Source organism: Mesocricetus auratus, unplaced genomic scaffold (genome assembly GCF_017639785.1).
Source record: "Mesocricetus auratus isolate SY011 unplaced genomic scaffold, BCM_Maur_2.0 Super-Scaffold_15014, whole genome shotgun sequence".
Taxonomy (NCBI): Eukaryota; Metazoa; Chordata; class Mammalia; order Rodentia; family Cricetidae; genus Mesocricetus; species Mesocricetus auratus.
Genome location: NW_024429186.1, coordinates 43,903,397 through 43,975,485, shown reverse-complemented (window position 1 = coordinate 43,975,485; position 72,089 = coordinate 43,903,397). Strand labels below are relative to the sequence as shown.

Below are 72,089 nucleotides of genomic sequence, written 5' to 3'. Positions count from 1 at the left end.
TCTCTTCCCTGCCCACCCCCAGGAGTAGATCTGGGTGTACGTGTGCCAAAGCAGATCTTTAAAATGTTTCTACTTCCTGGCACTGGAGAGTTGGCTCAGCTGTTATCAGTATGAGGACCTGGGTTCAATCCCCAGCACCCATATGGTTACTCACCTCTGTCTATAACCCTGGGTGACCCAATTACCTCTGTTGACCTCCCAGGGCATCAGACATTCACATGGTGCACAGACATGCATGCAGACAAAACATTTATATACACAAAATTTTAAAAAACTTAACTGAAATATATATATATATATATACACACACACATATATATACATCTATACATATATATATCTGTTGAATGTATGGGCACATATATGTATATAGGCACAAGTGGACCACTGCACATATGTAGAGTTCAGAGGACAATTTGGGAAGTCAGTCTCTTCTTCCACCTTGTGGGTCCTAAGGGTCAAGCCCATCAGGCTTAGCAGTGTTAGGTTTCAAACCCTGGAACAAATGGCTGAGGTACCTATTTAAGATGTCAAAGCAGAACTGGCCACCAGGTTCTCCCTGCATCCCTCAGTCACCACCTATTACAGGGTCCACCTGACTTGTAACCCCTGCTCCAGGAACTCTAGTCCAAGGGGCTAGGCTGCCCTTCCCTTTATAATCCAGCCATTTTGGTTACCTGCTGTCTTTGTACTTTTGGGTCTCTTGGCTGCTGCACCTGCTTTCCCCTCTCCTTTGTTCCTCCTCTCCCCACATGGCCCTGCTGAGTCTGGTCATGTCCATCTGGGCTCTCCCACATGCCCCTGCCTCTGGCTGTGCTCTCCCATGTATCTACAATAAACTTTCTCCTCCACCATACCTGGACCAGTCGTGTTCCTTTCCTTTTTATTTCTCTTTTTCATTCAAGCAGCAAGTGCCCTTATCTGCTAAGCCATCTCCTCAACCCCAAAGTATACCTTTTAATAGGATGATTTGATCTAATATGAATGCCAACATATGTAGTTATTTGCAGGGAATCATGGGGCTGGCCTGGCCTAGCTGCCTTGAATGGCCTGGGTCAGAGGTTTTTCAGGTTAGAGGCCATGGCTCCTGGAACGCAATGTGTCTTCCGATTCCTGAGAGACTAGTACACTCCCTCAGACAGTGAAGCAGTCAGGACACCCTGTGTTTCTCTGTACGTTCCGTTAGTAGTCAAGGAAGCATGGAAGCTTGACAGGCAATTGGTCTTAGACATTAACCTAGTGTACTCTGTATGGCTTGCAAACTTCACTGTGTCCTGGTGACTGCAACTGTATCGATCCTGACAATTACCTTCATATTTTGTTTCTGATAAAGGTATAAGAAGTCTGATTGCTCTCAATAAAATTGTCACAGCCTCATTTGCACTGTGGCCCCTCCAAGTGACCTGATTTAATTCCTCACAGCCATATCAAGTGACCTTGACCAGATAAGTAAGCCTGGGTGCTTCAAGGTGGCACTGGGAACAGACACCTGAAATATGGGGATTTAAGGAAAAACAGAAAAATAAAGTTAAAGGTGAGAAACTCCAGGGAATAGTGTGCACACATGTGTAATAAGGCAGGAGCATTCACTGGAGGAAAAGAGATGAGACAGACAGGGTTGAAGGAACAACAAAGTTGCTGGAAAGAAGACTTAAAGTGAGGCACCATCCGTTGATAAAACTCCTGGAGTTCACTAGTAGCTTCAGCCTTCCTTCCCTGAAGAGGGATCTCTGGATCCCAGAACTTGGTCCTAGTTAGGAAGAGCAATTCGGGGAGAATTAGATCAAGGGAACCAAAAATATTCCTAGTGATGCCTTTCAACTTTGTAAAGAAATGAAAACAGTCATAGATAAAAATAACACAGTCAAAATTACAAATAGAAATGATCCAGAAAAATCAGAACTAACTCAAGATGAGAAGAAAACTTAGAACCTGAAGATATATGTATATATATACATATATATATATATGATAGATAGATATAGATATATAGATGATAGATAGATAGATAGATAGATAGATAGATAGATAGATAGATAGATAGAATCTAGTGTCTCTGTGTGTCGAGGTTGAGGGTTTTCCTACTCCTTGCGCTGCTTTTACTCTCCTGCCCCACCCAGTTCCTATTTCCCTCTTCTAAAACCTCTGCACCAAGTGAAGTTCCTGACAGCGTGGAAACTTCTTTTCTCTGCTTCATTTCTTTCTGAGGTTGTTGGGGAAGTTTTTCAGCCTTCACAAGACAGTTAATTCCTTCAAACTCACAGGTCTCCCAGCCAAGACACTCTGTATCAAGTCCTGGAGATGAAAGAAGACATGCAAGGATTTTCTCTTTTCCCAGTGAGTAAAACACCTGATCCTTAGAAGTCAGAGCAGCAACAAGTAGAAAAGTAGGAAAAAAATACATTTTGTTTAAGACTCTTAAGGCTCTAAAAGGGCCTGTGCTCAATATGGACCAACTGCTCCTTTCCATGGTCTCTCCTTGATTCTACTTCTGGGGAAAGTTTTTTCCCTCTGACTGGAGGACTTTTGCAAAGGCTTGTCTTACTGGGAGTGAATATTTACCATGGAAGACTGAGCATTCAAAAAGATGCCAAAACCAAGCAATTAGGAATCAACAAAATGATGTGCCCATAAGTTTTGAAATGTTAACAGGAAAAGGCATATACTGATACTCAATCACAGATCACATATCCTTCTGGGGTTCATGGACAAATCAATACTTTCGTTTTACAGGCATGGTGCAAGTTACTAAGTTCTAGAAAAAAGACAGAGGAACTTTATAAAATTAGACAGGGTTCTGATGAGCTATATCAAGATTTTGTTTCTCATGGGCAGTTCATTCAATCAGTTGAAACTTTATAAAAAAAAAAGAAAGAAAAAGAAAAGACCCTTCTTTGGTGACCCTACTGCTAATAATATTGTTCCCCAAGCAAAGACAATCACATGAAAAGACTTACATGTTAAAATATTAGCCATTCAACATCTAAAGACAGATAAATTACCTTCTTCTGTTACTCTTCAAAGCCCAGCAAGGATTTTCGGTTATTATTTCTCTGTCTCTAACTAGACTTCCAAACTGTGTTCCTTAGGAATGAATGTCTATGGGAAGTTTTCTTGCTGGTTTCACTGGGAAATATGAGCCTGTAACAAAACAAACAAACAAACAACAACAAAAGACCTTCTGAGTTTTTTAATTAATTAATTTTATGTTCTGATTTGACTAGGCCATGATATCCAATTTTTGTTCAAATGCCAGTCTAGATATTGCTGTGGGGGTATTATAAAGACATATTTATCATTCAAATCGATGGACTTCTAATAAAGTACATGACCTACCCTTCATAGTGTAGGCAGTTCACTCAGACAGCTGACCCATTATGAAAAAAAAAACAATGGAGGGTTGGGAAGCAAGAGGCGCTCTTGCTTCCAGACTGCCCTTCGACCCCAGTTACCTCAGGTGTCCCCTGAAATTCCAGCTGCTGGTGTGTCAAAGACTTTAGCCTGCTGAACTCCAGCACCATGTGTGCTCATTCTTTAACCCCACCCCGGTCGTTTGGTACCAAATTATTTTTGTTTCTCTGGAAGATCTTGAATAATTAAAAGGCTATTATAAAATCACGTGGTCACTTTTTCATTAGAGAAGAAAAACACAAGCAAATTTCAACTTCAGAAATTATTTTTCACTTCAACAAAGGCATAATTCAATAATTCATGTGGGAATCCAGTTCTGTTCCCCACCTCTCTGTGTCGTGTCTCCCTCCCGTGTGTGTGTGTGTGTGTGTGTGTGTGTGTGTGTGTGTGTGTGTAACCTAAGGCCTCAAAAATTCTAGACAAGTTGTCTACCACTGAGCCCAGTTTTATATTTAGCAAGTCCATTTCAATAGCCATCAGATAACTTATCTATTACTCAGATCTCTGTGGCACAAAGCTATCCTCATTTATTCTGTTCACCAGTGAGAGAGGACAAGCAATAGCAGCCTTGGACTCGTGGTGAAGATGCTCAACACATTCTTTTCACAGCCGTCACCGCTACTGCATCTCCCATTCTCCAGACTTCACTGTAGAACTGAAGATTTAAGCGTTGAAGACAGATGAGGGCGGTGAGCAAATGGGAACTCTGCCGAGACCCGGGTGCAGATAACAGACAGAGCAACACAGGCTGGCTCTCTTGAAGCAGCAGTCCTTAAGCTGCTGCGGTTGCTTTGACAGAAACAAACATTATGGAACTCATTATGTAACCCAGCTTGGCCTCAAGCTAGCGACCCTCTTGCCTCAGCCCCCTGAGTACCTGATTACAGGTATGTGCCACCATGTCCAGCTCAACCTGATAGAATTTTAACCACTGAGATGTAAAATTTCAATAATTAAAAGGACAAAATTCAAGCACTAGCTACGTCAATACGCAGTATTATTTCCCCTCTGAACAGGAAAGTTACATAATGACGAGAGAAAAATCCCTCTTGCTGTAACTTTTCTCCATGCCCATTTGAAAGAGTGGCAGAAGTTTCCTCTTCTCCTGTGCCAGGAGGCTCCTGAAGAGAGAATGTAGCTATCCGTTCCAGACTCCATAATTCAAAGCAAATGGTCTCTCCACTGCGACAGGGCCCTGCCAACCACAGACAGGACTGATGCCATGACACTTTACAACATCAACTGTCTGTTCAACAACCACAAAACCCATCTCAGTGTGCTCACTCGTCTTCTGTCACCCTACAGGGAAGGCCATTCACACTGCGGTCTTGCCTACTCTCGTAGACTATCATAAAATACCATTCTTGATTAGTTCTACTAGACTCTTCACTGCCTCTTGCTAAACACCTTGAGAGTGGCAATATCCTTATTTTCAAGCATTTAAAAGACAGGATTTTCACTCCTCGAGCTTCAATGGGACACATGTGCAAGATAAGCACAGATCACATTCAAATGGGGGAAGTTCTCGGTTTTGATGAGGCAAAACCTTTTAAACTTTTGGTCTCTCTGCTTTCTGGGAGCCTGGCAGTGTAGCTCACTGGTAGAGTGCACAGTGGGCTATGGAGGGGCCCCTAAATCCAGCCCCGGCATCAGGGCAAGGTAATGTGGGGAGATGTAATTCCTGCAATAAATACATGCTCTGACGTCAAAGGCTGTTCCTCGGCAAAAACTATGGCTTTACAACAGTGTGGGAATGGACTGTGGTGGCCCACACTTGCAGTGCAAGGCTAGACAAGAGGACTGTGGGAAGTCCGAGGCCAGCCTGAGCTACAAGGTGATACCCTGTCTCAAAAACAAACAAACAAACTGTCCAGAACTAATGATGGACGTGAGAAGAGTCCAGGGTTTCCCTCCCCAATGCTGAGTGAGGCATCCCAGTGTGCTGGCTGGCTTACCTTTTGAAGGGTTTTTTGAAGAGGATTACTTTTAAACTAAGAGTCCTAAGGGTCCATCCTTCTCACGTTCTGATCCCACTGAAAACCTGCCCACTCGCCTGGCCGGTAACCATCCTGCTGTAGAAAGATCTGTCTGAGCCGGGCGGTGGTGGTGCACGCCTTTAATCCCAGCACTCGGGAGTCACAGGCAGGTGGATCTCTGTGAGTTCGAGACCAGCCTGGTCTACAGAGCGAGTTCCAGGACAGCCTCCAAAGCCACAGAGAAACCCTGTCTCAAAAAACCAAAAAAAAAAAAAAAAAAAGAAAAGAAAGAAAGAAAGGTCTGTCTGAGGGAGGGCCGGTTCAGGCCTTACTCATGTCCCTAATCCCTCCTCTCTTCAAGGTTTCTTCTGATGAGAACCAGCCAGCCGGTGATCTCTTGCTGCTCCACCGCTCATTCTGATCACCAACTTAAGTAAGACACCTTGAGAAGGGCCTTTAGTCTCAGTGTTCAGGAGGCCCAGACAGGTGGATCTCCAAATTTGAGGTCAGCCTGGTCTACAGAGTAAGTTCCAGGAGAATCAGGACAAACTGGGGTGTCTGTCTTGAAAAACAAAACAAAGGTGGTGGTGGTGTGGGGACATGGGACATCCTTGAGAAGCTGTTGCAATACTGCTGTTTCATTAGGAGCACCTACAATGCTTAGAGCTCAGTGTCAACATAGCAAACAAAACAAATAAACAGAGAAGCCACCTCTAACTGATTTCTTCCCTTGCCAGCTAAGCCTCCTTGACCTCAATTCAAATGGATGTCAGAATAAGAGTTGACAGTGCTTACTAAGTGGGTCTTCACTGAATGCTACCACAGTGCTTTAAACAGTTTCAGTCAAGGGGCCATGCCTTTCCAAGGGAACTCAGGTAATTGGGTGGGTGGGGCCCTAGCCATGTTACTAAAAGAATTTAAAAGGGACCCCAGGAAGAAACTTGAGGACAATCATATTATAGTTTAACAGAAAAACAACAGCACAGGTGAGCTGAACACCCCAGCATCCACAAGGAGGAGGGGAGGCTGAGAAAAAGTCACGTCTTTAAAGTTAGCCTCAGGTGTCAGAAGCAGTGAGAAAGATCAGAGAATCTCAGTGACAAGTTCAGAGAATTTTCTCCCAGGCTCCTGCATCCTGCAGCAAAGCACTGCACCAGGGGCATTCGATTATAAACAGAGTTAGCTTGTTAGGAAAGGAAAAGCGCTTTATAAAGAAGACTACTTGTTATAATTTTTAAATGGCGGAAGGAGACACGGCATACAACAGGACTCACATTGGAGGATTTTTTTTTTTATTGGAGGAAGGGAATGGGAAAAGGAGGGGGACAGACAGAAACAGAGAGGTAGACACAGAGAAAGAGGCAGAGAGACAGAGACAGAGAGAGAGAGAGAGAGAGAGGCAGAGAGACAGACATAGAGGCAGACACACACACACACACAGAGACAGAGACAGAGAGGTAGACACAGAGACAGAGGCAGAGAGACAGAGAGGCAGACATAAGGACACACAGAGAGAGACAGAGACAGAGAGAGGCAGACAGAGAGAGAGAGAGCAGAGACAGAGGCAGAGACAGAAGCAGAGACAGAGAGGCAGACATAGAGACAGAGAGAGAGAGAGGTAGACAGAGACAGAGGCAGAGACAGAGAGGCAGACATAGAGACAGACAGACACACACACACAGAGAAAGAGAGAGACAGAGAGGTAGACACAGAGGCAGAGAGACAGAGAGGCAGACATAGAGACACACAGAGAGAGACAGAGACAGAGAGAGACAGAGAAAGAGAGAAAGGGGTACCTAGAGGCAGAGAGACAGAGGGACAGACACCAAGAGGCAGAGAGAGAGACACACACACACAGAGACAGAGAGAAACGGATGGGGCTGGGGAGAGGGGAAGAGAGAGAAGAGGAAGAGGAAAAAGAGAGAGAAAGCAGGTGGGATTCTGCCTTTTAAAGGGAGGGACACAGAGCATGTGCACAGAGACTTCACAGCAGGCTAAGTATGGGCATTCAGGCAAGGGTGATGCACTCTGACAGGTCCCCAAGGGGTGGGCCAGGTATGCTGAATGTCAATCAACACTAGTAAAGTGAGGAAAGAGACTGGAAACATCCAGCCAGGTGAAAGTCAGCCCTTTTCCTGCCTCTCCTGTGTGTATTCCAAGGGCTTCCCAAGTCGCATCGAAAATATGCCCTCTGTCCATTAGAGGAAGCCTGTGGGGACACCAGACCTTGAGCAGAAACCCACTTCCCCTTCGGCCTGGGAGCAGGCATCTATGTAATGTTTACTGAAAACAATTCAGTGCTTTAAAGCTTGATAGGGCTCAGATAAGGGCTGGCTCACTGAAATACCATTCCTTCCACACCTCCTATGGCTAGATGCCTCTTCCTGCCCCCTGTGGTGTCTCCCCGATTCTGGGGCTGGAGATTAAACCACCAGCCAGGAGGGTGAGAAGTGGAAAGAATGGTATGTAAATGGATGGCAAAAGTCCTTAAAAAGGGAAGCCCTTTTTCTTGGGGAGACTTCTCCTGAGATTTCTTCTGAGAGCTCTCTCCTAAGCTGACTTGGGAAGATAAAGTTTTCTTAAAGCAACCGACCGGTCTCTGTGTCATCTATCCCGACCACCTCGCTACATTCTCGGATGCAGGCCTCACAGCAGGTGCGACAATTGGAGGATCCCACCGAGATCGTGAAAGCGAGGTAAGTGAGCGGGTTCGTCTCTTTTTCTGGCCAGTGACAGATTGGGAAAAAAAAAAAAAAAAAAAAGAAACCATGGGGAATAGTTCTGGGAAGCTTGAATTACAGTATCAAGTTAAAAAGTTACTTGAAGGACATGGGACTACAGTAAAGTCTAAAACCTTAGAAGGCTTTCTAAAGTCGATCGAACGAGCCAGTCCATGGTTCATTACCGGGGGGAGCTTAAATATCCCAGATTGGGAGGAGGTTCGCCGTGATCTTCATCAACTTTTACGAAAAGAGGGACCTGAGTCCCTGCCCCCATCTACATTCTCCTTATGGAGATTAGTGAAGGGCGCACTTTTGACAGATAAGGCTAGCCACCGCCAGGTAGTCCAGGCCACAAAAGAGGCTTTTTCAGAGTTACAAGAGATGAGACTCAAGCCTCCCTGAGTTCTGAGGCAGAGAGTGACAGTGAATCATCTAGAGAAACCCTGACTGAAACTAGAGGCTCCATTGTTAGTGAGGATGAGGAGGAGCCTCTTAGCAACAACAAAAGAGTTAATAGAAATCTCGGGGCGCGACCCAAAAGGAGGGACTTCAGTCAGAATCGGGTATATCCTACTCTGTCAGACCTAAAAAATGAAAATAGCTCAGACCCACACTCTGACGAGTCAGAGTCTGAGAAGGAACGGTTACTTGCTGAGGTCTCGGCCCTTAAAAAGGCACTAAAAAGGACTCGAATTAAAAAAAGACAGGACAGGGAGAGAAACCCTTCCCCATACTCTGAAAAAAGGGACTCTTCCTATGAGATAACTCAGTCCTTCTCGGACCTGGAGGGAAGACCCAGAGGAGGGGTCCAATGCTGCCCGGTGGTGGCCCCAGTAATGGAAGTTCCAGACCCGAACAATTCTGGCCAGGTCATTCGGCGTCATAACCCTTTAAATTTTAAGGATATAAGACAACTTAAAGAGGCAACTTTAAATTATGGAGCACAGGCTCCCTTTACACTTTCCTTAATGGAATCTTTTGCATCTCTTAATTTGACACCTGGCGATTGACAGCAGCTTTGCAGAGCAGCTCTGTCGGGGGAGATTATTTGATTTGGAGAGGTGAGTTTCAGGAAAGATGCAGCCAGACAGCCCAAAGAAATGCACAGGCCGGACAGCCCCAGAGAAATGTGGAGATGCTTACCGGGAGTGGTCAATATGCCACCATTCAGCAACAAATGCAATATGACATCGCAGTCTATGCCCAAGTGGCAGCAGGGCCCAAGGGGCTTGGAAAGCATTGCCTTCCAAGGAAGGAGGGGATCATCTGTCCAAAGTCCTTCAAGGACCCTCTGAACCTTTTCAAGACTTCGTAGACCGTCTCAGTCAGGTAGCAGAAAGAATATTTGGGGGCATTGGGCCTGCGATGCCGGTCATCAAGCAGATGGCATTTGAAAATGCAAATAAGTATTGTAAGGAAGCCCTTCGCCCCTATCGTAATAAAAGTCTAAATGACTATATCTGGATCTGTAGGGACATTGATGGGAACTTCATCCAGGGCCAAGTGTTAGCTGCTGCCATTCGGCCCCAAGTGGGGAAAGAAAGACCTACTCTGGGAGGGAGAAAAACATGTTTCAGCTGCGGTAGGGAGGGACACTTCTGTAGAGAGTGCCCTCAAAATAGTACTACGGGTCTCAAGAGACCTGGTTTATGCCCCGTTGTCGAAGGGGATATCATTGGGCCAATAACTGCTACTCTAAAACTGACAGGGAGGGAAATTTCCTTTCTGCTAATAATAATCAGGGAAACGGGAGGAGGGCCCCGCCCCAGGGCCCCAAAACCAATGTGTACGGGGCAATGACCCCTGCTCTGGGCAGTGGCAGGACTTATTTTCTCCCCCAGAGCAACCCCTTCATATCTCAGACCTCCTTAGAGCCACCTCAGGGAGTGCAGGATTGGACCTCGCTCCCTCCGCCCGGGCAATCCTAACACCGGAAATGGGGATCCAGGCCCTCCCTACTGGGGTGCATGGGCCATTGCCCCCAGGCACGGTCGGACTACTCTTGGGACGGTCCAGTACTATTCTTCGAGGCATCCAGGTACACCCTGGTGTTATAGACCAGGATAGTGAGGGGGAGATTAAAATAATGACATCAGTGGGCAGTGGGGTTGTTGCCATCCCTGCAGGAGAACGGATTGCTCAGTTACTCCTTCTCCCTACAGCTCCTTGTGAGGCTAGAAAAATTAAAGAGAAAAGGGGCAACCAAGGTTTTGGAAGTACCGGCCCAGCAGCATTTTGGGTAGCCACTATGGAGAACCGCCCCCAGCTTACATTAAAGATAGAAGGCAAGTTCTTTAGGGGCGTTTTAGATTCTGGGGCAGATTTCTCTGTCCTCTCAGATAAATTCTGGCCCCCCGCTTGGCCGAAAGAGGAAGGGACAGTGATCCTCCAGGGAATAGGACAGGCGGTGCCCCAAAAAGCCTCAGAATCCTAAAGTGGCAAGACTCTGAGGGCCACACAGGGCTTTTCCAGCCATATGTTTTGCCTGGCCTCCCTATTAACCTCTGGGGACGGGACCTCATGCAAGAAATGGGAGTGGTCCTCACCACCCAGGCACCAAAGTCCAAAAGCAGGGGCCCCCAGATGACACAAGGGAGGGGCTGGAGCCCGGGGAGGGAACTAGGTAAACTAGAACAGGGAGAGGTTTGCCCTGTGGCATCCCTCCCTTTGGAGACCAGGGCCCCAGGGGATAGGAAGGGTTTTGGCCATTTTTGATGAGGGTCACTGTTGCGCCGCCAGCCCCCATACCCATCACATGGCTATCAGATGATCCGGTATGGGTGGAACAGTGGCCCTTACCAGCGGAGAAACTAAGGGCGGCTCACCAGCTAGTTCAAGAACAATTGGAGGCAGGTCATTTGGTTCCTTCCACGTCCCCTTGGAATACCCCTATATTTGTAATAAAAAAATCTTCAGGGAAATGGAGGTTACTACAAGACTTGAGGGCTGTGAATGCGACCATGCAGCCTATGGGGGCTCTGCAGCCTGGCTTGCCCGTGCCTGTGGCCATTCCTAGAGACTGGCATTTGATTGTCATTGATTTGAAGGATTGCTTCTTTTGTATTCCCTTGCATCTCAAGATAGTCCTCGGTTTGCATTTAGCCTTCCTTCGATTAACTTTAGGGAGCCTGCCCTTCGCTTCCAATGGGTGGTGCTCCCCAAGGGATGGCTAATAGTCCAACTATATGCCAGATTTATGTAGCTGCCTGTTTAGATCCCCTCAGACGTAAGTTCCCTGACCTTTACATTATCCACTACATGGATGATATTCTTTTGGCCGCGGCCGAAGAAAGACAATGTTACATAGCCTTTGCAGAGCTACAGGAGCTTCTGGAGGCCCGAGGATTTATTTTGGCTCCTGAAAAGATCCAAAAGAGACCCCCTTATACTTATTTGGGTCATCAAATTCAACAAACTGGCCTCCGGCCACAAAGACTCCAGATCGATTGTTCAAATTTAAAAACACTTCATGATTGGCAGAGATTTTTGGGAGAGGTGCAATGGTTTCGCCCTTCTCTTTCTATTAAAACAGGGGCTCTTAAAGCGCTTTATGATATTCTTCCTGGGGATCCTGCTCCAACTTCCCCTAGACAGATTACCCCAGAGGCCAGGGAAGCCCTACAATTGTTGTTAAGAAGTATAGAGCAAGCCCACCTTCGGCGTATAGATTATGGGCAGCCCCTTGTTCTGGTTGTACTTTCATCTAGCTTTTCGCCCACTGCCGTGTTTTGGCAGACTGGTCCTATTTATTGGGTACATTTGTCAGCCTCCCCTAAGAAGGTAGTGACCCCGTACTATGATCTCATTTTACAATTGTTGTGGAAGGCGCACAAGTTTAGCATTCAAACCTTTGGAAAGAGTCCTGATAAAATTATCCTTCCTTATGGTAAGGAGGAGGTGGAACATCTACAGATCTTCCATGATGGGTGGACCCTGTTTATTACATCTACAGGCGCACAGTTTGATAACCAATATCCCAACAGCCCCTTGATGTCTTTTTTCAAACAACACCCTGTGATCTTTCCCAAGATTTTAAAGGAGAACCCTCTAGTTGGAGCTCGCTCAGTCTTTACAGACGGCTCCTCCAAGGGTTTCGCGGTGGTGGTTTCTTCTCAGGTGCAGAAGAGGGTACCCATAGGGCAGATGTCAGCACAAGCCGCCGAGTTGTTTGCATGCTTGATGGCTTTCCAAATGTTTGAGGGAGAGCCCTTTAATTTATATACTGATAGTGTTTATGTTGCCAACATTGTTAGACCTTTAGAAACTTCTCCATATGTTCTTCCAACCTCCCAGGTTCGTTCCTTATTAGTTCAGCTCCAACATCTTATTTGGCAGCGCATCCACCCTGCTTATGTGGGATTTATTCGTGCACATACTAACCTTCCAGGACCCCTTGCCCAGGGCAATGAAATTGCTGACTCCTTGACCCGCCCTAGGGTCTTATTTACTCAGGAGCAGCTGGCCCACCAGCTCCATGAGCGGTATCATCTAAATGCCCACTCCATTAAATTTCACACTGGGTGCCCCTTATCCATAGCTACACAGATTACCTCTCAGTGCCCTGATTGTGCCCCTTATCATAATTCTCCCAATGAGGGGGTAAATCCCCGGGGCCTCAGGGCCAACCATCTCTGGCAAATGGATGTCACTCACCTGCCACAGGCAGGGAAATTAAAATACATGCATGTCTCGGTGGATACGTATTCTAAACTGATTTTTGCCTCTCTCCACTCAGGAGAGAAGATTAAAGATGTTATTTCTCATTGCCTGCAGGCCTTTGCCTACATGGGTGTTCCAGATGCCCTAAAAACGGACAATGGCCTTGCCTATGCCAGCAATCGCTTTGCTGCCTTTTGCAGGGAACATCACATTGTCCATTCTTTTGGTATTCCTCACAACCCCATCGGACAGGCCATTGTGGAGTGCACCCATGCCACTCTCAAACAGTATTTTAAGAAAATAAAAAAGGGGGAGTATGTTACCTCCCCCAATATTCAGTTATCCACCATACTTTATATTTTAAATTTTTTGACCATAGACAGTAATAATTTGTCTGCCATGGAGAGACATTGGAACAAATCCTCCCAGTCTTTGGGATGGGTCAGATGGAAGGATTTGATTACAGGAAAATGGCAGCCACCCACTCCCCTACTAGCTAGGGTCCGAGGGGCTGTTTGTGTTTTCCCTCCAGGAAGTGAGAAGCCTATTTGGGTCCCCGAACGGTGCATCAGGCATGTTGACCCCGACTCTGCTCCCGACACTAGGAATGCTCGCCATGATAAAAATGATCCAAACATTGCCAAACTCAGGTAAGGGAAGTATGGACACTGGTGAGGAAAACCCCTCCCACCGTTTTGATGCCAGTTAGCCAACACGAGAGTCTGAGTTTCCCCCTCCTAAAAGGGGAATCTCTGCTTTATTAAAAATATTTAATATCTCCATGATTAAACCCTCAGTTAAAAGTTGGATTGGATTAAATGTCTAGGCCCTCACCTAACAAAGGTCAAAAAAGAAAGGGAACCTAAGATGAAAAGTTGCCCTCAGTTAGAGGGTGGTTTGGAGGATCATCCTCAATGGGAGGATAGATTAAAGATGGGTAAATTTAAAAAACTGGTAACAGTTAATAAATAAGGTATTAGTATTCAGTAAAGAAAAAGACAAAGGCATATAAAATAAAAATGTTTGGTTACATTTATATAGGGTAGGTTATTGAATTTTGTGAGTCATCTCTAAAAACTTTTGGCAAAAGCCTGGCCTTTCCACTTTGCATCTACAGAATTACAAGGAGTGGGTATGGCTGTAGCCCCTGAGTGTAGCTCAAAACTTCTCTAATGAAGAAATGACGAGGGACATACAGGACTTTTTCAACCTTTTGTTTTAATTCAAAGATTGACTGGAGTTGTTCTGTTAAAGAAGTTTCAGTTCAACAAACTAATCATAACCTAGGCAAGGAGAGATATGTATGCATGGTCTGTGTGTATGGACGTGGCCACGTCAGTATGTATAAGGTGTGAAATGTAAATGCGTGAATGTTGACAAAAGCAACTGTTCTAATTGCCTTGGATATGATTAAAGGGATACTTAAATCCCTTCAAACAGTTAAAAACTACCTAAATCGATTTAGATATAGCCAAAAGAAACATCCAGTCAGTCAGTTAATATTTTAACAAAAAAATTCAAGTTAAGCCCTCAGAGCCAGTCAGAGAGAGAGAGAGAAAGAGAGGTTTTTTCAGGGAACTGTCCTGCTGCTTTGGCAGGCCCCCACCCCCAAAGGTGTCTGTGTAGATGCAAATTAGGCCTTGTCAGCTCAGATGCAAATGAGGCCTTGTCAGCTAGTGAGAGCTACAGGTTAGAAAAAAAAAAAAAAGGACTATTTGGGACATAGTATAGTTTACAATCCTTAAATGATTCTCAAAGGTACTTAATGGTTATGTCCCTTTTAAAGGACATCTACTAATACTTTAAATAGTGATCCCAATTCACCTAGATAGTTGACTAAGGAGGGTAGACAAATCCTTCTACTGTTATGGTCCAACTTCAACAGTTCAAACAAAATTTAAAAATAAAAGGGAGTAATGTCCCCAGTCTCCACATGATTCATTAAATAATCCACTCCTCATTTAAATATTTATAAAATATAAATGCCAGTGAGGAATCTGCTTCAGACAGATTCTGACATAATGAAAGTTAAATAACTATTACTCAGGCCAAATGGAAACATCCATACACTAGACAGTAGAGAAGACCCTAATTTGGGGTCGAGGGCATGTTTGTGTTTTCTTACAGGAAAAGAATAAAGCTTCAGTAGCGGTCACAACATCTGGTGAGATGCATGGAGCAGAAAAAACTGGACCTGAGACCGTGGGAGCCTGCTCAAGCCAGTTCGAGATCTCCTAAATCAGTGTTCCTGACCCTTGATGTCATCAAATCTACAGCCCGAGAAAGAAATAAAACAGTCAGTTCGAGATTTCCAGTTTCTCATCAGGCTTGCTACATCAACCTCCTGGACCCGTGAGTTTTCATCCCAAAGCCAACAAAACTAGAAGATTAGCAGCTAGCCTTTGATACACCTTAAAACAACAGAATTCATTTTGCCAGCTTTTCCCTTTGGGGGAAAAAGGACCCATTTAACATTTAGACATTGGTATGGACTGTGATGAATGGCAAAAGCCTTTTTTCAGTATTTGAACAGGACATGGTCACCTGAAATATCAGACTCGGTAGTTCCTGTTTTTGGAATCACAATGTGTTTTTCTGGAGAAATATGGTTTGTCCTGGTGCGACAAAAAGACTTTGACTCAGGTTGCATGTTCGGCTGATACTACTGACATTAAATCGACAGACTACATCACCACAGGAACAAATTGGTACTCTGTAAATAGTGCAACAAGCCTCTTGTTCATATTTTTTATAATGCTACATGTGTAACATCAATGATTGTACCTAATGTATCTGTGCAAGTGCACTCTCTAATGCTTTCCTAAATAGATCTTAAAATAATTGTAAACTTTATCACTGTTTTGACCGTCAAATTGTAACTATAAATCACCCTTGTAGCAAAGAAAGGCTGGTGGTAGAATGCTAAGGCCCAGATCGGGGGATGGGCAGGTGACAGAGAGGCGCTATGTCAGTGGGGGTCCTAGGAATGGTAACAGTGGCAGTAGGCGCTCTGGCTTCATGCTGAGTTCAAAGTGCCTTAGCCCATGGCAATCCCGATAGCCATAAAGCCTTATTACAAATGATTTTAAGGGTGGGGCTACTTCAATGACGGGCAACTTGTGGGAAAGACCCACTCCCACCTAACAGGGGTTCAAGGTCCCCCAAAGACAGGCCAGGGAGGGTGACCCTACTTGACCTAAGACAGGAGTGCCTCATTTAAAAATAAAAAGGGGTGAATTGTGGGGACACCAGACCTTGAGCAGAAACCCACTTCCCCTTCGGCCTGGGAGCAGGCATCTATGTAATGTTTACTGAAAACAATTCAGTGCTTTAAAGCTTGATAGGGCTCAGATAAGGGCTGGCTCACTGAAATACCATTCCTTCCACACCTCCTATGGCTAGATGCCTCTTCCTGCCCCCTGTGGTGTCTCCCCGATTCTGGGGCCGGAGATTAAACCACCAGCCAGGAGGGTGAGAAGTGGAAAGAATGGTATGTAAATGGATGGCAAAAGTCCTTAAAAAGGGAAGCCCTTTTTCTTGGGGAGACTTCTCCTGAGATTTCTTCTGAGAGCTCTCTCCTAAGCTGACTTGGGAAGATAAAGTTTTCTTAAAGCAACCGACCGGTCTCTGTGTCATCTATCCCGACCACCTCGCTACATTCTCGGATGCAGGCCGCACAGCAGGTGCGACAGAAGCCCGGGTAAGAAAGGGCTACTGTGATATTCAGTCTTACTCAAGCTCAAAGTAACAAAGCCAGAAGCAAGGCTTTGAAACCATAAGCAAGGTAAATCATTCCCCAAGTTGTTCACATGGGTGAATATGATACATTTCATATTTGCATGTATGAAAAGGTCACAGTGAAATCCTTTGACTTTCAAGATCAATGTACACTACTAATATAATTGTCAAACAGCAGCCTCCCACATACAGAAAGTCAGCTGTGGATCTCTGGAATGATCCACACTATAGGGGACCCACAAATCAACAAAAACCTCTCTAGAATACCCAGGGTTCTAAGACCAATTCCCTGTTAACTGATAAATTCGGCTTTCTCTTTCACTTTCTGTCAGGAATTGAACTCTAACCTGGAGGTGTTTTCCTGTTGGAAAATTACTCACATACATCAGAGAGAAGATTCTAATAAGAAAGATGAAATACAATTTACAAGGAGGAGAAAAGAAATGACAGAAAAAAAGTGTAGGCAACTTAGGAAGAATGGCTCCTGTTTGCACAATCTGGAGTCACACAGAGCAAGGCCTACCAACACCGCCAACACAAAATCACAAGCTTGCAAAAGAGGGTTGTTTTTTTTTTTTGTAACTCCATTGTGCAGTTCTTGAGCATGAACTTTGTAGATGACAATGTCGTGTCATAATGTTGAAAAGTTGAACACAGCTATTTTTAAAAGGACATGTGAGCCGGGCATTGGTGGCGCATGCCTTTAATCCCAGCACTCGGGAGGCAGAGGCAGGCGGATCTCTGTGAGTTCGAGGCCAGCCTGGTTGACAAGAACTAGTTCCAGGACAGCCTCCAAAGCCACAGAGAAACCCTGTCTTGAAAATCAAAAAAAAAAAAAAAAGGACATGTGACCAGGTATCCCATATTCCAGCACCCAGGAGAATAGAGGATAAAACCAACTTGGATTACATGTAGAGATTCTATTTCAAAACAAAACAAAAGAGGGCCAGCAAGGTGGCTCAGTGGGTAAAGGCGCTCACTGCATAAACCTGGTGATCTGGCTTGATCTTCAGAACCCGTGTAAGAGTGGATAGAAAGACCCAGCTGCACAGAATTGTCTTCTGACCTCCATGACTGCAGCAAGGGATGTGTGTTCAAACACACATATCATGCATAACGCCCTAGGTTTGAACCCCAACACACACACACACACACACACACACACACACACACACACCACTACCAACCACAACAACAATAAATTAAAGCAAAGCAAATGATAAGTATAGGAAGAACAGATGCGTGGATGCATGGATCTGGCTGGCCATTCAAAGAATCCTTACTCCCCACAAACCTAGTTGAAGTTCAGAGACAGATACCTAATTCTGAACTTGCCGGTGTTGGGGAAAGTTTCTCTTGTCTTTGGGAAGGATAGACTGGAAGTCGTTTGTAGCTGAGAGGTCCCCTAATAAAGGTACATCCCAGTCTGATGTGGTGGCTGTAACCTCAGCACTAGAGAAGGAGGATCAGTTCAAGGTTCGAAGTTGAGATCCTTTTCTTAAGACAAGAAGAAGGCCGGGTAGTGGTGGCACATACTTTTAATCCAGCACTTGGGAGACAGAGGCAGGTGGATCTCTGTGAGTTTGAGGCCAGCCTGGACTACAGAGAGAGTTCCAGTGCAGTCAGGGCTACACAGAGAGACCCTGTCTCGTACCACCCCCACAAAAGAAAGGCAAGACAGAAGAAGGAAAGGAAAGAAAGGAGGGAGGGAGATGGGAGAAAGAAGAAAGTGAGAGAGGAAGGAAAGAAGGCACATTCTAGCTCTAAAAGAGTAAGGGCGCCACGTAAAAAGCAGAAACAGATGATAGTCAAGTGAAGGGAGACACTGGGCTGCAGAGATGTCTCTGGCCCCCCAGACTTTTCTCTCAGTTCTATGGCCCATCTTCTACTCTTACAACTGACTCTTTTTACTGTAACCTGAAGTTCTTAGATTAAAAAATAAATAAATTACACCTAAGTTAAAGATTCCACGGCTCATTGGTTTAGCCTTCCTGTCTGTGGGGAGTAGATGTTGCAACTGTACAGCCAAACCATCCCAGGCTGCTTCGTTAACCCATTAATAATAGGCATTCATTGTCCACCTCTGGATCCTAACCAGCCTAACATCCCAGTGACTACCCACTAAATCCTTTAGGAGTATATGAACAGACCCCAAAGAGAACACTTGAGACCTACAGCAGAACTTTTCCCTGCTTCACTGTAACTCACCCACCTAGTGCTCACACTAGGGTATTTGGAAAAAATGCTCTGATTTACAATTATGTTCACAATAGAAGCTTCACGAAACTGTTCCCACATAAGAACATGTTAGTTGGGACAACCTGAGTCCATGTTCCAGGATCATATTCACTTAGCACCAGAATAAACTATTTCTTACTCCCTTTTGAGGTAAGACCTATGTTTGTGTCTATATAATGAACTCTTTCCTTGGGGGGGATTTCTTCACCTTTGTTCAAGTTCAACTGGTTTGGATGAAATTTCCATCCCTCGCAACCTACATGTTGCAGTGCCTTTGAATTTCGTTGTGTGGAAGTCGTGGTTGCAACTTTATTTTTATTTATTTATGTTTTTTTTGGTTTTTACGAGACAGGGTTTCTCTGTATTGTTTTGGAGGCTATCGGTCCAGCCCGGCCTCGAACTCACAGAGATCCGCCTGCCTCTGCCTCCCGAGTGCTGGGATTAAAGGCGTGCGCCACCACCGCCCGGCGCAACTTTAATTTTAACTTGTTTTAGTTATAACTACAATTTTCCTCAATTTTTTTCTGTCCTCTAGCACAGAGGAGATATTTTCACACAGAAGTGTGTACCATCTACTCCATCTTAAGGAAGAACTGACACTTCTTTCTCCCAAATTCCCTTCTAGCTATGGCTACAGTTTTCATTCTTTGCCTTAAAGCAAAATTCAGAACTTATTTGTGCGCACTGTCTGTCCACTTCATCCCCTTCATTTGCTCTTCAAACTCTGTCAGTCCGTACTGTGGGAAACACTCTCGTCCCGTACCAAAGGTCTGTCCTTGACATAGTCACTAGTCAGGGGTCAGCCCACCTGCCCTCAAGATCAGGGCCTTTGCTCTGACAGGAGCCGGCTCCTCTTCAGCCTTCACTGCTGGCGCCTCCTCCTCTCCTTACCTTTGAATGTGGGCGTGCCTGGGCCTGATGCAACCCTCACCCCTGCCTTTCTATCTGTTTTATGCCCTAGTAACCTCCTCTTTGCTATCTACTCTGAGGAGTCCTGGGGTGAACTGGCAGCACTGTGGTCCACACTCACTCCCCTACTAGCTTCTAATACTCATTTCAAAATGCCCAAGACAGAACCCAAGTGGCCCACTCCTGAGCTTTTCCTGCCTTGGTCTGTACAGGCCACACACCCAGTAGGCTGCTGAGTGGAAAGTTTCTTGTGGCCACAGAATTGGCAAAGAGCACCAAGTTCCTAGGAAAACTGTGTTATACAACCAGTGTTCTAAAAGAGGGCTAGACACCTCCTTAAGCTTATTTATAGCTGAGAACCTGTTTTGTCATTCCCAAAAATGATCCCAACAAATCCCTTTCCACCCTTCCAAACTGTCCCTGATGGATATTGTCAGGCTGTTGGGAAATTGGGGTGAGTAAGCAGCCTCCAGGAGGAGCTAAGATTTCCCTTCCTATTGAAAAAGCAGTGAGAGCTGCCCCTAGACCAGGAAGGGAGGCCCACCTCCTGCTGGCTCCTGCTCAGGCAGCTAACTTAAGCAGCAAAAAGAGAAAATGAAGTAAGACAGCAAGACTTCTGTGGGGCTGCCCTTAGGGCCAGAACAAGGTGCCCCAGTCTCTGAAATTCCTCCAAGCCGGGTGTCTATTGCTGTGAAGAGACATCATACCACAGCAGCTCTTGTAAAGGAAAACATTTAATTGTGGCTGTCTCACAGTTTCAGAGTTTTAGCTCTTTACCATCAGGGCCGGGACCATGGTGGCATGCAGGCAGATGCCCGGGCCAGCAGGGCACAATGGGGATCGAGCCCACAGGAACCTGGAATGGTGGAACAAGAGATACAAAGGACGGACAGCAAGACAGACTTTCTGATCGAGCTGCATTTATTGAGGGTTTTGTACGAGCTGAGAAGTGAGGCAGGGCTGTTAGGAGCAGGGAGCATTTGATATGTGATGAGCAGGAGCTCTCACCAGGGAGTGTGGGTGTTAACTAAGCTTTGTTAAGCGATGGGTCATCTCTATGGCGCCAGGCCATCTGCAGGAAGGTGACTGAGTTTTGGGAAGTGCCTTAGGGCGAGAAAGAGAAATAGTGACCTGGTCCTCAACGTCTCCTCCCTTACTTTTTATTAATGAAGGAGAGGGGTCTGGACTGTAGGTCTGAGAGTTGGTAGAGGAATAGGCAGTAAGTGTTAGTCATTAGGATCTTAGGGAGTATTAAGATGGCTTTTAAAGATGTCGCCCTTATATTAGGGCCCTTACAGGTACGAAATAAAAAGACCATGGGTGGCGATATCCTTTAGGGGGCTGTGCCTGTGTCAGAGGGTCTCATGAAGCCTCTCCCTGTCATAGAAGATGACATCGTATGATGAACATTCCTGTCTTAGGGGGCTATTGAGATGAAACACCCTCTGTCCTCTCCCAGTTGCCCGTCACTGGCTAACCAGCCCAGCTTACCAAGGAGGTGATGAATCAAAGGTGGTTTTATAGCCATTCTGCAGGCTAGATATGACTAAGGTTCATCACAATTGCATCCCATATCAGTCATATCGAGACAGCGATAGTGTACCTGGATACGCTGTGCTATCACAGCATCAATCTGGTTTTTAACGAAAGCCATCAGTTTGTTAAAGAGAAAAGGTCCTAGTGACAGGAGGATGGATTAGTAAGCCAAGCATAGGTCCAAGCAAGGGGAGGAGATAGGGTAGAAATCTGCTCCAGGCACTCCAAGTGGGTCGGTCGGATAATTCTCTGTGACGTTGCTCAAGTTCCTCCTGGTGTTTCTTGATTCAGTCTCGAACAATGCTTGATTTGTTGACGTAAAAGCAGCATTTCTCCTGTAAAGTCAAACAGATGCCTCCCTTGTCTGCTATAAATAAGTCTAGGCCTCTCCTATTTTGTAGGACCACCTCAGCCAGGGACTTGACCTGATCCTGAAGGTCTTGTACTGACTTATAAATTGTGTTTACATCGTCACCAAGCTGTTGGGAGAGCTTTGACTATGTACTGAGGGCAGTTCTGAGTCCAGAGGCACCTGTGGCCAGGGCTCCAGTTACCCCAAGCCCAATAAGATGGGGAATAAATTGAATTTCTCTTTTATGTCTGGGAACAAAATAATCAAAGCTGGGTATGAGAAGAGGCTCATCTCCTGGAACTAAGTCTACATCAGGAAGGACAGTGGCAAGGACTCATAGTCCTGTCCAGTTGGCAGGCAGGATGGAGCAGGCCATTCCATTTCCACAAGCAAAAATTTGCCCAGACCCTGGACAAAGAGCCGTGGTGACTTTAGTCACTGAAGAACAGGACATGAATGATGCTTCCCCTATATCTACATCAAAACTATTATTTTGAAAATGTTTGTAAAAGCAGGAGGAAAAATTAAACCCAGTGGGTTGAATCTTAAAGGGGATACCAAGAGAACAACTAGTCGGAGGTGGTAGCTCTTTGACAGAGAAATTTTGTAGGGGTGGAATGGCCAATGGCCAGGAGGCTCCTAAAGTTAGACATAACCAACAATCTACCAGCCTAGTACCTGTTCTCACTGTTTCCTTCTTTTTTCTAGCCTTACAACTATGACCTTGGCCATACTGTCTATTGTCACTCCCGTGATCTGTGCAGAAGCAGCATTCCTCTTTAAGGGCTGCGCAGATTCCTCCTTGTTTGAGAGCACAAGGAATGAAATCCTAGTGCCTTCTCCCAGGGCTCCCAACCCCAAAAGCACATCTTGTTTAGAATAATAGTTAAGGCAGGGAACTAATTTAACTAGAATGTAAAATATAGGGGCAGAATTTAGGAGGCCATCCTGACAACCCACTGTTCTCGTTCTCAGGGATCAGATAAGAGGAGTTAGTTATCAGGGAAGCCAAGTGAGGTTGCAGAGGTGGGAATGGGTTGAAGGAATTTGAAAACTGGGTGGGGGAGGGGGCTATGCAGAGTCAGGAACACTAGTTTAGCATGTTTCACTGGAACTGGCTTGGGCAGCTTTCCATGGTTTCAGGCCTGGGTTGTTTTTTTTTTTTTTTTCTACTCCATTTATCTCACCAAATGTTTAGGCAGCCACCAAGCTTTGTTCTTTTCCTGTAAGAAAACACAAACATTCCCTCCACCCCAAATTGAGTCTTTTCCACTGTCTAGTGTATGGATGTTTTTCATCTGACTTGAGCAAAAGTCACTCAAGTTCCATCATGCCAGAATCTGTCTGCAGTAGATTGCTCACTGGCATCTACATTTAAAAATTTTAAAATGAAGAGTGCATGATGTGGAAACAAAGGCTACTCCCATGCCTGTGGAGCTGGTGGCTAAGGCCCCTGATACTCTAAGTCCCACTAACAGGGGTGAATTAGGTGGTTCTCTTATGTCTAGGAATAAGATAATCTATGGGCTCACTTCCTGGAATAAACTCTACATCTGGGAGAAGGGTGACTAATACACATAATCCTGTCGAATTTGTAGGCAACATGGAATAAGTCATTCCATTTCCACATGTATAGAAGTTTAGAAGTTGTATTTTCAAGGAGCTATGAGCACACTCCACAATTCCTTGAGGATTATAAGGAATACCTGTTGTGATCAATTTTTGTATTGAGTACAAAATAGCTGACTGACTTATTAGAATATCTAGACCTATTGTCTGTTCTTTATCACTTTTGGAACTCCCATGTAAGCAAGACATTTTAAACAGTGACTTATAACAAGTGTGGTAACTTTTTTAGTTTGTACAGTGGCCATCAAAAAACCTGAATGCCTATCAACTGCCATGTGTACCTATTCAAGCTTGTCAAATTCTGTAGCATGAGTAACATCCATTTGCCACAAATGATTAGGAAGTAGGCTTCTAGGGTTCACTCTTAAATTAGTTACAGATAAATATTGTGGGCACACCTTATTGTTTGACAATTTTGACAAGCAGTCTCTCTAGTTAAACCAAATTGCTTCATGGTGCTAGAGAAGGAGCTGAGAGTTCTACATCGGATTCAGCAGACAGAAGGACACCTCAAAGCTCACCCCAATGACACACTTCCTCCAACAAGGCCACACCTACTCCAACAAAGTCACACCCCCTAATCGCTCTCAAGGAGTGTTACTCTCTAATGACCAAACATTGAAGTATATGAGACCATTCCTCTTCAAACCCCTATGCCAGGGATCCACAAAAGGGAATGAAATAACAGTTAGAAGAGCAAAGGGACCCCAATATGAGACCCCAGGAAGGGAACTAAAAGGTTTTAAGAGACCAAATTAGATTTAGATGCCTAGATGTGGAGGTCAAATGGAAGATTCTTGGGAATCCTTGTATAGAGAATTCAAGTAGCAGAGAGATGTGGGGGTGTGACAGCCAGCCTAACCTGGTGTCACTGTGTTATTGCCTGCTCTATCCTAGCCTATTAGTGACACTTCCCCCAAGTGCTCAGGCATCCATAATGCTTTACACATAACTTTCTGTGTAAAAAAACTTAATATGGTACTGAGTATCACATTTGCCCTGGAATGTCTGTGAGATCCTAGTGGCCTGCAAGTGAGGTAAGAATAGGATGGTGGTTTTCTTGATGTGAAGTACTTAATCACTTGCTTCCTGCTTTTGTAAACTTGTTTATTGCTGTGGGACTGCAATGAAGTGATATTTTTAGTACTATACTAAGGGAAAGAGAAACAACTGACCGAAGGAAAACATTTTTTTCCCAGCTATGAATTCCACAGATAGCTATAAAGTACACCTTTGATAGATTTCTATCCACCTTTATAAACCCTTTCTTTAAGCCAGGCAGTGGTGGCGCACACTCAGAAGCAGGAGAATCTCTGTGAGTTTCAGACCAGTCCTATATATAGTGTAGATGGAGTTTTCTGACCCACCTGGTTCCAAAGCCATTTAGTCCCAAACAAACAGACAGAGGCTTATATTAATTATAAACTGATTGGCTGATAGCTCAGGCTTCTATTGGCTAGCTCTCTCTTAATTTTTAACCCATTTCTATTAAACTATGTATTGCCACAGGCTGTTGCTTACCCGTAATACTCTGGCATGTTGATCCTTCGACGGCAGATACATGGCGTATCCCCTTTAACTCACTCTCTACAATTCTCTTCCCAACATTCTTCTAGTCTGGTAGCCCCACCTATACTTCCTGCCTGTCCATTAGACAGCCAATAAGAGAAACATATATTCACAGCATACAGAAGGACCTCCCCCCATCAATACAGAGAGAGTTCCAGGATGACAAAGGCTACACAGAGAAACCCTGTCTTGAAAAAACAAAACAAAACAAACAACAGATAAGTAAACAAGATATTCCTTTAGCCCATTTTGGTAGGCATGCTGTTTGACTCGAATGTTGCACCCTTCCCTCATGGGTTTCTGTTGACCGCTTGTTACTAGGAGCTTTTAGCTCAACATTACAAACTCCAAGGACAGGCTATTGTGGAACGTGCTCCTCACACTCTAAAAGCCTATTTAGCTAAAGTGAAGAAGGGGGGTTTGGGGGACCACCTTGGCTCCCCTCACTCTACTCTATCATTTATCCTCTATATCTTAAATTTTTAAATTGTGGATGCTTCTGGCAACTCCGCAGTAGATCACCATTGGCTGTCTGATGTACAGCAAAAACCTCTAGTTAAATGGAAAGACCTAATCTCGGGTCTTTGGAAAGGACCAGATCCAGTTTTGGTATGGACGCGGGGGTCTCTTTGTGTTTTCCCACAGGATGGTTAGTACCCAGTTTGGGTTCCGGAGCGTTGTGTGTGCTCTGTTCCTGCTGATACTCATCCGCCGTCTATAGACTCATTAGGCTTTAATGAGGAACCTGCCTGTTCTGATGCTGGCAGGTCTTCAGTGTCAGGTGTATCCAGCTATAATCAGCCTCAACCATAGCCTAGGAAAGGCAGCCCTCAGGATGGACTTGCCTGCTTGGACATTTGCTACATGCAATAACACTCCCTAGGGAGAAATGTTTAAATATGTCCTCCAGGAATGCCGCTTGAGAAGCTGTTGATCAGCCTTGGTGGTCCATGTTCCAGGTGTCATGCCTATTCCAGTGGAACACTCAGGAGAGAACCAACTCATCCTTACATGACACGGGAGAGACTTTGACATCACGGCGGCTACAGTTTTTGGCTTCCCTATCTCTTAGCCAGTTGCCACGGAAGACATGCTGGATAAACCCCCAGGGGAGGATGCCTCTACCTTAAGTTCCCAAATTTATATTAATTATAATTGGGCACTTTAAATCTTAATTAACAAATGGACTTAATTGGCTATTCTGAGACCAGGGTGCCTCCCTTTTGGGAGACTCCCTCTTAACGGGACTGCAACAGACAGGTCTATTACTTAAGAAACGGAGTGGGTCGCTAGCCCTCGAGATTATGACCCTGGGCAACACAGTCTTTAACCCTAGTTTGGCTTAGCCGGGCGGTGGTGGCGCACGCCTTTAATCCCAGCACTTGGGAGGCAGAGGCAGGCAGATCTCTGTGAGTTCGAGGCTGGGCTGGACCGATAGCCTCCGAAACAACACAGAGAAACCCTGTCTCGTAAAAAACAAAAAACAAAAACAAAACAAAACAAAAAAAACCCTAGTTTGCCTTTTGGAAAGGCCTCAATCCCAGCGCCATTTTCATACAAAGCAGATCATGCTTTCCTCAGCAACAGATACCCACTCAGTGCAAGCCTGGTTGAGCCAGCAAGACAAATGAGTTATCAATGACAGGTATATCCTGGGGGACATCTATTAACCTAAGACAGAGGGTTTGTGAGGCCTGGACAGACTTCTCAATGATGGGTAAAATAGATGTTAACGTCCTGGGCAACCTAAGCCAGATGCTCATTTTTTAATTATATGTAAAAGGGGGATTTGTTGCACCCTTCCCCCATGGGGGTTCTGCTGACTGCTTGTTACTAGGAGCTTTTAGCTAAACACTTCTCATCCCCTCTTCCCAGTAAGGCCTGCATGCAAGTTCCTGTTTTCCATCCATCCTTTGTCTAAATGCTAATTCCTGTTTTTGGTCCATCCTTTGCTGGAGGGCCCTGTGACATAGGCTTCTGACCTTGGTGGTTTGCCACCATACCTGCCTTTGGTATATAAGGCTCCACCCTTGTAATAATAAACGCCATTCTCCTTGTGAGAATGAGCCGCTGTCTTTGTCTTCATTTACATCCTTAGCCTTTTGACTCGGATCATTGTGAAGTATGGTAGCACCATAGCCTCGAACACACCTGTGGCTTGCTACACTCGGAGACTGATAGCCTTCTGCTAGCAGTAGGAACAAATTCATTTAATCTAAATTTTAATTGAGGCCAAGTCTTTGATCTTTCCCAGTGGATTTGAACTCCACAATAAAAACGAATATGAAAATGAAAATGAAGTCAAGTTCTGTAGTGGAATAACTTGAACCAAGTTTTCAGTGTCTGTGTATGATCAGAAAACAATGCCACCTGTCAGAAACACTGTATTGGTTCAGGAAGGGAAGGAGTCTCCTACAATCCAGGAGCAGGGGCGGATGAAGTGGTTTCAAACAGAAATTCCCCAGGTAAGCGTTTACTGTATCCACCAACAAATGTGCTTCTCCCCCAGTTCATCATCATACCTCAGATCTGCCTTCCCCCGATACATTCTTGTGTGTGTATTTGTATATGTGGTGTGTGTGTGTGCATGTGAGTATGGGTTTTCTCACATATGTGGACACACACACACACACACACACACACACACACACACAAAGCGCACAGGAATATGTGTGCAAATGTGTGTAGAGCTCGGAGTTTGTGGCATTGGGTGTCTTCCTCTATTGCTCTCACCTTATTTATTGGGGCAGGGTTTCCCACCAAACCAAGGACTCACCAGGTCAGTTAGTCTAGCAAGCCAGACTTCCCTCCCACCAAGACGCCCCCTCCACGGCCAGAGAACTGTTACAGGCAGGTCACCCTGCCTGCCAACCTTTAACTGTGTGCTTCAGAGCCTCATACCTGAAGGCTTTTTGTCCACTGAGTCATCTCCCCAGCTCCTATCCATGACTTTCTTGTCTCAGCTGATGTCACTTCTCCACTGAATCACAATTTCCACTCTCCACTCTTACTTCCTGGTTACTCATGTCTAGTCTCTGTCTCAGTCTCCCTACCCCCTCTTTTCCTCTTTCTCAGATGGGATCCCTCTATGTAGCCCTGGCTGGCCTGGAAATCTCTATATAGACCAGGCTGATCTCAAACTCAGAGATCTGCCTGCCTCTGCCTTCTAAGTGTTGGGACTAAAGGTGTGTTTCACACCTGGGTTCAATCTGTTCTCTGCCAAATAACTAGATTTATCTTTTAAAAAATATCTTCATAAGACTGAACTAGACTCCCTTAATATAGGTGACAATGGTGTGACTGGGACAATAAATGAGGTCACTGGCGGTGGGTCCAAGATCTAACTGTAATGCACAAACTGACTTAGTGGAGCCCATTCTATATGGAGAGATACCTCGCCCAGCCTAGACATAGGGGTGTGGGGTGGAGAGGTGCCTTGGTCCTGCCTCAACCAAATGATGAGGCATACTTTGTAGACCTCCTAGGGGAGGCCTTACCCTCTCTGTGGAGCAGATGGGAGGATGAGGGGAGTGGGGGGAGCAGAAGGAGAAGAGAGACAGGGAACTGGGATTGGAATGTAAAAAATAAATTAATAAAAAAATTTTCTTACAGCTATGTATTGTATGTTGAGAGTATTTCTTCCCCCATTCCTCCTACCTCCTCCCTTCCCTGCTACCTCTCCTGTTAGTCCCCTTTATTCCCCTAGACATTTCACATCTATTTTCATTTTATATATGCATGTGATTTTATGTGATTGTAGAAAATGTAGGAACTACAAATGAGGAGAAACAGATTATTTGTTTTACTGAGACTGGCTTAACTACGTATGATTGCTTCCAGTTGCATCCATTTGCCTATGAACAATGTAACTTCATTCTTCTTTATGGATGAAAAATAAATCTGTTGTGGTACATACCATAGTTCACTCACCCGTTCTTCAGTTGTTGGTATCTAGGTAAGTTCTATACCTTAGATATCATGAATCATCTGCAATAAATGATGTGCCAGGTCTCTGTGGTATGCTGACTTGAAATCCTTTGGGTGTATACCCAGGAGAGGTATATGCTGTTTTTTTGTTTGCTTGTTTGTTTTGTTTTGTTTTTACTCTTTATTCTTTGGGGGGCCCGACACCCAGCTCCCAAATAAACACACGGAGGTTTACTGTTTCTTATGGATGACTTAATTTTGCTTAATTTATATTATCCTGTCTATATTTTGCCTCTGGGCTTTTTTATCTTTATCTCGGTATAACTTTCTTTCCTTCTTATTCCATGTCTGGCTGCGTGGCTGGGTGACTGGCCCCTTCTTTTCTCACTCCTTGATCGTGTCTTCCCAGATTTCTCCTGTTTATACTCTCTGCCTGCCTGGCCTTTCTCCTGCCTTGCTATTGGTTGCTCAGCTCTTTATTAGCCCAATCAGGAGTTTTAGACAGGCAAAGTAACACAGCTTCACACAGTTAAACAAATACAACGTAAAAGAATGCAACATGTCTTTTCATTAAACAAACATTCCACATCATAAACAAATGCAACACATCTTTAACTAATATTCCACAAAAGATACAGCTAGGTCATGTGTTGGATTTGTTCCTCCACACTGATCTCCGCAGAGGTTGGATTAGTTTGCCTTCGCAGCTGCAGGGAATAGGGGCTTGCCTTTGTCCACATCCATGCCAGCAGCATTTGTTTTCTGGCTGGAGCAGATGGGATCTCAATGACTTGAACCTCTCCAGTGACTAAGGACACTGGATATTTTTCATATGTTTACTGGTCATATGTAGTTCATCGTTTGTGAGCTGTCAGTTTGTCTCATTAGCTCATTTATTGATTGGGTCGTTTTCTTGTTCAGTTTTTAGTTACGTGTATATTCTAGATGTTAATCTTCTGCCAGGTGTACAGCTGGCCAAGATTTTCTTCAACTGTCTTCTGAGTTAATTAACTGCCCGTTGTACTGAGGATTTTGAATTTCATGAGGCCTTCGTTTGTTGATGGACAGTCTTGTTTCCTAAACTATTGGGGGCCTCCACAAAAAGTGTGTGCGTGTTTGTATGTGCTTTCCTCTAACAGTTTGAGAGAGATAAGTCTTACGCTAAGGTCTTTGGTTCATTTGGAGATGATTTTTGTGTAGAAAGAGAGAACATGATCTAGTTTCATTGTTCTACATATGGATGTCCAGTTGTACTTGCATCATTTTGGGGGGGGGGGTTCAAGAAAGATTTTCTTTGTGGCTTTGGAGGCTCTCCTGGAACTAGCTCTTGTAAACCAGGTTGGTCTCAAACTCACAGAGATCCACCTGCCTCTGCCTTCCAAGTGCTGAGACTAAAAGTGTGTGCCACCACAGCCCAGAGCATGTTTTGATATCTTTGTAAAAAATTAAATTAAAAAGTCAGGAGACTATAGCTATGTGGATTTATTTCTGGATCTTCTATTCAAGTGGCCTACATGTTTAATTTTTTTTGCCAGTATCATACTGGTTTTGTTGCTATGGATCTGTTGTAGAACTTGATAGCTGGTAGGGCTGTACCTTCAGTAATGCTTTTGTTATTGTTTTTTTATTCATTACTATTGTTTATTGTGTGTGTGCATGAGGTTCATGGGGTGTTGAAGGCATGTCCCATGACCTAGGTGTGGAGGTCAGAGGACAACTTTGTGGGTTTGGTTGTGTTCTTCAGTTTTACATTTGTCCTGGGGATCAAACTCAGGTTATCAGATTCATACAGCAAGAGCCATCCCTCAGCCTCAGTATTGTGTCTTTTTCCTCAGAATTGCTTTGACTATTCATGATCTTTTGAGCTTTCATGTGAATCTTAGGGTCATCTGCTCTAATTCTGTGGAGAATGGTTTTAGGATTTTTGTGGGAGTTGTACTGAATCTGTGGATTACTTGTAGTAATATAGCTCTTCCTGTAATCTTAATTCTGCAAATCAATGAGTTTGAGTTGGGAGATCTTTCAATTGTCTTTCAAGTAAGGACACTTTCACTGCTTCCTTTCCTATCCGTATCCCTTTTATCCATTCTTGTCTTGCAGCTCTAGCTAAGGTGCCAAACATTGTCATAAGAGTGGAGAAATTGGATATTCTTGCTGCATTCTTGGATTTTAGTGGAAATATTTTGAATATTAGCATAATGTTATCTGTTGGTCTCTTGTAAATAGGCTGTTGTGTTCACAAATGTGCTTTTAGCTGATAGGCTAGCTCCTTTGAGATTTTTACCATGAAGGATGTCTTAGTTGAGGTTTCTAGTGCTGTGAAGAGACATTATGACCATGGCAACTCTTATAAAGTAAAACATTTAATTGGGGCTGGCTTACAGTTCAGAGGTTCATTGTCATCATGGTGGGAAGTGCAGCAGTGTTCATGCAGATGTGGCACTGGAGTAGTAGCTGAGAGTCTTACATCTTTCAGACAACAGGAAGTTGACTGAGACACTGAGAGGTATTCTGAGCATAGGAAACCTCAAAGCCCATCCCCACAATGACACACTTTCTCTAGCAAGACCATATCTACTACAACAAAGCCACACCTCCTAATAGTGCCATTCCCTGAAAGATTATGAGGGATAACTACATTCAAACTACCACAAAGGGATACTGAATTTTTAACAAAGGTCTTTTCTGCATATTTTGAAATGGTCATATAAGTTCTATCCTTGAGTCTATTTGTGTAATGTATGCTGTCTATTGATTTGCATATGATCAACCATCCTTGCATCCCCCTCAAAGGGGCTAGCTTCATTGTGGAGATGATCTTTATCAATGTGTTGTTGAATTCGGCTCACAAATATTGAACTGAGGGTTTTTTTCACTTGCATTCATCAAAGAAATTGGTCTCTGTATTTGTGTACATGGAGCAGAAGAGGGCATCAGATCACATGGAGCTGGAGTTACAGGAGGTTATGTGTCACTGGACATGGGTGCTGGGAACTGAATTCGGCTCCTTTGTAAGATCAGCATTCTCTCTTAACCACTGAGCCATCTTCCCAACCCTGTCTGGGTTTTATCTAGTTAACACTTTATTGCGGTGAAACTGATGCTTTTGAAGGAGTTACATGCTCGGGTTTTTCTTGTTTCTTGTGTTTATTCATTAGAATGTGCTTACCTAGACAGGTCATTGTTTAGATTTTTTAAAAATCTCTCTTCTTTTTTTCAGGTCAAGTATTTGCAATGTCCAAGTGAAAATAGGTTTTAGTATCATTGAATGTGTCATTCTTCCCCACTCAAATGGAGACTAAACTCAGTAACTAAAACCCTCACTCTGTGACTGGGCCCTGGAGGCCCAACTTGGCTTGTCAGGACTGCCAGGGCCCAGGCACCCATCATCAAATATGCCCATTTACGAGATAAGTAATACTGAGAAGCAGAGACGGGGATCTGTTCCTGTGAGTACACTGGGAAGAGGAACAAACATGGTCAGTAAACAATCCACCTCAAGTTCATTTTCAGGGGTGAGGTTTAGGTTTCAACAACAATCAGAAGGTATTGATAACTAAAGAGCCCTCATCAGGAGGTGGCACTGCCTAATGTTGACCCATCATTTTCTCTGCTCCACTGTTTCTCCCTACAAAGATAGCTTAGAAATACGTCTGAACTTTGAAATTTCTAAGAGTCAAGTTCTTCCTTTGACAGTCACGGGGCTTCCAACTTCTTCCTGGGGGGGGGGAACTCCTGTCCCTTGAGGGCCATTGTCTCAATGGTTGGCTAATGATAGGGAAAGATACACACCTCTCTTTAAAATATCAACATTCCAACCACAGTTATAAATCCACTACTTTCTATTACAAGAACTAGTAGGCTTAGAGATCATTAAGGATGGGCCCTCTCCCTCATGTTTGCCTTTGGACCCCATCTCTCATTCTCCTTGGGAACACTAGAGCTGCCCCTCCTTAGGATTTAAAATACTACGTAAAAGAGATAGATATTAGGGCTTTGTTGAGGTCCTTTAAGGAAAAGCTGCTTCCTACTGGTCAAAAGAATAGATTCTGAGTTTTATGTCTTGGTCCCATGTAGAAAAATGACATTCTGATCTGCTCCAAAGGTTAGAAAGTGACATACTGTTGTCTCTTCCTAAGACCTACCAATCACCTGGTCAATACACCAACCCATGGGAAATTGGAATCCCTTGAAAACATGCTAAGGAGGTGGGAGAAATAATTATCCCCTTAATGAGATAGTACTGCAATGGGCCTTCTCAGAGGCCCCTCCCTCGTTGAAGATGCTTCAGGCCTTCCAATCTGCAGCACCGCTAAGAATGCCCGCTTTGAAAAATCTGATCATTTCTTTTCCCTCAGCCTGTGGGGGTGGAGAGATGGCTCAACTGTTAAAAGCATCGATTGCTCTTCCCAACAGGGCAGCTCACAGCCATCAGTCACTCCAGTCCCAGGGGATCTGATGCCCTCTTCTGTCCTCCTCAGGAACCAGACATGCTCAGAATACCTGCACACAAAAGGAAGAAGAAAATAAAGCATAAGCATGCTTTCCCGGCCATCCTGGGCTTTCTCATTCTTTCTCTGCGGTTCCTCTCTCTTCCTGAGATGCAGCTGCTGCTCACCTCCATTGCTGAACATTCCGGTTCTCTTGACCCTAACTCAAAAAGGCTTTTGTCTTCTCCCTCATTCTACCTCCTGGTAGCTGTCAAATAACGGCCTACCTGCTTTGTCGGGTTTCTTTCGAACTCTAATGAAATTATCCTTGAGCTTTATTCCAAGGCTGTTCTTAAATTCTCTTATTAGCAAGACTAAAATCCCCTAAAGGGAATCTGATTCCCCAACAAACTGGGGGAGATAAATAGAAAAAGCATTTCTTATTTTCAAAAAGGAAAAATGTCTCAAGAGTTTCCATAGGGTGATGAATGGATGATTCTTACACTAGGCAAAGTTCTCTGTCCTCTGATGTGTCCTCTGAGGCTCTGTAGGCTGGGATGTTGTGTATTTTGTTTGAAATTCCCCTTCAGACCTGACCAGTGTTCCATTTCTGTTAACTGTGAGTTCTCAGGCCCTCCATACTTCTAGAAATGATCTCAAGTTGGACTCTAGAAGGAACTTGTGAAATGAGTTTTCCAGGAGTCGCTCCACAGCTACTCACCCTCCTTATAGTGCACATGATTTGTCCACCAGGGCTCTCTCGCAGGCTGCGTGCTCCATCGCTACTCTGGCTCTCTGTGCTCTGGCTCACGCTCTCGCTATGCTGTATCTCAGTGGTTCTCAACCTTCCCAGTGCTGAGACCCTTAACATAGTTCCTCAAGTTGCGGTAACCTCCCAACCGTAAAACTATTTTCATTGCTACTTCATAACTGTAATTTTGATACTTAATATAAGTATCTGTGTTTTCCGATGGCCTTAGGTGAGCCCTGTGAAAGGGACATTTGAATCCCTCAAGGGTGTCGATCCACAGGTTGAAAAATCACTGAACTATCTCTTACTACCTCCACTCTCCTCTCTCACTCTCTGGCTTCCCCAGCTCTGATCATGTCCAGTCTGCTTCCCTTTCTCTCTGCTCTGGACCTTTCCAGATGCCTCTGGATATTTTCTTTTTCTTGGTCACAATAAAAAGCCTTCACCCTAATAACGGACAGTTTCTTTACTATGCCCCCTGGCATACATTAGCACACTAACTGTGTAAGTGGAAAACAGTGATAAGCAAAGGATCACTGAACGTCTCCCATTTTAAAGAGATAAAAAGAGGATGGAAAATGAGACAAAGAGAAAATGAGGTATGAGTGAGACGGAAAGTTTGTGGTTTGTTGGAGTTAGAAACCGAGTGAGTGTAACCAGACAATTGCAGATATAGATGGCACAGTTCTAAGACATTGTCAAGCAACGTAAAACGAATTAAATATTCATGCACCAATGAATAAAATTTAAAATTCAAAGTTACACAAGCATGCATACATACATGTGTATATGTATATACTTATGTATATGTGTGTATGTATGTATATACATATAAGTGAACATGGGGAGGTTTTATTGTGTGTGTGTGTGTGTGTGTATGTGTGTCTGTGTGTGTGTGTGTGTATCAGCCAATAGTTCTTGCTTTTTGGGAAGTGCATTGGATCTCTACTCTCTCTGAAATGTCTCAGGGAGCAAACTGCTCATGAGAGAGACCTGCTGCCGGGCTCCAGATCAAACTCGTTAGACCAGATTGGTCAGTGTGCAGAATCTTAAGGGTGACTCTGCCTTGCCATGACAGGCCTTGACCCTGCTACAGGAGTTTCCCAGCACCCGTTGTCCTTGTCCAGGGAGCCAAGATTCTCATTCTCTAGCATGCAGTGCTTCTCCAAACTGTTGCCATCCTCACAGCTGTTTTCCAAAGCCATACAGATTTCAGCTTCTGAGGTCCTGGTGGAACCACACCCAGGCTTTTATTTACCTGGTTGCTGTGTTCTGATTAACTTTTTGTAGGCGTGTATCTGTGGTCTGGTCTTGGCTTGTTTAAGTTTCCACTAAGTTCCAGTCCAGGTCGACCACATGGTACTCTGAGTGGCAGTGGCCTTTTGGTATTTGGAGAAAGGATTATGATGAGTTCTTTCTCTTCCCTCCTCCTTTCCTGGAAGAGCAGCTCGATTGCAGCCTCTCTTGGTGTCTGCTCCTCCTTGGCCTGGTGTTACAGAAGCAGGATGTAGGGTGACCTAGACTGGGAAATTGCCCATCAACTGCTCCTCACAGCTTCTGGGTCTTCTAAGATTTTGCCTTTTCTACTTGAGATCTTCCCTTCTCTCTTGTTTGTGAACCTACAATGGGGCATGAAGAAACTTCCCCTGCCCTGATGCTCTGATTAGTGTTATCAATAGACCACTTGCTAGTTCTGTAAGATGTGTCTCATCTGCCACAGTAGGTGATTACTGTGATGATCCTCCATTGTGTGTTACCAGCCAACATGAGGCCTAGAAGGTAAGAGGATTTAAAAATGGCTTCAGAGGCAAAGTGGACAGTTTTACTGGGGTTTGTTTTTGTTGTTGTTGTTTTTTTTTTTGTTGTTTTTGTTGTTGTTGTACTCAAGTCTGTTTTATTTTTGATACAAAGTAACATTTTAGTACAGCGTATCCCACCTGTCAGATCCATACCTGCCTGGGCCCTATGACCAGGAAAATAGTCCTTGTCCCACAACTGTGCAAGTAAGACCTTGAGAGTGGTCAGCAGCGTCTGTCAGTTGTCTGAGCTAGAAAATGTGTGCCTGTAAGGCACAGGACAGCCTGGAGGGCTGCGACTCTCGCTCTCGTTTAAACAGCTGTGCAAGAAAATACATCCCTTTAAAAAATGGCTAAACTACAATCTAATGTCTAGAATTACAAAGAATAAAATGAAATTAAAGATTTCTTGCTAATAAAATGAAATGTTAGGAACAGTATTAAAATATAGGTCCTACCCCAGTGACACACAGAACCCAGTACAGTACCTATTAATAGGACACACAGTTGATGAAGGGACCGCATCAGCTCTTTACCAAAACAGATCTGGCATCAGAAGGCGGGGGGGGGACGGGGGGACCGGGGGACGGGGACACGGGGACACGGGGACGACCCAACAATGGAGATGTCTTCGTGGAGTCGGGCTAAGAATGTTGAGAAAACGTCTTTTCTTCTTGGGTTTTCAATAGATGAGTAGCTTCAAGCCAGAAAGAGCTGGTACATCTGTGCCAGTGTAAGGGTTACCCTGCCACCTTGTACTGGCAAAGGCTTCCCGGCATCTCCAAGCCTACAGGAAGAAATGGCATGCCCATGCCCCATGCTGAGGACCCAACTGCATCACTGAGGAAGCTCGAGGCTCTGGTGGACTAGACGTGATGTTTAAATAGAAATGCAGCTGGAGAAGAAACAAGGGGCCAGGGGGCGAGTAGGAAGGCCAGGAGGAGAAGCTGCAAGAATGCAAAGCTGCCTTCCGTGTACTGGAGGAAAGCGCTGCCATGGCAAGTTGGCCCCACCAGGGCGCTGGTTCTGGTACCAACAAGTGCTCTGAGCACCTGCAGTGGTGATGTCTTCCAGGAGAGGGACCACTGAGGAGCAGGAAGTCTGTCAAAGCTCTGGTCCCACTGACAGAAACTTCCTAAAACAAAACAACACCACCCCACCCCCAATGAGGTTCCAGAACTGTCCTGCCCAAGACAGGAACATCAAACCAACAGGGAGTGACAGAGGGATTGGGATCAGGGGCTTGGCACCAACATGGAGCCATTCAAGTAAACATAAACAACCAAATACTTAGAAAAGGCTTGTAAACTTGTGACCAGCAAGGCCCTGGGCACAGCGCCTCTGGGAGGATCAAGTCTTTTGTGTTTGCTTTTATGTTTCAAAGTGGACGTGTGAATAGTGCCATCCACCAGCTGGGCCCAAATTTTGGGGGCTCTCCGTCTACAAAGGAGGTGTTCGTGCAGTCCTGGTTCCAGGTCCATAGACAGACCTCTCTGGGGCTAGGAAAGAGCCATCCAGCTGTCCTCTGGTCATGGAGGCGCCTCTGGCACAGTTTTCTGCTACGGTGGGCAAGCAGGGATCCGCAGGACTTTACTTTGTTCTTGATTGACCATTGCCAGGATCTGAGCGCAAATGCCCGACAGGGCTCCACCTTGGACAACCCCTGTGAAGTACCTGCTGTACTCTTGATCGATCTTCTGTGCCGTCTCAAATTGCTCTTTGGAATGCCTCTGCGTCACCTTGTCCCTCAAGTAGACAGGGTCTCTCTGCTCTTTGATGTGCTTGGCGCTCTTGTAGCGGATGAAGATGACAATGGGGTAGATGTGCATATGATGCAGCCTCTCAATGGCATGCGGGCCGATGTCCAGAAGACAGTGCCGGTTCTTTTCTGTGATCTCCTTTATTGAAGCCACGGTGGTAACATCAAAATGGCCACTCCTCCGCTTGTAGTCCACAAACAGGCAGTCTTTGACGCCCCGTCAAGAAATCCCAGTTGGATCTGGGGGTGCACTTGTGTGGTGGGAACCTACACGGAGTGTTTGTGGCTGAGGTGGAAGATGACAGTCCTGCCAAGGGTCCTGATGGCCTTGTGCCAGGGGACCTCATCCTTGAGTATGGCAACCTGGATGTGCGCAGCAGGACAGTGGAGGATGTCTATGTGGAGATGCTGAAGCCTAAGGACAATATTCGCCTGAAGGTGCAGTACCGCCAGGAGGAGTTCAACAGAGTCCAGGGCCTGCCTGGTGACAGCTTCTATATCAGGGCCCTATATGACCGTCTGGCAGAAGTGGAGCCTGAACTGAGTTTTAAGAAAGATGACATCCTGTATGTGGATGACACATTGCCCCAGGGAATGTTTGGGTCCTGGATGGCTTGGCAGCTGGATGAGAATGCCCAGAAGATCCAGCGTGGGCAGATTCCCAGCAAATATGTGATGGACCAAGAGTTCTCAAGGAGGCTCAGTATGTCTGAGGTCAAAGATGACAACACAGCAAAAACACTGTCGGCAGCTGCACGTCGGTCCTTCTTCAGAAGGAAACATAAACACAAACGCAGTGGGTCCAAAGATGGCAAGGACCTGCTCGCTCTGGATACCTTTTCCAATGACTCCATTCTGCTCTTTGAAGATTCGGTGAGCCTGGCCTATCAGCGGGTCCAGAAGGTGGACTGTCCCTCTCTGCGGCCGGTCCTTATCTTGGGGCCTCTACTGGATGTGGTGAAAGAGATGCTAGTGAATGAAGCACCTGGCAGGTTCTGCAGATGCCCGCTCGAGGTGATGAAGGCTTTACTGGGGTTTGAAAAGCAACAGGGCAGGAAAGCTTCCAGAGTGGGAAGCTGGATAAGACAGAAGGAAAAGTCACACTTTCAGAAATAGAGGTCAGGAAAGCAGGCAGACTTAAGCAATAGAAGTCTGTGGTCACTTACTGCATTGGGGCAATAGAGGCACTTTCAGACAGAGTGAGAATGCAGTTCGGCTTAGGGAATATTTTAACAAATACTTAAATTTATTAAGAAAAGATAGTACTATTAACATTTTACCTGCATTTTATAACTGTTGGATATTCAATATGATATACATATTTTCTGTGTTTCATATTTGACATCTTGGGGTTTTCATTTGAAATATAATTATTTTATTAAGAAAGAAATATTTGCCAAGGGGTGGTGGTACACACCTTTAATCCCAGCACTCAGGAGGCAGAGGCAGGCTCATCTCTCAGGTCAAGGACAGCTTGCTTTACAGAGCAAGCTTCAGGATGGCCAGGACTACACAGAGAAACCCTGTCTCAAAAAACCAAAAAATAAAGAAAAATTTTTCTTAAAAAAAAAAGAAGAGAGCTAAATTAAATTATACATATAAAATATATAAAATGAAATATATTTTTGGAGAAGGTTAAAGAAGGTTATGTTTTCAGATGAGAAAGGATTTTGTAAAATAAGATTTTACCCTAAAGTAGGGCCAGCAAGAAGACTCAGGCAAAGATGCTTGCCACTAAACCTGGTGCCCAGAATCCTCCTGCTGGGAAGAGAAAACCAAGATCACTTCTTACTTTGTTTAGTTAGGGCTTCTATTGCTTTGAAGAGATACAATGACCAGGGTAAATCTTATAAAGAAACACATTTCATTGGAGATTTAGTCCATTATCATCACGGTGGGAAGCAAGGCACCATACAGGCAGAGAAGGTGCTGGAGAGGTAACTGAGAGTTCTACATCATAATTCACAAGCAACAGGAAGTGAACTGTCCCACACTGGCCATAGCTTGAGCATAGGAGACCTCAAAGCTCACTCCTACAGTGACACACTTCCTCCAACAAGGCCACACCTCCTAAGAGCACCACTCCCTTTGGCCAAACATTCAAACACATGGGTCTATGGGGACCATACCTATTGAAACCACCACAGACCTCACACATATCATGTATACATATGTAAACACACACATACTTATACACACACATATGGGCATCACATACACATGCAATGAAAAGATTTGAAACTGTGTCCAGAGGTAAAGAATTATTCCAAAAGAAAACAGAAAAGGGACAAGCTAAAGGGTCAAAGTGTATCATAAAAGGGCATTAAAAGCTAAAGCTTAAAGAAAGATGACATCACAGCTATGATTAAATTGACTGTAATAAAAGGTCATAAACCTTGTAATGTTGAAATTCAACATTTTGAGATTGAAAAGAACCCTGAGTGATCTTATCACAAAACTGGCTTACAAAACCAGAGTTTTATGGTCTATCCTTTCACTGAATGAACCATTTAATGTTGTGTTCAAACATTAAGTTTAGCCGGGCGGTGGTGGCACACTCCTTTAATTCCAGCACTCGTGAGGCAGAGGCAGGCGGATCTCTGTGAGTTCAAGGCCGGGCTAGACCAACAGCCTCCAAAACAATACAGAGAAACCCTGTCTCATAAAACCAAAAAAAAAAAAAAAAAAAACATTAAGTTTATGTGTGTGCTGGTTGGGGTAAAGCCTCCACTCACAAGGTAGCCACAGTCTCCTTGTCAGGCTTGTCTGTAATCCTGACGACTCCAGCAGATCCCTGGGGCCCATATGGCTGAAGGGGAGACCATCTCCTACAAGCTGTCCTCTGACCTCCACCTGTGTGCCATGGCACGTGCTCTCCCACACACATCCTGAGTAAGCAAATGCAATAAAGTATTTTTAAAAAATAATTGTTCTAGTCGGGCGTTGGTGGCACACGCCTTTAATCCCAGCACTCGAGAGGCAGAGGCAGGCGGATCTCTGTGAGTTTGAGGACAATTTGGTTAAAAGAAAATTTAATAAATTGCTATATCATTATCTAATTTTTTTCTGTAGTATGACTGTCCATTGACTTTTCCAAACTAGAATTAAAGATCATAAGTAATTTCAAATGCCCCAAAAGTCAAACAAAATATTCCATGGAGTATAGATAACTCTAGGAACAAGGGGAAATACAGTCAACCTAGTTAAAAGAATATGACGCTTTTGGTTGATTAAAATGTGTTTCCTTTATCTATTGTCCTCACTTCTTAAGGCCATCCTACATTCCTAGGTATTTTAACTTTAGGTATTATATGTCACCTGTGAATGTTATGTCAAATAGAGAGGGAGAAAAACAAAATTCATAGCATAATGACTGATATGCTTCCAATGATCCAGAGATTTTTTTCCACAATGGCTCTACTATTTATCAACATTGAAGACTGCTTTCCTGCCTACTTATTTAAGTCAGATTCTAGGAATGAGTCTTCCAAGCACTGTGGGACATTTGACAATTACTTGCTAGTTCAGTACATAAAATGTTACATTTGATCAGTAGAGAGAACTGTGAGGTTCCCAGAAACAAAGCCGTAGTTATTTAAAAATAATCATTTAACTATTTAAATATTTGATAAGGTTGATTGGCTGAGTAGAATCTCAGTAATTGTGGAGAGCTGAGATGTTGCAGGTTGGGAGTCAAATTATCTTCTGTTATCTTTAGTCTCTATATTGCCATTCATTCCCCAGCTCAATGTTTGGCCTAGCATCTTTGTGACTGCCAGGTAACACCCTTTTTGAAATGTATGAACAGACCTTTAGCATTAATAGATAACATCTGGGACCTATGACAGAGATGTTCCTGCTTTGCTGTAACCTGCCTGCCCGATGTTTCCACCAAAGTAAAGAAGAAAAAATAAGACCTGATTTATAAGGTTCTTTGTTAACATAAAAACTTGTGAAACTGTTACACAGTGAAACATAGTATTTGGGACAATCTGATTCGGTTTCTGGGTCATAGTCACCTATATTGAGCTCCAGAGTCAACTCTCTTAATCCCTTTGAAGTGAGAGCTGTGCATCCACACTGACAGCAATGTCTGTCTCCAACATGTAAAACAGAGAAGTCTCCACTTACATACAGGAGATCAACCCCAAGGCCCCCTGTGAACGTCGTGGGTAGTACTGAACTCTACCTGTCATAGAATCCCAAGCGCAGCTACAATAAACTTCCACTCTTTCATCTAGAGAAAACACAGCTCGCCTTTGCACCCTGATCTCTGGTGCTGCTAATCTTGCACTTTGTTCCCATTATTAAGTAAAATAAAATTTTTTATTATTTGCTTACTTAATCTGTGGATTGCTTTTGTGTGTGTGTGTGTGTGTGTGGGATCAAACCCGGAGTCTTGTACATGCCAGGCAAGTGAGCTAGCAATAAGCTATACTCTCCAGCCTTAGGTTTGGTTTGGTTGAGATGGGGTCTTGCTGTGTAGCTTAGCCCAGTCATAAACTTGGAGCCCTCTGCTTCAGGTTCCTAAATGCTAAGAATATATGTACGCACCAACCACCCCAGCAATGTGGGTGACTTAAACATAAGTTCTGCAGTATTGTGACAACTGATCTCATAACGGAGACTAAGTGGCAAATGGATAGTAGCATATATAGCACATAAACACTAGACACTTTCCCGGATTGATGGAGCTGGACAGCATGAATTTTATCGCGCTGCTCAGAGTGACATACAATTTGAAATATATGCATTGAATATATTGAATATATAATATATTGAATTATCTAGTTTGCACGAAGCCCTGAGTTTTATCCTCATTACCTCAAAAATAAAAAACAAAAATAAATCTATGAATTGCTTATTCATGATGTTTTCTGTTTAATATTTCAACCTCAGTTGACCATGGTTTACTAAAACCACAGAAAGTGGGCCTTATGGCCAACAGAACTGCTACCACCCTGGTTCCGCTGACTAGTGAAGACTCTACCAACTCTTTTATTAAAGATTCTTTGCATATGATGAATGGCTCTTCTCTCTCTGTCTCTCTCTCTCTCTCTGACTCTCTCTGTCTCTCTCTCTCTGTCTCTGTCTGTCTGTCTCTCTCTCTCTCGATTTCTCAAGCTCTTTTTTATTTTTGTCCTTTGTTGTTTTTGTTGTTGTTGAGATATGGTTTTATCATAACCCAGGCTGACCTCAAACTACATATGTAGTCCAGGCTAGCCTTGAACTTATGGTCTTCATGCCTCTACTTCCCAAGTTCTGAATTACAAGCATGCACCACCATGTTCAGGATATGGCTGTGTCTTATACATATGTGCTAAGCATAGTAGTAACATTGCTATATAAATGGGTGCTCTGCTGCATTGTTCAGGGACTAATGCCATGGTGACTGGCGGGGGTCAGTATACATGACCAATGTGCACACAATTTTTAAAAAGAGTATTTTCTATCCACAGTCGATTGAATTTACAGTTGGGAAATCCATAGGTGTGAAGGGCCAGACACACTGACTGACTGTGGAGGCCATTACAGAAATAGTTCTGTGTGCAAACGAAAGATAAGGAGCTCCTGGTGTCATTGTCCATGATGCTTTGCGGTGTCTAACACACTAGAAAGTAAGCAGCACTAGTGTCTAAAGTTGACATACATCAGGTAGACCTCACACTGCTTTTTTAGGATAATGTCTTGTTTGGATAAAGTTGAGGCCCTAGGAAAGCTGGGGCTGGTGTGTTTCCTCATATGACTCACACTCTGGCCCCATTTAGTTTCTGGAAGGCCCCACAAGGAATTTGAAGTAGTTAACTCAGCAACTATGATCAAGGAGATTGGGGAATGGCCACCTTAAACATTCTCAGGAAATTGCTTTCGACAAAATTAACTTATTTCGTATTATTTAGTGTTCCTTAAAACAAAAGGGAAGTAAGCCATGATCTGCACCAAACACATCATTTACTAGTGAGAAAAAACGAGGCTCAGAGAACACAAAGATTTTTTGATGGCGGCAGTGTCCATGGAGGAAAAAAGCATGAAAAAAAAAAGTCACTGATTTCTGATCCAGGTCGTGAAGCAATTCTTTAATTTATGTCCCAGGCAAATTATGACAACCTGATTGCATTAAATGTGAATTGTTACAGCTGACTGCATTCAAAGTCATCTCATCTAGCTGATTGCTGAACAAATTACATCAAGAAAAATCTTTCGTTAATAAATTTGCATTTGCTCTTGGGGGCATTAATGAACAAGTCAGCACTGCCCTCTACTGGATGGCTTGTGTTTACTATTAAATAAGTGAGTCCAAGGCGACAAACAGAATTTTTGATAATTTCTCTTGATGTCAGTGGCACTTACATAGAAACTAGCCAACCAAGCTGAATATACCCCTGTCTGTGCTGTTCATATGCTCAAGGAGAATCACTCTGCTTTAAGAGAGCCTTTGGCTTCCTGGCTCCCAGGATAGCAGCTTTGAAAAATTCAAATATGTTAACAACATGAGAGACAGAAAGACAGATTGACACCTGGAAAAGAGAAAGAGAAAGCAATTAAAGGGAAGTCGTATTAAGTAACCCTTTTTCCACTTTGGTGACTTCAGGAATAAGCTCGATAAACCTCTCCTTGTGACATCACCAGCTGTAGGGCTGGTTATGTGCCTGCTAATCCCAGCACAGGGTTTATGCTTTTCATCGTCTGGAGACAGAATTCCAGCTCTACTGACAGCATTGACTGGTTCTCCTGCTGTACCGATGCTATGTTCCTATCAAGGCAGATTAAACTGTGCCTAGATGGAAGTCAGCTGGCCACCTGTTACACCTGATGTGGGAAAAGCATCAAAACGGACGGACTGAAATATGCTTCAAAGTTTAACGTTCAAGGTAACAAAAATGAACAGTAGCAAAAGAAACTAGTGTATAGCTCTTACAAATCTCCTATTTATTCTTTGGCGATTTCATACATGTATACAATGTATCTTGATCATGCCCTCCTCCAATTCTCCTCCCATTCCTCTGAACACCTCACCTCCTGCATCAAGAAGTTGTCTCTCATATTCATACTGTCTGTCTCTCTATTATCTGTCTGTCTATATCTATTTATCTATCTTTTTCTCTGTCTATCTTTCTGTCCCTCATAAGCCACTAATCCACTTAGTGCTGCCTGGTGGAATATTAACTGATCTCATTGTCTTGATCGTGTGTGGACAACAATACCTGCAGTGAGCTCACTCGTGTCATGGCCAAGCTCTGTCCAGAAGGCCGCCTTCCACAACATTCTTCCCCATCCCCTGGCTCCTACGTTCTTTCTGGCCCCCTCCCTCGATGCTTGCTGAGCCTCTTGGGGGTTAATATAAACATCCCACTTTGAGCTGAGTACCAAGTAATCATTTATTCTAAGCACTCTGATGAGCTGTGAGTCTCTGCATTCTCTGCTACCCACTGCAGAGAGAAGCCTTTCTGGCCAAGGCTGAGAGCCACTCTAACCCACGGGTATAAACATAACTATTTAGAGGATGGTTTGACAGCCTGCCCATTTAAGAAAATGGCAATAGTAATTTCTCTCCCAGGGCTCATGGTCTCTTGAACTATGAGCTTTTGAGAAAGATTACAGTAACAGGCATGGATTCCCTCCTGTGAAGCAAGCCGCAAGTCCAACCAGAAGGTCGTTGGTATCCCCATAACGCCCGTGCTCTGACAGTAGCAGTAGGCACACTAGATAGTTTTATAAGACAAATTGCATAAGTTAGTCTTCCTTTCTGGGCTCAATGCTCTCAGACCAGACTCTGTACCCCTACTCTCTTCTCTCCCCCTAGATCCTGGGAAGAACACGGGCTTTAGTACTAACAGATGGGAATTCACATTCTAGTTATGCTAGTGGATGATCTTCTTACCTATAAGGTAGAGACAGCAGTATGAGATTTACATAATATGGAGAAAATTAAATGAAGTAGAGCATGTATTTTCCTGAACACATATCAGCATATACCAAAACATTGTTTTCTTTCTCTTTCTCTTTCTCTTTCTCTCTAGTCTCCTATGATCACAACTGAGAGTGATTCACGGAAGCCATCATTTCAGAGCAACTCACCTAAAGCACTCTCCTTCTACATCTTTATTTACCTAGGTATTCAAGCCAGAAACAAGAGCTCCAATCCTTCTCCTGTGCACCTCCTACATGCTTGCAAAGCTTTTACTTTGCCCTCAGAACTCAGGTCAGGTGCCTTCTCTGCTAGAGGGAGCCTACATTTCTCCCATCCTCTCCGGTTAAGTTCTTATTCAGCTTACATATTCTTGAAGGATCCCATTTATACTTCTATCTGAGAACTAACCACTGTGGAGTCGTGGCTTATTTCTTTAGGAAAAGAGAAAAGAAAAAAGAAAGTTTACTTTCTGAGCAATGGGTGCAAGTGAAGTGTATAGTATTTTAATTTTTACCTCTAAGTTCTCACATTGCAACAGCTACTTCAAAATGCCAAAAAAATTGATAGTCTAAATGAACAGATGATGGATAGATGATTGGATGGATGGATAGAGGGATATTAAAACTGTTTATCTTATTTTATGTATATGGTTATTTTGCCTGCATGTATGTCTGTGCACCTCCTGCATGCCTGGCATCCAAGGTCAGAATAGGGCATCAGATCCGCTGAAACTATAATTATAGACAGTTGAGAGATGCCATGTAGAAGCTGGGAATCAAACTTGGGTCCTCTGAAAGAGCAGCCAGTGCTCTTAGTAGCCTATATTAGAATATCCAAGATACTAATTCCATTCCCTTCCTCAAGGGACCATGAGCCTTGAGCAGCACACTTAAGAGAGGAAGAGAGAAAGCCCCCATAGACTGACCAGAACCAAACCTCCTCTTTTTTTCCTCACATTGCGATTCCTAGACTCTAGAAGTTACACAAGATTTTCTGAGCAGTGACCTTTACACCGAGGAATGGCTCTGTGTCTCACACTTAGCCTGTTCCAGAAACTCATAATTTGCTTTGCCCCAGGTATATTTACCCCCACATAAAGGGACTAAGAAACTGTATGTTTATTATAGACAGGTAGTTTGGAAATGAACATGTCTAGGTTAGTGTGGCTTGTTTCGTACACAAGGTGTCAGCTGAGCAGCAGATGGGGTCTAAAATTCAATCCGTGCTCCCTGAGCCAGGCTGTATCAACTGCTTTGAGTCTATGTTGCATAAAAACATCACCTGGGGGCTGAGGAGATGGTTCAGTGGATAAAGTGCTTGAAGCATAAGGGAACTGAGTTCGGCCCCCGGCATTCATGCAAAAGATAGTGGTCTGTGCCTGCAATGCCAGCCTTGGGAAGCTGAGACAGGGGAGTCTAGAGGTATTCACCAGACGGAACGACAGACAGACACCTAGCCAACTGGTGAGCTCCAAGTTGAGTGAGGGACCCTGTCTCAAAAAGTATGATAGAAAGTGATAGAAGATACCTGGTGCCAACCTCTGGTCTCTTCATGGACACATGGATATGTGTGCACCACACAGACAAAGAGTAGAAAGAAGAAGGGGGAAAGGGAGGGAGGGAGGGAGGGAAGGGCAGGAGAGAGGGCAGGAAGGAAGGGAGGGAAGGGCAGGAGAGAGGGCAGGAAGGAAGGGAGGGAAGGGCAGGAGAGAGGGCAGGAAGGAAGGGAGGGAAGGAAGGAGGGAGGGAGGGAAGGAGGGAGGAAGGGAAGGGAGGGAGGGAGGGCAGGAAGGAAGGGAGGGAAGGGAGGAGGGAGGAAGGGAAGGAGGAAGGGAGGGAGGGAAGGAAGGGAAGGGCAGGAGACAGGGCAGGAAAGAAGGGAGGGAAGGAGGGAGGGAGGGAGGGGAGGGCAGGAGAGAGGGCAGGAAGGAAGGAGGGAGGGGAGGAAAGAATCTGTTCATTAAACTACTCTAAAAAAGGACTCTACCACCTCATTTGTGCCAAAGCTCCATGTAAACTCACACTGTAACAATAGATATCATTCCCTCGAATTCCACCAATTGGACAACTCTTTCCTGATCTCTAGGAGAAAAATAGAATGGATAGAAGGAAGAACAAAAGCCCCCTCCTCGCTTGGTCTACAGAGTGAGTTCCAGGACAGCCTCCAAAACAATACAGAGAAACCCTGTCTGGATTGGGGGCGGGGAGGAGCTCCCTCCTCAATACTTTTAGAAAACTAGAGGATGACCAGAATGAAATAAGCATTCATGGAAGGCCTGTGTGACAAGCCCTGGACATTTTAACCCAACTTCTCTGTGAAAACTGTGCTTTTCATGTGGGAGTTCTGAAGACTAAGCTAGGGAAGAAGTTGTCCAACCAGAAGTAGTGACACTTTATCCCATCCTCTCAGAGCATCCTCATGTATTTTGTGCATTAGTCAGGGTTTTCTGCAGGAACAGAACTGACAGGACGAATCTACATACTTACAGAAAGGGTGTTCATTAGAATGGCTTGCATTATGTGGTCCTGCTAATCCAACAATGGCTGCCTATAAACGGGAGGTCTAAAAACCCAGTAGTTGTTCAGGTCATGAGGTTGAATGTCTCAACTGGTCTTCAATATACACCAAGATCCTAAAAAAGTAAGCTCTGGCTCTAACGCTAGTGAAAGGGTGGGCTTGTCAGCAAGGATGATAACAAGCAGACACGAGAGAGCTTTCTTCTTCCCTGTCCTTTTACAGGCTGTCAGCAGAAGCTGTGGCCCGCATTCAAGGTGGGTCTTCCCTTTCCTTCCAGCACTCAGCCACAGAGGATCTCCATGAGTTCAAGGTCAACCTGAGCTACAGAGTAAGTTCCAGGACAGCCAGGGCTACACAAAGAAACCCTGTCTCAGAAGGAAGAAAAAAAAGTGAATCTTCCCTCCTCAAGAGATCTGAATTAAAGGTGGATCTTGCCATCTCAAAAGATCCAGAGTGGTTCTTACTGCTTAAAATGATTTAATTAATAGAAATCTCTCACAGGTATACCAGCTATGTGGGTTTCAGTTAATTCCAGTGTAGTCAAGTTTGACAAACAAAAACAACCATCACAGATTGTACCCTTCCAACCTAAAGTCTTACTAGCAGTGACTCATTGTCAGTATCCAGGCATCTGTACTGGCCTGTCCTTGGGGTTCTGACAAGATACACACTCAGCAGCAGCCACTAAGAGCACAACCTGTGCATTTTCACTATGTTCCCTTTTAAAAGGGCCCTGCCCTTGGCCTGGAGACATGGCTCAGCAGTTAAGAGCACTGACTGCTCTTCCAGAGGCCCTGAGTTCAATTCCCAGCCAACCACATGGTGGCTCACAACCACCTTAGATGAGATCTGATGCCCTATGCTGGCATGAAGACAAAAGACAGTATACATAATAAAATCTTAAAAAAATATAGTTGCGTTAAGAAAAAAGAACCCTGCCCACCTTCTCTCTCTCCCTGTCTTTTGTCTCCTGCTGCTCATGTCTCCAGAGGCTAATCTCCCTTCCCTTTCCCCTTTTTATGAACCCTTTCTCAACTTTACAAACAACAAAACAAAACAAAAAAAACCACCTCTGCTTGAACCCTGTTGCCTGGCATCTTTCTCTCATGGGTGCCTCTTAAATTACAACACTTATTCTGAAGGATCCTCAGAACTATAGTCATCTGCATTCAGAAACACCATCAAGGCAAGTTTTTAAAGAGTGTGTTCCAAAAGTCGGTTCCAAGATGAGAGTTCAGAAAATACTTTCTCCTAAGTTATAAGTGAAGAGTAAGTTCTTGAATTAGGTCACAAAATTGTTTTTAGTGTGGCATAGTCCCTTTGGCTTTGAAATTGATCTTCTCTAGTCACTATGTCCTGTTGGGCACCCCTTTAAGCTTAAAAGCTCCAGGGTGAACTATCCATATCTATATAAATAGTCTATAAGACAAACAATGAAATAAAGAATCTGTGCAAAAGTCCTACAACCTCTGAAATTTTCTACTGCATTGTTTTCCAATCTCAATATTATTAATATGTTAGGTCAGATAATTTGTGGTAAGGGGTTGCCCAAATGCATTATAGCACATTTAGTAGCAGTCTGCTAGATGCCAGTAACAGTGTCTATTCACCATCAGTCCTGATTAACTATCAGTATCTCCAGACATTTCCAGTTGTTTTCTGAGAGCCAAAATTATTCTTTTTTTTTCTTTTTTTGGTTTTTTGAGACAGAGTTTCTCTGTATTGTTTTGGAGGCTGTCCTGGAACTTGTTCTGTAGACCAGGCCCAAAATAATTCTTGAGACCTGTGAGTGCCATGGTGTCTGAAAAATGTTCTACATTTATATCGTTGGCAGCTCTTAAAATCTGTTTTGATGAATAAACATACAAGTGTGCAAAAAAAAAGTAAAACCCACTTTAAAACATCATGTGTGCATGTGTGCATGTGTGCCTGTATGTGTGAGTACGCGAATGTGGTGGCTGAGAGGGCCAGAAGAGGTCATTGGATCCCCTGTAGCTGGAGTTAGAGTCACAAGCATTTGTGAGCCACCCAACATGAGCGCTGGGAACTGAACTTGAGTCCTCTACAGAGAGTGTTCACAACTGTTGAGTCGTCTCTCCAACCCCCAACATGTAACATTTAAAAAAATAGAACATAGATTTTCAGGGTTATGAAGAACTATTTTTCTTTTCTTTCTTTCTTCCTCCTCCCCCACCCCCAGGAAATAAAACCAAAACTTTGTGCAAACTTGGCAAGTACTCTACTATGCGCTATAATCCAGCCATGTTTTTCATACTTTTAAAGATTTCATAGCTTGCCAGGTGTCTTAATAGCTCTTCTAATGGGAGGGTATCAAGCGTTGCTTTTCCCAATCTCAGCTAACTCGAGCTGTTTCTCAGAACTGTCTCAGATAGTCTGGGTGGATCTTGATACTGTAGTTTTCAGGTGGTGATTCAATATCGACAATGAGCCCTTTCTTTGTCCATGAACAGAAAAGTGTGGGTGTGCACATAATGAAGCAGTTGTACAGCTGGAAATGGTGACAAGCTCACATCCCTCACCGAGAAAGGGTCATGCCACCTTCACAACTCAGGCCAAGAAAATTCCCATAATTCTAAGTCACAAAGAAAGAGTTCATAGGCCACAAGATATTGTCAGTCTCCTTCTCTAGTATCCCTTCCTCCTCTCGTCTCTATTCAAAGTCCCAAGAGTGATTATTCCTTCACAGGCCATCAAGATCATGCATCTGCCTCCAGGACAAATTCAAGTTTTCTTCTTTTTCAAAATTAAAATCTTTATTCAATCAACATCCAAGTCTCCAATTCATAAGTGAATACAGACATTAGGAGTTCCTGTAGCTCTTTTAATGGGACACAAAGCACATGAGGAAATAGAATTGTCCAAGCATCTTTCTTCCTGGTCCTCTAAATGTTAGAAATTCCCCAAATGAAAGATTAGTTCTTGGGGTTAGCTGCTACCATTAAATTAATCTCTTTACTAATTCACATTTCCCAATACCTACTTTTTTTTTTTTTGTTTTTTGTTTTTTTACGAGACAGGGTTTCTCTGTATTGTTTTGGAGGCTATCAGCCCAGCCCGGCCTCGAACTCACAGAGATCCGCCTGCCTCTGCCTCCCGAGTGCTGGGATTAAAGGCGTGCGCCACCACTGCCAGGCCTAATACCTACATTTTCAAAGGGCGTCATGAGAATCCTGCCCTGCTATTTGCTAAACCATGGCTTTGGGAACCCTCTGCCTCAATCTCTGTTCTATTTCATTGACCCAACAGAAATAGAAGTGCCTACTTCTCAAAGTTTGTATGCAGAATAAAGGAGTTAATATTTGTAACAATAAATAATTAATATTTATAACGTGTCTAGTGCAGAGCAAGCACTATAAAGAAGTATTTGTGAGGCAAAAATCATAAAAATTGGCATGAAACATGAGACCTTTGTCTTATTTTCACAATCAGGCAGAGACTTACAGGAAAGGACAGAAAATGGGCTTTTGTCTCTCCTGAGACCACTTCCTTCTCTCCGTCTTGCTTTTTTTTCCCAGCATCCATTCTGAGTCCTCTTGTGTGTGTTCCTCTGTGGACGGTACTTATTTTTATTAGAACTTTTCTTTAACCTTGAGAATTCCATACACGTGTAAGATGAAGTGTGATCTCATCTGCCCTCCACCCCCACCCCTAGGTCTCTTCTTTCCAGGCTCTAGAGGGATGAAAACAGCTGGCGATGAGTGTGAAGATGCCAGGCTAAGCCTTCTTCCCTGAGTGACCTTTGACTTTCCTCTACAGACTCTGAGAGGCTAAGAAGTCATCAGAATTTGAGGATGCCACTCTCCAGTCCTGAACCCTTGACAGGTTGTATTGTTGTGCTCAAATTCAGAACCCCAGAATCACCAAGAGACCCATTACAATGCAAAAGCAAAGAGTCTTCTGTTGTTCAATGAGTTAGAGCAGGTCTTCTGTTCCTGGGGAACCCCGAGGCAGGGCATTTATTGGGTAGAGCAAGAGGAGTGTCTAGGGGTATGCAACAGTCCCAGGATTAGTGCACTTCCTGACTTGGGTGAGTCCTGCGTTAATTGGTTAACTGGTTGTTATGGCCCTTAGGCCCTCCCAGGGCAGTTGCTATGCTCTGCAGAATCACTGTTGTGCACTTGTGATCTGTAAAGCACAGCCTCCCCAGCTAACTTCTGATTGGTTCCTTGCCACGAGGAGGGCATCTGACCCCTAGTGACCAGGACAGGAGATGCGAGGTCAGGTGAGCACATGTTAGCCTGTCATGACTGCTAAAATGGAGGGGTGGGGGGTGGTCCCTTTAGTTGACCCTCCATGGTCTGCACAACATGTGCCCCTTCGGCAGAGAACTGTACTGCGAACAAAGTAACTCATACCTCTCAGCTAAAAAAAATCTAATTGAAAACCTAGGCAGCCCCAGATATCTTCCAGTCTAGCAGATGCTAGTTGTGGCACTATCTAGAAATGAGTCATTGTGGGGCTGGAGAAATGGCTCAGCGGTTAAGAGCCCTGGTTGCTCTTCCAGAGGACCCTGAGTTTAATTACCTGCACCCACATGGCAGCTGATAAAGGTCTGTAACTCCAGTTCCAGGGGATCGGACACCCTTACGAAGACATACATGTAGGCAAAACACCAACGTACATAAAATAAAAATAAATCATTAGAAATTAGTTAATTCATGTTTTTTTTTAAAGAAAAAGAAATGAGTCCTTGTAAGCCTCCATTAGGAACAGCCTTAATTTCCAGATTTTTTTTAGAAAACTGTTTTACACTGAATAGAAAAACAAGGAAGATGGAATATGTTCTTAATACTGCTTACTTTAGTGGATGTTAATGTTTACTCACTTCTGATATTCCTAAGATTATCCCCTTGTAAGCTGTGGCCTAAATGCATTTAAATTGCCTTTGAGTATCCCAAGCAATCCTTACTACCATGGAAACAGAGCCAAGGATATGCAAGATGACTCCTCTGGGGCATAATTTGGAGCTCTGAATACTTTTGATTGGTTGCTCCCTACTCTGCTGCCCCCTCTCTGGAATGCAATCATGTTGGCTGTATTTATTCTTATTATCCACTGGAGCACACAATTCACCAGTAGCGAAAAGTGCCATTCATCCATCAAAGTCCTTCTGAGCCGTGGGTGTCAACAAGAAGGGCAATTCATGTATGTCAGAAAACACAGGCAGATTGCTCCAGAAGGACTGCGGCATTGCTCAATGATCTGGGAGGTAATCTGCACCTTTGAAAAATATTGTTCGTTGAGAAGGAAAAGAGCAAGGCCTGGTTCATTCACAGGATGCTGCCCGATACCCAGGCTCTTAAGAATGTCCGTGTAGGCCGGGCGGTGGTGGGGCACGCCTTTAATCCCAGCACTCGGGAGGTAGAGGCAGGCGGATTTCTGTAAGTTCGAGGCCAGGCTGGACCGACAGCCTCCAAAACAATACAGAGAAACCCTGTCTCGTAAAAAAAAAAAAAAAAAAAAAAGAATGTCCGTATAGAGCAAATGCAATCATAACAGCAAGACACCAGGACTGACTTTGTCCTGGACAAAACTACCTGGCTAGTTTTTTACTATGCAAATGTCTGTATAGAGTGGGGAACTGACGTAGGTTCACTTTGAGGTCAGTGTGTCTGGAAACTTATGAGTCCTTAGATGAAAGATTGGATACAGAGTAAATATCACTTCCCTTGGCTCTTTATCAGTCTGCAGTGAAGATGGGAGTGTCAAGATCAAGCCTGTCTTTCTTGCTTAAGAAATACCACTGGAGACCTGAGCGTTGACCTCAGTCACTTAAAGGCATAGTGCTACTCTCCTTTCTAAAATTATTAGAGTCTCGAAATGTTCGCAGGCTCAAAGCAAATATTTGTGACTTTGAATTTTTTTATTCTCTCTTTGGAGTTAACTTGAAATTTTCTGGGCACAAATCAACACGTAGGGTCTACTTCTTGTAGACCATAGCATAGCAACGAGAGGAACAAGGGTCAGTGCTGGACAGGTTGAGCCTAGCTGACCTTCACTGTGGACCAGAAAGATCGTAGCTTTGGAAAGATGAAAACACTGACAGCTGAGGTTAATCTTGATAGGATAGAAAAGTTCATGTACAAATCTAAATAATGCATAAATAAATATACTCACAGGCACTTCTCAGAGGAAAATGGGCAAGGAAAATAAAGTGATAGTTTATGCTAATAGCTATGACACTAGCCCATAAAACCTTGGGAGGGGGAATTTGATAATCAGATCAAAATTAAAAGATATTTTACTAACAAAAGCAATTTAATTCTTACTTAATTTTGGCAGTTGTGGAAGGTGCTTGAGCATATACCATTTCTATGGCCACCAGCATTGTTTAAAAACCTTCTTATATTTGAAGACATTCCCAAATTGCGAGCTCCACTTCTTTTGTTGTTAATTGTTTCGTATTTGAGACAGGGTTTCATTATGTAGCCTTGGCTGTCCTGGAACTTGTGTGAGAGCCAAAGTTTTAATTACTATGCCTAAGAGATCCATGAAACAAAAATGCCTCTTATCTGCAAGCCCCTTGCCCAAGGACAGATGGTTCCTGAAATGCAGGAGACTATTGTTTATGGAGATAACAAGCCACATAAACAAATTGGTTTGACCTATCTGCACCAGATGTGTTTGATCACGTGTAGGCGGGAGGTTCACAGGCAGGAACTATGTCAGGATATATGAGTGTCCCTGGTTGGAGCTGATGGGAAATACTTAAAGCCGCTGTAAACCCTGCCTCCAGGCAATCTTCTGGAAACCTGGAGATGGAGCTGACCAGAGCCCATCCACCTGGCCAGAATTTAGTTAAAGCTTGCTTCAGATTCTTGATTGGTGAGATCTTGTTATGTACACCCAGCCAGCCTTGAACTCAGAAATCTGCCTGTCTCTGCCTTCAGAATGTTGGGATTAAAGAAATACACCACCATGCCCATTGAGCCCTGCTTTAAAAAAAATATATATATATATATGTATATATATACATATGTATATGTGTATATATATATATAATTTCCAGTGTCTCCTTAGCAACAGAGTTGCAGGCATGTAACGTAGGCTTCATGGGTTGCAAATGACCAGTTTAGACTTCATTATCAATGAGGGCAATCAGAGAATGCAGATGCTGCACAGAATTCACTTGCTTGTGAAAATGTGAGCCTAGAGGGTAGCCAGGACCCAGATTCAGCAGATAGGTGATGGTGGAGTCTCCTGATGACAATAGTCTTCTCTGGAGTAGTGCCATATGGTGACATGGGCATCCTCATGGTTGTAGTCTTCAGACCTCTGCCGGCACCAGTACAGTCCTTAGTGTACAAGTGAGGACACCAATAAATACAGTATTGTTCATTTTACATCTTTGATGGGAATACAAATTAATACATAAGATTTTAATGTATTATAACTGAAGTATAATTACATCACTCCCCCAACACTTCCCCACCTCCAGCCCTTCCCAGGTACTTTCCCGCAAACACTTTCTTTGTCCCCCTCCCCTACTCTCAAGTCAATAGCCTTTTATTATTATTATTATTGTTGTTGTTGTTTACACACATGTATTTACATATGTGTGGACATAAATATGTAAATGCAGCCTGCTGAATCTGTTTTTGCTGTTTGTGTGTATGTGGTTTCAGGGCTGATCATTCTGCAGTGGACAACCAATAAGCGGGCATCCCTGGGAAACGCTAATTCCCCCTCTCCCACTCCTCATTAATTGCCTGTAGGTCTTGGTCTAGGGAAAGGACCCCAGGAAGCTGTCCCCTTCCCACAGTAACATGTGCGTTGATACTGCCATTGCTTCAGTCTTGTTTATGTAACCGTTTCTAGAAAAGACTATTTCATAGCAGGCTCTTGGAATCCTGGCTTTTATATTCTTTCTACCCAGAGACACCAGTGTAGGAGTTGGGATGCAGATGCTGCAACTTTTTTTAAATGCTTTAGTATTATATACCATGATCCAGGGGGGAAATATTTTTAACTTACCAAACCTTATACGACTGATGCCAAGAAAAGGAAAAGAATTCTGCAAAGGAAACAGTGTAAGGAAGGGAAATGATGTATGGATAAACGTGAGATTAATTTTCAATGGTTTAGCAACAGCCTGAGGGCACACTAAGAGATCAGTGCGTCACTACTGGCACACAATTGCAGTCCAAGGGGTACCAGTCTTTCTAGGTGACAAGAGTTTGGAGTAGTCTTTTGTAAAAGAGGGTTCTGGGGGAGGACAGCTGCATTTAGAGTGACTACTCCTCATGTGTGTGTGCACATACATGTGGACGTGTGTAGGTGAGTGTGCATGCAACGTATGGGCACGTATGTACCAGCAAATATATACAGAATGCTTATAATAATATCTAAAACCAAACACAACTTAAGGATGCAGTAACGGCTGTGCTATCAGGTGTACTCGTAACTTTTCTTGTTGCTGTGACAAAATACCTGGCTAACCCCACTTAAGGGCCTGTGAGATGTCTCAGTGGAGCAGGCCACTTGAGTTCCAGAATCCAGGAAAAGGGAGAAGAGAACCCATTCCACAAACTCGTCCCCTGGCCTCCTCAGATGTGCTATTGTGTGGGCTCACACACAGTTTGGTTTTTCTGCTTGTTTTGTTTTGTTTTGTTTTTTGTTTTTTAAGCAACTTAAGTATGAGAGTTCATTTTGGCTCATGGTGTAAGGCTGCAGTCCTCCTGACAGGAAATCATGGCTAGCATACTCTTTTTTTTTTTTTTTTTTGGTTTTTCGAGACAGGGTTTCTCGAACTAGCTCTTGTAGACCAGGCTGGCCTCGAACTCACAGAGATCCCCAGACCTCTGTCTCCGGAGTGCTGGGATTAAAGGCGTGAGCCACCACCTCCACCTCCTGGTTCCATAAGGTTGGCTGTGGGGCATTTCCTTAATTCATGGTTGATGTGGGAGGGCCCAGCCCTCTAGGAGTGGTGCCACCCTGGGAAGATGGACGTGAAGACAAGCCAATAAGCAACACCCCTACACAACCTGCATCAGTTCCTGACCCTAGGTTGTAGCCTCAAAATCCTGCCTCAGTCTCCCTCAGTGATGAACTGTGAGGAGAACATGCAAACCTTTCAATAAATCCTTTCCTCTACAACTGCCTTTAGTCATGGTGCTCATCACAACAACAGAAGACACCTTTTGCTTTTATGTCACATATAATAGTATAACACATTATACTTATAATGCATATAAAGTAATTATGATATATAACAATCTAAATTCCCTCATGAGAGAAGAGCCTGTGACATTTCCCTGAGTCTGGCTTATTTCACTTAACATGATAATGTTCAGTTTTGATCAATTTTTCTAAAGATTATGAACTTTCATTGCTGACTGTAAGTCCACTGTTATGTGCACCATATTTTCTTAACAATTCATCTGTTATGAACAACCACTCTGATTCTATAACTTGGAAATTATAAATATTGCAGCAAAGAAAATGATGTCCCAGTGGTATATTGATTCACTTTCCCTTGGGTAAATACCCAGGTGTAGTATAGCTGGAGTTTTCTGAGACACAACTTGTGTTAGTCACTGTTCTAGTACTATGAAGAGACGCTATGACCAAGGCAACTTTTTATCAATAAATAAATAAATAAAGCATTAAATTGGGGCTTGCTAACAGTTTCAGAGGCTTAGTCCGTTATCGTCATGGGTGATGCATGGCACAACACAGGCAGATGCGGTGCTGGAGAAGGAGCTGAGAGTTCTACATCTGAGCAAAGGCAGCAGGGAGAGAGGAAGAACTGAACCTAGCAGGGGCTTTTGAGACTTCAAAACCCACTTCCCCAAATGAGGCCACACCTACTCCAACAAGGCCACACCTCCTAATCCTTCTCAAATAGTGCCACTCCCTGATGACTAAGCATTCAAATATATGCCTGTAAGGCAGCTATTCTTTCTTTTTTTTCTTATTTTTTTATTTACATTAGAAACAATCTTATTTTACATATCAATCCTAGTTCCCTTTCCCTTCCATCCTCCCAAGGACCAGCTTCACCCCCCATCCCATCCCCCTTCAAGGCAGCAATTCTTATTCAAACTACCACACAACTCCATGCCAACTTCCACAACTGATGGATTAATTTGCCTTCACACAATACTGAATAAGCTCCCTGCCTCCTTAGAAACAGTTGTTTTCTTGATGTTGATGCTATTCTGTTGGCGGGAGACAGGATCTCAATGAATTTTGATTTGCATTTCCTTAACGCCTATTTACATTTCCATGTTGTCTCTACATTTAACCTTTATCCCATTATAAGTCACTTTATTGTGATTGTTGTGTGATATTTTGTTTGCGTTCTGACAAATAAAGCTTGCTTGGAATCAGAGGGTGGGGCTAGCCACTAGTTAACCATAGAGGTTTGGAGGACTGTAGACAGAGAGACAGGAAGTGATAAGGTGGGTGAAGAGAATTTAGTCAGAGAATTGAGAGAGGTAAGAAGTCTCTTGTGGCTGCTGCTCTGCTCTGATCTTTCAGATTTTACCCCAATATCTGACTCTGGGTTTTTATTGATTAAGATTAATTAGATCCATGCTTCATATGATATGACCCAGGCATGGTGACGCATGCCTTTAATCCCAGCACTCCGAAGGTAGAGGCAGGTGGATCTCTGTGAGTCTGAGGCCAGCCTGGTCTACAGAGTGAGTTCTAGGACAGTCAGGGTTACACAGAGAAGCACTAAAGACCAAAATCAAGCAAACAAAAGGTAGATCTCACAGTTTTTCTTAACTGATCAGCATTTGTTTTACTATTTTATTGAGTAGTTCAACTTTTCTCAAATTTTAAGAGTCATTCTTATCAGATACTAGATTCTTGTGAACAGGGGTAGGGGTGAAAATGGGGGGCTGGGGGGTGTGCTCTCAGACACTCCAGTTTGTTTCATTGTTTAGTTTATTTTGTAGCTGTTTCATCTTATCTTATTGACTATGCTAATGCATCTTATTGATTATGCTGATTCATATTATTGATTGTGCTGATTAGTTGTACTATATTGTAATGGCAAAAAAAAGTCTTTCATTTTTCTATGTTTTCCTAACTTTTCTCACCAATTTATCTGAACTATCCCCCCCCCCCCCCAGTTTTGCTAACTGCTAGTAAAGGGGATGTCTAGAGAGCCTACTTCCTCTCTGGCACTGTTCCTAGTCATTTATCCATGTCAATTCATATAATGCTAGCAGTAATGTCATAAGGTAGATACCTTTATGGTCCATACTTTACATGAGATGAAATCGAGGCATAAAGATCAACTTGTCCAAGGTCACCTAGTTAGCAGGTGGCTCAGTTAACAATAATATGTAATGCACATAGTAAGCCCAGAGAGTATGATCAAGAATTCACACTCAGGCCAATATTATCTTGATTTTCTTTTGCTTTAAATTGGAGCTAGTACAGTGTAATAAGTCTTTGAGGTTCTACAATGACTAAAATGCTACTCAAATCAGCTTCATACTCACATCCTATAGCAACGTACTTGACCTTCCCAAGTTTTTCATCACTATAATGAAATACCCAAACAAGCTACTTTGTAAAGAAAAGGAATCTATTTGAGCTCTTGTTCTAGAGGTTCAAGGCTAGGTTACTGCATCTCATATTGGCATTACTGAGAAAGTCCTCAAGATTCTTCAAGGCATCATGTGACACGAAATAGTGAATGCTCATGTGCAGTGTGCATGTACATTCATGTGCAGGTGTGTGTACATATGTGTATGTTGGTTTTTTTCCCTCTATGTGTGCATGCGCATGCACATACACACATTGATATATATGTATATGTACCAATAGATATTCAGTCATGGAGTCCCATCCATGTGACCTATCCCATTCACCTCCCAAATATCTGATCTTTAAATACCATAGGCTAAGTTTCCACCCTCTTAATAACCTCTCAATGGTGTTAACTTGCAATACATGAATCTGTGGACGTGGAAAACACACTCAAAGCACATCAAACCAAATTAATAATAAAGAATGGAAGTATCTTTATAGAACCAAGTAGTGGTAATGGTGTTGACTCCCATTAAAGAAAGTAGGGTAGGGCAACAGGGAAGCCAGACTTGTACTCCTTGTTTGCTGCTGACTAGCTCCTCCATCCCAAGCATCTTCCCAGCTGCTCTGCAGCACTGGATACAAGTCCATAGCTCAAAGTCCCTTTTCCTAGGTTCCCTCCAAGGAGTGACCAAGCCTGGTGACATTCTATATATCAGACTACAGATTATCCACAGTATTGTGTGAGTTTTAATTTCTCCTGGCCAAGACATTAGCTCTACCATGATTGGAGTTGTCACAGTCAACAGCAAATGGGAATTACAAAGTTATGCTATTCGGCAGCCTAGACAGGGGAGACTATGAGAAGAGGTTGTATATGATGAAAGACCACAGAGACAAAAAAGGAAGGGAGGGAGGGAGAGAGAGAGGGAGAGAGAGAGGGAGGCAGGAAGGGAGGGAGTAAAAGAGAAACAAAAACCAATATATAGTAGCTCAAGAATATCAGGAAGAAGAGGATGATAACAAGAGACTCTGAGAGGAGGAAGCCCATTCTACAGAGGGCCCATGGAGGTGTGTCTCTCTCGTATGAAGGTTAATCTGGCTGCTAACTTGATCATACAGGGACCAGCCAAGAGGTATGCTGCTTTTGTTAATGTTACTATAGCTGTGATGAAACAGCTTGAGGAAGGAAGGCTTTATTTGACTTACACTTCCATATCTTTGCTCATCACTGAAGGGAGTCAGAACCCAGACTCAAACAGGGCAGGAGCCTGGAGGCAGGAGCTCACGCAAAGGCCATGGAGGGGTGCTGTTTCTGGGATTGCTCCCCCTAGCTTGCTTAACCTGTTTTCTTATAGAACTCAGGGGTAGCCCCACCCACTGCACTGGACCCTCCCCCATCAATTACTACTAATAAAATGCACTACAGGCGTGCCTGCGGCCGGCTCTTATGGAGGCATTTTCTCACTTGAGGCTCCCTCCTCTCAGATGACTCTAGCTTGTGTCAAGTTGACATAAAACTAACCAGCACACAGGCCGGCTCTAAACTGGTCTGTAAAAGTAATCCCTAGAAGGACTAACTGAAGAGGAGAGACCCTCTCTGAAACTGGGCAGCACCTTCCAGCTACAGCCCAGATGTGAAGAGGTCTGGGGAGATAGCAAGGCTGTGATAGCATGTTTACCTTCTGTCTCTGATGGTGAGTGCATAAACCTTGTTGACCCGCTACTGCACCACACCTCACTGCCTTCTAAACACAACTTCCTCCTAACATCGCCTGAAGAACCTCAGTTCTCTAGGAATCACCCAAGACTTCAGCAGTGCTGGAACTGCTGCATCGTCCAACCTCACAAATTGGGCAGATACTGAGTTCTCAGCCTTCCCGGCATGCAAGTAGCCATTGTTGGACAACCCTACCTGAGCCACGTAAATCAATGTAATAAACCCCTTTTGATTCTGTTTCTCTTTAAAAAAAAAAAAAAAAAGGAAGGAAGGAAGGAAGAAAGAAAGGAAGGAAGGAAGGAAGGAAATAAAAACAAACCCTGACACCCAGTCTCGTGCACAGCGTAGCTGAACATTCTAGAATTGGGCCTATCTTTTAGAGGCAGAAAAATGTGGGAGATATGGAGGTCTTTCTGGTCACAGGTATGCACCATGGGAGCCAGGAATGTTAGACACAAAGGGAGGGATGTATAATCTGTTTTCTGCCAAGTTGGCTGGGAATGAACATGGTCAATAGCCTGGTGACTTTGTGCTATCTGAGACCACACCAGATCCTCCCCCTGCTTATCACGAGCTTGTCAATCTATAGAATATAGGACAATACAAAGAGTTTTGAAGTAGTCATGTCTTAAGTTTTATTGTGAGCATGGGATTGAGTTAGTACCAGGAAATTTTTCAGATTATGTTGTGCTTAAATATGCATAAACTAAACTACTTGGGGCCAGACTCTGGAAGTTTGACCCCCACACTGGCTACTTAGTCATATTGAACTGAATTACCTTCTCAGCTTGTACAGATTGTAATTCCACTGGTCATGGTGGTCGCAGAGACCCTCACAGGCAAAGACTGTGAAGAGTGTCCCTCTCCTTAACTTTCACCCTTTTTATCTGAAATTTACTGGAAAACACAATTGGAAGGCTAGATAATGACATACACGAATGCATATGAAGCATTGTAAAGGTAGATGACATTTAAATTTTTCCTCAAATCATCAGGCTTGCAAATGTCAACGTAATCTATTGAACACCATGTCTCCACAAACTCCCACTCATTATTCACTGTGATGCTGATCTTGAGTTCCAAAGCAGGGGAAGAAAAGGGCAAGCTCTTAATCACCGTTTCTATAGGATGTATCTTTTTTTTTTTTTGTAAATTCCACAATTTTTTTGTTTTTGTTTTATGGGTGTGTGAGTTGAATAGTTTCAATTTTTTTATTTTAAAAATAACAACTACTGTGGGGCGGTGGTGGCGCACGGCTTTAATCCCAGCACTAGGGAGGCAGAGGCAGGCGGATCTCTGTGAGTTCGAGGCCGGGCTGGACCAACAGCCTCCAAAACAATACAGAGAAACCCTGTCTCATAAAAAAAAAAAGTAATGACTACTAAGCCAGGCATTGGTGGCAAATGCCTTTAATCCCAGCACTCGGGAGGCAGAGGTAGACTGATCTCTGTGAGTTCGAGGCCAGCCTGGTCTACAGAGCGAGTTCCAGGACAGCCTCCAAAGATACAGAGAAACGCTATCTCCAAAAACCAAAAAAAAAAAAAAAAAAAAAAAAAAAAAGTAACAGCTACTATATTAGTTGGGACTCTCTAGAGAAACAGACTAATAGCGTGAATATATATACATAAAATGTATTAAATCAGCTTATATCTAAATAATAACATCTCATAACTGAAAAATTTAGGAGGCTGAAGTATGAGGATTGCCGAGAATTCAGGCTAACTTGAGTTACAAAGAAAGATCTATATCATTAAAGAAAAGGAGAAGGGGGAGGGAGGGAGGAAGGGAGGGGAGAGGGAGGGAGGGAGGGAGGGAAGAGTGGGGAGAGAACTCACTGGGTAAAGCACTTGTTGTGAAATGTGGAAACCTGAGTTCAAGTCTGCAGAACACATGTAAATGCTGGGTGTGGTAGCACACATCTGTAATCCCATAGCTCTTATGATTAGATGGGAAATGGAGACAGGAGACTCCCTGGAAACTTATGGATCAGTGTTCACAGTGACAAACAGTGAAAAACCTTACCTTAAATGAAATAGAAGGACTGACACCCAAGTTTGTTCTCTGCTACATTTCATAACTTGTAACATTTTCAAACATGAATGTATACACGCATGTATGTTCACACATTATACATACACACATATCATACACACACACACAATTTATTAAATCACTTATTTTTTGGATTTTTTTCTGAATTAAATAGTTTATTTAAAAAAAGAAAAGGGTGGTTATTTTCGCAGTAACATAGTTGTAGGATAAAGAGGCAGCACTGTCTCCTTTCATTAACCACGTTTGCTTTTTCTTTTGCACACAGATAGCTAATGATACAAAAACAAGTCAGAAGACTTTCTCCAAATACTAGTAAATACTAAGTTTTACAGGCCACATATGGTCACAGTCATGAATGTCTTTTTAAAATTAAAAAAAAAATTAGTTTGTCCTATACAAAAAAAAAAAAAAGTACTGGGCTAAACTTGGCTTATGAGTGGTAGTCTTCTAACCCTGGTATAAAATATCTACTGTATTTTGGTAGAGAAATTGTTCTCTTGAGGCTTTTGCCAGCTGTTGCCCAAAGTCAAGTAAAGAAGGACTTTATTTACAGCTGGGTGTGGCTGTGACAGAAGGACTGGAGAGTCTCTGCTCATCCTTGACTCTCCCAGTTTGTCTGCTCTCTCATTTCACAAGTTTGTTAACCAGCAACTCTACATCTTGTGTTAGCAAAATTTCAGGTGTTTCTCTAAAAGAGTAATTCCTTCGGTTTCTCCAAACCAGGAATTATTAGGTCTTTTTTTTTTTTTTTTTTTTTTTTTTTTGGTTTTTACGAGACAGGGTTTCTCTGTATTGTTTTGGAGGTTGTCGGTCCAGCCTGGCCTCGAACTCACAGAGGTCTGCCTGCCTCTGCCTCCCGGGTGCTGGGATTAAAGGCGTGTGCCACCACCGCCACTGCCCGGCGAATTATTAGGTCTTAATACTCATGTTGCAGGTGTGTCCAACATGAGTATAGCTGTAAATTCAGCCTAACACAAAATCATAAACTTACTTTAAGAACATGATTTTTTTTGCAAATTTTAAAAAAAAGTTATGTCACAATATCAAAAGGTTGGACATACCTGCAGAATAAATCAAGATTAAAGAGGGGAATCAAAGGAACTCATGAGTTATTTAGCTAACAATGGTAACCTTATATCCCAAATTGACACATACTTTTTTTTTTTTTTTTTTTTTTTTTGGTTTTTCGAGACAGGGTTTCTCTGTGTTGTTTTGGAGGCTGTCCTGGACACATACTTCTTAAGTCATAAACTACATGAAAAGTATGTAGTTCTCTACTTTAAAAGATACTTGATTCTCCCATAGGTTAAGTTTTTCTTCAGTACTGGGTATCAATCCCAGGGCCTTGTGTGCTAAGCAGGCACTCAACACAGCTACAGTTTGAGCACAGCTCTATCTCACCCCAAATACCATCTTCCACTTTCCTAATCCAATGTCCTATAAAATCTGGATCTAGGCTCTTCATTAGCTATTTCAGCCATAAAATATTGCTACTACAAGCCATAATCCTAAAGCTGAGAAACCGAGTTCAAGGCCAGCCTAGACTGCAAAAGGAGACCCTGTTTCAAAACAAAAACCACTACATTTTGAGGCAAATATTGCCGCAGGAGCAATTTGCACTCCTCCTTTTTTTTTTTTAAATCTCAGAAAGAATGATCATGTTTCCTTCAAGATGTTAGCTTTCTGAATCTGGCTAATTATACAAAGTGAGGGAAGACCTTTTTTAAAAAGTCAGAAGAGCACAGGATTTCAGTACTAAAATAGAAAGGTTACCCTAATTCCAGATCTTTGGTAAAGATACTAACTAGAATTGATTACCCACACCACCAACCTGGCACATTTTGTAGTTTCAAGTGATTGATTCTTTCTGCACATGTAAACGGAGGGAGAAAGCCTTAGGAAATTTTGGGAAATGCATTAGACTTAGTTCTCTTGAATACAGACGCACAATCAATTCACGGGTGGAAGGAACAGAGTGGCCGAGGTTATCGCTTGCGTTCCCTTCTCTGTGTCCGTTTCTGTTCCTTCTCCTTGCGCTCCTGCTTGGCTAGTTTGTCCTTCTCCCTCTGAAGTCTGGCCTGTTCCTTCTTCCTTTGGGACTCATCCCGAAGAGAGTCTCGCTCCAATTTCTGAGCATTTAGAACATCTTCCACGTTGGTGTTTCGGAACAGAGATTTATCAGAACCGATGTTTGTTGTGGAGCAGGCACCCGGATCATCTTTCTCATCCGCTTCGTCTTCTTCGTCTGTCACGTCGGCATACTGGGCCAGCAGGGCTGCTTTCCTCTGCCTCTCCTCTTCAGACACCATCCTGGGCTTCACCACGATCTGTGCCTGCTTCTCAATCAAGGTGGCGATGGCCTGGACATCATCTCCTTTTTCTGCTTTGGGGGTGACAGTCTGCGTTTCTGACCATCGTTCCACAATTTCCTTACAGTGGTCAAGGAGGGAATCTTCTTCCAGGAAAGCAGAGAGGATACTCTGCAGGGCGTCCAGCTTCTCTCCCTCCTCCTCCTCCTGGAGGACACCAAGAATGTAAGAGCCGTACACAGCTCGGTCCACTCCCAGAGCTTCCAACCGTCCGTCCAGCCAGGATCCAAAACTCCCGCCATCACCTTCACCGAGGACTGCCGCGGCCACTTCACTGGGCACCGCCATGCTGGAGACAGGGTCCTGCCAGCGGATTTATTATATATACAGCGTTCTGCCGGAATGTGTCCCTGCATGCCAGAAGAGGGCACCAGATCTCATTACAAATAGTTGTGAACCACCAGTGGTTGCTGGGAATTGAACTCAGGACCCCTTGAAGAGCAGCCAGTGCTCTTAACCTCCGAGACATCTCTCCATCCCAAATCACTTATTTTCTAAACACTGTACTTACTCCAACATCTTGGGGGATTACTTTCATTTTGTAGAGGAAACCAAGGAATACGGAGATAAACATAGCAGACAACAAATGACTGAAAAGTAATGGATGTAGAATTTGAACCCAAGTCTATTAGATTCCAAAGCCCAGGTTCTTAGCCACTTTCCAGTGCTTCTTAATCAGTGTCTGTGATTAATCATTTGCCTTTGAACTAACCATAGTAAAATGTACTTTTTACCTTAAAATTCCAGAAATTATCTTTACTCATCACACCCACATTATGGCAAGTTATAGATCTCTGTGAATAGGTGGTGCTCAATGTTGCTAAGAAAGTGCTATGCCCAAATTAGGTTCTTAATAAATGCTTGTGAATGGATGGATAGATGGATGGATGGATGGATAGACAGAGATGGTCAGATGGATGGACAAATGGATAGATGACTAAGTCAATATATCCACGTATGAATTAATAAATCTAACTATAATCTACATTATTTTAAATTAATCTCCTTAAATAGAGGAACCATCCAATTAACCACTGACGCCATGCCCAGCAGCAGATCCTTGGCACTCACCATGTGGTCATGTAATGTATAGGAAGAATAAGGAAATAAGTAATGGTACTGAAAGCAAAATTATTCTGATGTGTAACATGATAAATAAAAGACCCAGAGACAGCCTGGTCTACAGAGAGAGTTCCAGGACAGCCTCCAAAACAATACAGAGAAACCTTGTCTTGAAAAACCAAAAAAAAAAAAAAAAGACCCAGAGACAGATATTGGAGTTCAGACTTCAAGCTGAAGATTAGAGAAGCAAAGCAGTCAGTCACTAGCTCTTACCTCTATGTCAGCTCAGACCAAAGGGGCTATCCTCAGACTGCTCCCGACTTCACTGCTCCTCGGATTCAGACTGCTATTCTCTCCTCAATGTGGCTAGAGACTAACTCTCAGGCTGAATGCCTCTACCATTTATACTTCCCAAATTCTGGGATTAAAGGCGTGAGCTCTGATTCACTCTCGGGTAGCTCAGAGAGTGATCTTGAACTCAGAGATCCATCTGCCTTTCTCCTGAGTTCTGGGATTAAAGGTGTGTGTCATTACCGCCTGATCGCAATAGCGTGAGACTGACTGTGCTTTCTGAATCCTCAGGCAAGCTTTAATAAGTCATAAATAATATATCAACACTTTGATGATATAATTTGTTTGTTCTTTTTTATTTTCTTTCTTTTTTTTTAGATAGGTTCTTACTAAGTATTCCTGCTAGCCTGAAACTTACTATGTTGACCAGGCTAGCCTCCAATTCAAAAAGATATGCCTGCCTCTGACTCCTGAGTACTGGTATTAAAGGTTAATAGGATTTGAAATAAAATTCATTTCAATATCTTTTTGTGGTGAACCAGCCTACCTCCATCTGAGGCTTATAAACCATCTTATAGTAAACACAAACTAGGCTCGGCCCTCTTTATAATTAAACCTATGTTTCTTAAGGATTGCTGTATGCCCAACTATAATCTTAACTACAAATGGTTCTGTACTATCCGTTCCAGGAAACCATGTCTTTGTTTCAAAAAGTTGTTATTACTACCTATTGTTATGACTTCCTTATTGTGTTGTTATGGCAACCTTGTTATGCCCACCTTGAAACCATGTATTTGTTTCAGGAGGTCTTTTTTTTTTTTTTTTTTGGTTTTTTTTTTTTTTTTTTTGAGACAGGGTTTCTCTGTGGCTTTGGAGCCTGTCCTGGAACTCACTTGGTAGACCAGACTTGGTCTGGAACTCACAGAGATCCACCTGCCTCTGCCTCCCAAGTGCTGGGATTAAAGGCGTGTGCCACCACCGCCCGGCTCAGGAGGTCTTTATAACTAACTTATGCTTATGTTCTGCTCCTATAACCTTGCCTATTTTGCCCACCAAATCCCCCATTTGGAAACTCCCTACCCTGAGCTATGAAAACCTTGTCCTTCTTATGTCCAATGCTGACTTACCAACCCCCACCTTGGGGGGAAACAGCCCATGTACATTAATTTTAAAAAGATTGCTTTAATTAATATTTAGCCATATGATTTGGGCTGGGTTCTTTCACTTGAATCCAGAGCTCATAAATGTATATAATCTAGCTAGCCAGCTTGCTCCACCTCCCACATGCTGGGATTATAGTTGGTTCCCGTGGGCTTTCTGACCTGTGATCTTTTCACTAGTTTCTGCTAGTTCTGCTAGTTCCCAACTCTGGTCATTGCCCTTGCATGACAAGGGTTTCCCACAAAGCTGTATCCCCAGGCCCCAGTATCTTTCCATTTCATTCTACCCTCTTTATTTATTTATTTATTTTGGTTTTTCAAGACAGGGTTTCTCTGTATTGTTTTGGAGGCTGTCTGGAACTCACTCTGTAGACCAGGCTGGCCTCGTCTGCCTCTGCCCCTCTGCCCCTCTGCCCCTCTGCCCCTCTGCCCCTCTGCCCCTCTGCCCCTCTGCCCCTCTGCCCCTCTGCCCCTCTGCCCCTCTGCCCCTCTGCCCCTCTGCCCCTCTGCCTCCCGAGTGCTGGGATTAAAGGTCTGCACCACCAATGCCCGGCAAGGAGAGGTTTTTTTTTTTTTTTTTTAAAGAGAGTAGAGGCTGGGCGGTGGTGGTGCATGCCTTTAATCCCAGCACTAGGGAGGCAGAAGCAAGCAGATCTCTGTGAGTTTGAGGCCAGTCTGGTCTACAGAGCGAGCCTGCAAAGCAATACAGAGAAACCCTGTCTTGAAGAAAAAAAAAAAAAACCTCTCCTCTTGGGCTCACACTGTATCAAAGACACCCACCCCACCCATCTGAAATAATAGTGTGCTGGTCACTCCTTTGCTTCCTGCTCACTGATGGAAGAGCCTGGGTTATGCCTCTCGATTCCTCAGGTCTACAACCATTATCCTCAAAGATTTTATAGTAACCTTGGGTCACAGTCCTCCTGCTTCCTGATAGTACTCTCCATTCTTCCACGGGGGCTCAGGGCCATAGTGAAAACCTAGCTTTCCACCCCCTGTGAATTTATCATTTCACAAAGGGCACATTTAAATATCCCATTCTCAACCACAGCTCCCTCCTTCCACTGTTCCTGCCTGGTTCCCGTGGGCTTTCTGACCTGTGATCTTTTCACTCCTTTGATTTTCCTCATGTTCATTTATTTGTCCTCCCCTTTCATCCCGGCTTAGATGCCCAAGCCCATCATTAAAATCATCCTACTACGAAGGATGCTGGGCCTAATTGCCTTTCGCTTCCACAGCATCTGCCTACCCAACGTCAGTCCTGAATGAACACCACCATTCACCTCCCTTGTGTAAGGGCCTGCCCACCTGAGTGTTGGCAGAGAAACTGCAAAACCAATTCAGATTGGTAACATAATGCCATCTTAATTACAGCGTTCCGTGGGTGAGCTACACCGCCTGGAAATCTTAACTTTTGTTCTCTCGAAAGCCTGAGATCCCTTTGTCTGCAATTGGCATTTCTCTGACTCACCCTTAGAAGATGATTTGCTGCAGACACTGTAGGACTGACCTTGTTTGTAGAATCCTAACTATATTTAACTGTCATACAATCTCATTTAGTCTGAGCTCAACCGTTTGTAACCTGAGTTAAACAAACCCCAGAGGAGTACAGGGGCATTCAAGGGAATACAGGCACACATACTCAATTACATTGTGCAAAGCTTTATAAATTCTTAATTGATCCATCTGAAAATGTTCCCATAAACTGTTCTCACCACCCCCCTTCTCAGTTCTGTTTTATTGTTCTTATTGTTGTCATTGATTTTTTTTTTGAGCTAGGGTCCCGACTGGCCTGCAACTCACTGTGTAGACCAGGCTAGCCTCCAGCTTAGAGAGATTCTTGCAGCTGCCTCTGCTTTTGCTTCCCAGAGTTCTGGCATTAAAGGCATGCTCCACTGCACCCAGCCCATTTTGTTGCTGTTTTTACTTTAAAGAAAAAGTGCATACATTTGATTCCTCTGACATTTTACTGTGACATGCTATCCAATGGTGTAAAGTCGTGGAAAAAAAATAGTAATTCAAGAGATACTTTAAAACTTGTGTGTGTGTGTGTTTCTTCTTCCTTTCCTTTTTTTTTTTTTAATTGAGACCTACTGTTTCTCCATAATCCAAGCCGCCCTGTACTTCATATGTAACCCCTTGGATTGTGTCGATCCTCCTGCCTCTCAAGCTCTGGGACTACAAGAATGACTCAACACGTGCATCTTCCAGGGCTGTTTCTAAATATTAATGTCACTGAAGCTTTCTTTAACCAATGCTCTGCAAGCCCATGGCAAGGATTCGTGTCTGTTCTGTAAGGGAATATCTAGCCTAAATGAAGGTGTTTTGAGTCTGCATATACTGTAAGATATGGCACAGACAGTGCAGGCAATTTTATTGCTGGCTCATGAGCATGAGAACCAACGTTATGAGAGATCCATAAAACAAAAAACGCCTCTAACCTGTAAGCCCCTGGCCCAGATATTCCTGAGATGCTGGAGGCTGTTGTTTATGGACGATAACAAGCCACGTTTTCACTCCGTAAGCAAGTTCAGTTGACCCAACTATGCCGGATGTGCTTGGTCATATGTGGGTGGCAGGAAGTACAACAGAATGTGTGCTTACCCCTGATTGGATGAAGGTGAGAAGTACGCAGCCTTGTGGGTTTCCCATGTAGCTCATGGCCATTTTCTGGGAACCTTGGAATAAGCCTGGCCAGAGCTCATCATCCTGGCCAGTATTTAATTAAAGCTTGCTTCAAATCTGGCTCAAAATGTGGTCTTATTCTTGCCCAGTGGGATTAACACAAGGAAAGTTGATGCAGAGTAAGGGTACCTCCTCCAGCTTTGGCAGGTTCCAAGACAGAGAGAGAGAGAGACAGACAGACAGACAGACAGACAGACAGACACAGAGAGACAGAGACAGTCAGACAGAGAGAGACAGAGACACACACACAGAGAGACAGAGACAGAGAGAGACACATACAGAGAGAGCGAGAGAGAGTGAGAGAGACAGAGAGAAACAGACACAGAGAGAGAGACAGAGACACAGAGAGAGAGACAGAGAGACAGAGAGAGAGACAGACACACATACATACACACACAGAGAGAGAGAGAGAGAGAGAGAGAGAGAGAGAGAGAGAGAGAGATGCAGCAAGGTGAGTTTCTGAATTGTTTCCATTCACAATGAGGATTTTGTGAGACTGCCAAATGCTGACTTACCCTTTACCAGTGTCCACCTTGGTATGTCAGTCACATATTTTGCTGAATTCAAGGAAAAGGAGCTGTAGCTGTGTCTTAATCTCTGTTCCTGGTGCTGTGATGAAGTGCCCTGATAAAAGCAACTGAAGGGAGGAAGAATTTATTCTTGTCCAAAGTTCAAGAGCATGGTCTGCCATGCCAGAGAAGTCAGGGTAACCATCTTAAAGAGAGAGTAAGAGATACTACTCTGGGGCCACTTTGAGTGGCCATGGCCTGGGAACATGTGTTTAGGTCATCCCAAATTCTATGTTCCAACTCTGGAGCAGTTTCATGAAGTATTTATAGTTTTACAGAACAGAGAAGTTCAGAAGTCAAGGTAAGTTTAAATACCTTGGTGAGAGCATGATAGAGGCAGGCACAGCTAGATGGGGGAAGCTTTTCTACAGGCCCGAGATGCTATCTGATGAGTCTCAGTTTTGGAGTTGGTTGAAGCCAGTGAATCTCTTAGGTCAATGGATTCCAAAGAAGTTTCTAACTATCAGTCATGGGATGTCAGTTCAGACACAGAAGTGGGAAAGGAATGGGTGTTCCGGAGGGCTAGAACTAGCCCAAGACGAGGTTAGTAGCCTTTAGACCTGCAACAGTTCAGTGTCTCCACAACACTAAAATTCTACTCAAGCAGTCTGAAGACACCACTTCCTTTCAAAGGTTTCTGTCCACATCTGTGGGAGCTTGAAGCAGCTGGTCACATGGTCTTCATGCTCAGGAAGCATGCCTGCTGCTGCTCACCCCTTTCTCCATTATACAGTAATACAGTCCAGGACGCCAGCCAGGGAATGGTGCCACCCACAGTGGGCAGGACTTCCCACCTCAGTTAATATGACAATGAGTGCCCAGAGACCAACTCCTAGGC

The 72,089-nt window shown here is 43.7% G+C and overlaps 2 protein-coding genes across 3 annotated transcripts; one reads left to right on the top strand and one right to left on the bottom strand.

Annotated features, from left to right (window-relative positions):
* Positions 1-14,006: 14,006 nt before the first annotated feature.
* On the top strand, positions 14,007-38,519 carry LOC121139416 (disks large homolog 5-like). Its single transcript, XM_040743300.1, has 4 exons — positions 14,007-14,011; positions 23,666-23,670; positions 25,422-25,430; positions 37,638-38,519. Exon 4 carries the CDS (start codon positions 37,809-37,811, stop codon positions 38,517-38,519), a length of 711 nt encoding a protein of 236 aa, XP_040599234.1. The 5' UTR covers positions 14,007-14,011; positions 23,666-23,670; positions 25,422-25,430; positions 37,638-37,808.
* A 26,581-nt stretch (positions 38,520-65,100) lies between these two features.
* LOC101835325 (coiled-coil domain-containing protein 43-like) lies at positions 65,101-65,772 on the bottom strand. Of its 2 annotated transcripts, XM_013115380.2 has the most exons (2): positions 65,351-65,772; positions 65,123-65,288 (listed from the first exon to the last, which is right to left on the bottom strand). In XM_013115380.2, exons 1-2 carry the CDS (start codon positions 65,770-65,772, stop codon positions 65,216-65,218), a joined length of 495 nt encoding a protein of 164 aa, XP_012970834.2. In that variant the 3' UTR covers positions 65,123-65,215. The 2 variants fall into 2 exon arrangements, with proteins under 2 accessions (XP_005072831.2, XP_012970834.2); XM_005072774.4 differs by having other exon boundaries at positions 65,101-65,772.
* Between the last annotated feature and the right edge of the window lie 6,317 nt (positions 65,773-72,089).

What these genes read in the sequence shown, in the direction of transcription:
- LOC121139416 (XM_040743300.1), top strand. Translation starts at nt 37,809, where the DNA reads ATGCTGAAGCCTAAGGACAATATTCGCCTGAAGGTGCAGTACCGCCAG.
- LOC101835325 (XM_005072774.4), bottom strand. Translation starts at nt 65,772, where the DNA reads ATGGCGGTGCCCAGTGAAGTGGCCGCGGCAGTCCTCGGTGAAGGTGAT.